This window comes from Toxorhynchites rutilus, chromosome 2 (assembly GCF_029784135.1).
Source record: "Toxorhynchites rutilus septentrionalis strain SRP chromosome 2, ASM2978413v1, whole genome shotgun sequence".
In the NCBI taxonomy this organism is placed as follows: Eukaryota; Metazoa; Arthropoda; class Insecta; order Diptera; family Culicidae; genus Toxorhynchites; species Toxorhynchites rutilus.
The window spans coordinates 308,871,371-308,943,459 of NC_073745.1; the positions used below are offsets into that span (position 1 = coordinate 308,871,371).

Sequence of the window (72,089 nt, forward strand, 5' to 3'; positions counted from 1 at the left end):
ACGAAGGGGGCGCTCCGCTTTCCGCAAGAGCAGATCGCTTGCCACACCATGTACTTTTTGGCAAACTTGGATAGTTTCTGCTTGCGAATCTCCTCCGGAACGCTGAATTTGTCCTCTGCGGAGAAGAACAACAGGCCCGGCAGCTGACGAAAGTCCGCTTTGACGTAGGTTTCGTCGTCCATTACCAGGCAATGCGGCTTTGTCAGCATTTCGGTGTACATCTTCCGGGCTCGCGTCTTCCCCACCATGTTTTGCCTTTCGTCGCGGTTAGGAGCCTTCTGAACCTTGTATGTACGCAGGCCCTCCCGCTGCTTGGTCCGCTGGACGAATGAACTTGACAAATTCAGCTTATTGGCGACATCCCGGACCGAACTTCTCGGATCACGTCTAAACTGCTTAACTACGCGCTTGTGATCTTTTTCACTGACGGAGCATCCATTTTTGCCGTTCTTCACCTTCCGGTCGATGGTTAGGTTCTCGAAGTATCGTTTTAGTACTCTGCTGACCGTGGATTGGACGATTCCCAGCATCTTACCGATGTCCCGATGTGACAACACCGGATTCTCGAAATGAGTGCACAGGATTAATTCACGACGCTCTTTTTCGTTCGACGACATTTTTCCAAATTTACGGAAAAATTGACAGTGAAGCATGGCCAACGTGATCTATACACTCTTATCTGATTATAAGCGAAAGCTGAAGATATAATTCCTAAAAATTAAATTTCTACAGCGTTTTTTCCGTGATGCAATTTGATGTGACACACCCTTTAATCGTTCTTGCTCATTTCATCACAAAGAAAACAGACGCAGCTACGTTGTGGATGTGAAGAAACGTTGAAATATGTAGTAAAAATACATATTTCATCCTGTTTTGCTTAACAGGGGCATCTTGCCCGGACTTCCCCTAATGCTTTGAGTGCCGATATTGGGTGACACTTTGTGTTTAAGCCGGCCTGTTTGTTCTCGTCAGTGAAAAGTGGTTTGGACGCTCCTGATATTTTCCCTTATTATGTGTCTTCAGTGAAGTCAGACCACAAAGTCGTTCGTATCATTTTGGAAGTCATCTTACTTTTTAGTTCCTGTTACGGCCCAAGCCGAACACAAAAAAAAAGAAAACACAAAATATTCATTCTCATAAAAACACACGACAAAAACTACAAAACTAAGCACTAAAAACTAGCATTGAAGGCAACACAAAAAGACAATCACAACAAACGGATAATAACAAGAGAATTGTCACGGAATAGGGAACGCATGGAAACGAACCCGCTATTGTTTATTGCTAACATTCAAGAAGTAAACCGGACCAAAGAATCAATTGCAATTATAGGCTATTCAGAGGACTATGGGACCAATGATATAAATAGGGCATGAAATGTTAAGAACAGTGTAAAGTTTAGAGCCTCTTAAAAACAGAGAATTGAATTAAGAACAGTGTCATTCGCAAATAAACCTTAGAACAGTATAGAGCTACCAGCTTTGGCTATATTCGTTCTCATTATTTCTACATCATTTTCGGGTAGCCAGTCTCTACTCTCAACTCTGGAACTCTGCTCAGATATAGTAATGCTTCGAAATCCGGACACAGTTATTGATGGAAATTGTAATTACAAGATGGCGGCTGCTACAGTATAGTGGATTACATATTTTCTCAAACCCCATCAAAATGGACATCAAACGAAAGGGCTTGGCTAGTAGAACACAGTTATTGATGGAAAATGTTAATACAAGATGGCAGCCGCTACAAAATGGTGAATTACAGATTTTATCAAACCCCATCAATATGAGTATCAAACGGAAGGACTTGATTGGTAGAATACAGCTATTTATGAAAGCTGTAAAAACAAGATGGCGGCCGCTACAAAATGGGGGATTACATATTTTCTCAAACCCCATCAATATGGATATCAAATGAAAGGGTTCGATTGGTAGAATACAATTATAGATGAAAAATGTAAATCAAAGATAGCATTCATAGTAAGCCCTTATGCCCTTATGCAACTCCTTCAATGAGAAATTTAATCGTCAACTTTTGACCGTCCGGACTTAAAAGCATTTTCTGAATGTGCTTTTTATTCCGGACATGGGTTTGTGAAATTCACATTGATTTTTGATTTTATACATTTTTTTGTTAACAGCTAGGTACTATGTTTGACACTATAACTAAATTGACACAATAGTAACTATCAGTCACATTAATTAAACATCCAAAAAATGGTTTATGACATGATATTGAATGTAATGAAAAAGTGTCCGGATTCAGAAGCATCACTGTACCTCACTGGGCGGAGACATTTTTGGCACTGAGGACAGAATTCTCTACTCTACTCATCTCAACACTCTGGAACTCCGCTTAGAACCAATCTAAGCGGAGACAGTTCCTATTCAGCGTTGTCAAATGTAATTTTCAAAAATCAGGAACAATGAAAATAAAAATCAAGAAGAAATCATGATTGCTCAGGGAGAGTTTCTCTATATCAATCCCCTAAATTGTGAAGGTCATCATTCGGTTTTTTGGCGTCTTATTTATAGAATTTTAGGACTCTTTTACTTTGGCTCATATCAGTTAGTGGGGTTCATGAGAGAAATCTGAACTAAGTAATAAAAGAAATTACGCTAATAATACTTCAACGAGCAATTACAATACAATATCGGCTGACACTGCAGCAACAAAATCCAAGTGTTGAGGGTCAGCTCGTCGATTTGAAAAATGTATTGTCCGCAAATAAAAACAGTGATCTCTCTGTGGTGGCGATAAAGAATCATATTACGCCACTCATTGATATCGTAATGAATAACACGAGAGAGAATATAGCGGATTACATGAAATCAACGACCTTAGAATTGAATCGCGATCTCAGCCAAATGCGAGAAGAAATTCAACAACTGGGGAATTTGTCACTGGAAATAGCGGCAAACATAATTGAAAACCCACATGATAGTCAAGCCGAAATAGAAATATTAGAAGAATTAAGAACATTGTCAGCCGTTGTTATAAAAACAGGAAACAATGATGAACATATGCTACCACCTCCACCGGAGTCTTGTCCCAGTCTAGCTGAGGAATTGCGTGCGGAACTTACTCCTCCAGTTTATCCCCCATTTTACCCTCTAGAGGACTCAGGCTGGAGAATTTTGGATTCTACAAGGAGATGGAAGCCAGATGGGTCGGAGTATGATGCACGGCAACTACGAAGTATGAAACAACAACAAGAGGCAGATAAAACCAGAAAACGGCGTAGACAAAATCGCCAATACAACAAGAATAATAATAACATATACAATGGTAACCCTAACAATAGCAGCATGAACAGGAACAATTTTAACAATCGTAGAAATAATAACAAAAACAACAACAACAACAACAACAACAACAACAACAACAACAACAACAACAACAACATCAACAACAACAACAACAACAATCGAAACAACCCCATCAATAGCAGAAACAACATCAACAACAGAGGTATACTTGGAAACATGGCTAGCGGTCAACACAGAAACATCCAACTTCCAAGGGAGAGCTTCTGGCGGCAGCGAACTCATTGGAGGATGACAACTCGTCACTTTCTGGCGTAAGGCAAGACATGACATCTTCTCAGGAGGAGATGTTTCCATTAACAAAGTCAGACGTCCCAGAAGATAAAGAATTGTCAACTTCACACCAAGGAGAAGTAGTAAGTTTTAACAATTTGGATGCCTCGTCATACCAAGTAGTAAATAATGAACCAACTTCCTCGCCTCAACAACTAAATGTAGTTGAAATTTTGATATACTGCCAAAATTTCAACCGTATGAAAAGTCCACTTAAAATTAAAGAAATTCAAATTAATATTCTGAATTCTTCTATCTCGATAATTATTGCAACAGAGACAAGTTGGGATGATAGTGTTAAAAGCGAGGAAGTATTCGGAAATCGTTTTAATGTCTTCAGAGATTACTGTAATCTTCACGAATCCAAATATAGATGATTAAAACACAACTCTGTTAAAGCTAAAATGCCTATGAGGCTCAATAAATAAACAGATGGGTTAGAAAAAACAATATTGAATGTTTTGTGGAATGTGGAACTACGTCTACGTGCCAAATCAGAAAACAGGTACCATTTTTATGAAATAAAGTTACCTTTATTAACTATTTTCACAGCGAACGAATTCTGATGATTTGCATGCCAATCGAATCGGAAATTCTCTAGGATTGGTTCGATATGTTATACTCGTACATTACAAATCCATAATCCCCAAACGGTTTGAATTAAAGAAAACTAGAAGCATTCTCATTTTCACATACATTTGTTCTGCCGTACCGTCAAGAACGAGCGGCTAATACATTCATTTCTGCCCATTTTCAACTTATTCGGTATGAATTTCGCGATGATAGTCGTACAGTATTTACGTCTGGTGGCGACTTTCAATTAGGGGCCATAATTTGGGTCGTCAACTTGTTAGTGTAATCTCTATCAGATTAGAAGACACGAAGTCAGTTTTAAAATGTTAAAATTTCAATAAAAAATTTTAAATCATGTTATTTAATTACTTGAATCACATATTTCGGACTTATATTTAACCATTTGTCTATTCATTTCCAACATTGTTACTAAACCTTTTCATTATAGTATAAAGTTGACTTTAAAACCAATTTTCGTAAGAGATGTTTTCACCATCTGCAAAAAAAAATATTTTTCATTTAAACAGAACGCTAAATTGATGCGGAAATGCTGATTTTTCACTATTTTAATATTAAAAACGTGTTCGTTCCGCCTGGAAATCAAATATTCTTTGACGCTCCCCTAAACTAGTAAACGAAGCTCAATGCTGTCAACGCGAATAAGCCATCCGCGAGTTGAAACCACACCACTTCTCGTTTGGTGGTCATCGAAGCAACATCATTGCCGGAGAGCGTCAAACGGGAGTAAATTGTTTTTCTCAAGACGGCGTGGAGCTGTGGAGTAGAGTTTCTTTCCAAAAAAGGCCCTTCTCAGGGCTAGAGACGAAAAACGAAAATGGAATGAAAAGAAAACCACAGTTACGAGCGAGCTAGCAAGCCCAATACAACGAGCGGATATCCTTGATGCCTAATGCTGATTTCACACACATATACACACACACAGCTCAATACAAACAGAGGAAGCCCTGTGTATTAAAGTGTGCTACGATAAAGAAGGTGCATACGAGGAATTTTTGCGCTAGTGCGGATATGGAACTTTATATTTTTTATTTTGTCAGAAAATGCGGGTGTGCCTAATGGCTAATGCCAATAAGTAAATGAGCTTAAATAAATAAACAAATGGGAGAAAAAAACACAAGAAAATCATTTCAAAGATTTCGATGCATTCTAAAATGATATCCGAAGCGACAAGTGAGTTAAATAATATAATTCCATAGTTCTACGTCTAGGATGCGGTCATGTCCGTGGAACAACCACATTCCATTTTTTTATATCACCAGTGGAATACATTATAGAATCGAGGTCCTCTATTAATGTGATTCCGCTTCGTTATTGGCAGATATCCTTATATTTTGAACCATGGGAGTAAAGATTCTTTAGCGAGTTCTTGAAATATACCCGTTTCTCATCGCCAGTACCAGTCTATGGCCATTCTTAAGGCAATATGATGCTCAGAATCCGGAAATTCGGTCGACCGATTTTTTTTTCTGAAATTTAGGTAACAATTTTCCTCTAAATGAATTAGAGACTTATAATTTCAATTTTCTACTACAAATATTTTAAAAATATAAATTTTCAATCAGCATGAGCTCACTAAACACACTGAAATCAGATTATACAAACATTTTGGCATTGTACATCTTCAAATTAGGTTAAAAACCCTAGTATCGGAAGAAAAACAAAAATTTCAAATAAATGCGCTAACGATTAACCTAAAAATTAAAATTTGATAAATCGAATCTCTCAATCCCTCTCATATACCGTATTCCAGAAAATGATGCATCAACATCAACAACGTAATTATATTCAGCGAAATGGCGTTACTAAATACAATCAACAGCTCAAACTCCTACGGTGGAAAAAAAGATTTTTTTCCAGAAAACTTCAATGGCATCCCTTTATAAAGGAACAAAAGCAATTTTCCAATTCCTGGCGTAATGCAGCAATCGAGATTGAATTCCGCCAACAAGCATATAACATTTTTGAACAGAACCCAAATCCCTCTCGAAAAACTTAATCAATTAATTTCATGTGCTCTTTCTCTCATCCCTCTATATTTGCAGACGCTGCCATAGTTTCCCTGCGAGGAAAAATGTCACCAACTAAATCCCACCAGCTTTTCCCAGCTTTCGGGGCGCATTTGGTACGGGAGAGCAGCATGTGAATGTGCCTGCTTGATTCTTAATTTTCCTTATCGTTCAGCAGGCGAAGAAACGCACCCAAGCCGAGGATCATTAGGCGACATCGAGTCAGAATGCGTGAAAGACGAAGTGAAAATTTTAACTCCTGAGGATTTTGGGCGGTACGACAACCCATTTCACACAGCTAAGCGCAGCAGTGGCAGCAGTAGTTGATGCAACTCGTTTGAATACACCGTTTCCCCCTCAGCATAGCGGATTTAGCAAGGGAATTCGTTCGTTCGTGCGGAATAATTGTACCCTTTTTCCGAGCTGGTAACTCGCTTTGTCACTTGCCTCTCTCCGCATGATGTTCACGATAAATGAATCGACGTGTCTTACCATTACTTACCATGTGACGTGATGCTGAGAAGCATGACAAACTGGTTTATTCCGTCAGCCGTTAATGATTTCAGAGAAAATGGACTTCCAGGGATCGAGCTATCATCATTGTCAAAAGCACACTCCATTAGCGTCGAAACAAATAAAATTCTACTTCCGGTGCAGATTCAATCGAACTTAAACTCAGTAGTGCTGCATTCCCTCGATCAAGTTCCTCTACAAAGTGGAACAATATGAATAAAATAAAATAAACAACTACTTCACCTGGTAGAGAAACAAAAAGTAAGCAGTGGAAAACAGAGAGTGAACTTTTCCAAAATCTCCATAAAAAGGCAATCGAGGAAAACTTTTTTCCTTTTCAATGTAAATAATACCATCCCACCACAGGCGCTACCATTGGTGGTGGCAACTGGCGAAAGCAGTGGGCTCCAAAATAAGTAGCATAGAACAAACTTTCCCAAACTATCTCCTCTGAGAGGAGGCGACGGTTCAATTGCAGAACAATGAGGAAAAAAATCAAATATCCTCGTTTCATGTGAAATGCCTTTAAAAACTAATCACCCCTAAGTACAAAACTCCAGATAATACCGAATCCTAAATGAAGATCCCATATTATCAAACAAACATATCAAACCAACCGAAAATAATCCCCTCGTGAGGTATTTGTGTGTATGTAACAATGAAAAAGTCATCAAAGCAAGCTTAGAACAATACCACCCCAAACTACCACCCATCAAACGCAAGGGTTGCTGGGGTGTTACGGTTATTACTTCGAACGTATGGATCGTTGGACGCGAACGGGACGAAAATCTTGTATCCGAAATCCCAAAACTTGCTTTAATTGCTGCAATGGTTCTCGTTCCTGTGATACGGTTGCTGCTTCTGCTGTGTGCTGGCTTCTGTAATTGTCACCAGGTTATGTCGCCACCGTCGATTCGTCCCGTATCTCGCGTGTGTGCAAATATGAAGCGTGTGCGATGGGGCAATGAAACGGGACAGGTGTAAAATTGTCGCACCCGATTGAGCAAGGATTATTGGTGTTTCCCCAGGTGTTGTAAAGTGTAACCGAGTTTGAACGACTGCCAACTGTGGTGAGTGGAAGTGAAGTGTAGCGAGTTGGAAACCCTCAGAACGGGTTACAAGCGAATTTTCTAGCTCTGATTGTCCAAACGCAATTCTTGTTTTTCCACCATTTGATATTCAAGAGTTGTGACTGGACATCCGTGGCTCGGAATAACGGAACGACATTTAGAGGGCAAACGCTTAGTCTGTTGTGTGTGAAAAAAATACAAATGAAAGTGACCTTAAGGAGTGAAAAGTGAAAATAATTGTGGACTCAACGTTCGCCGTTTCTTTTTTTTTTGTTTTTTATTAACTTCGTTTATTTTTACAGGCTCAGTTTCATAAGTTTAAAGGAGCCGAATTCTTAATTATATTTTTATTACTATACATAAACATTTTCTAAATCTAAGGTAAGTAAGGTAGAAAACCGATTACTCGCGGTCTACTCGAGTTTAGTAGGGTGACATATTTGTTCAGGAAAAGGATGGGATATAAGGAAATTGTTACAATAATGATAATCTCACACACTCAATTCTTAAATCTATTTGTATATCTATTGTGTATTTACATTTCAACTTATTCTACTGTTTGTAGCAAGGGGACCAATTGCACGCAAAGGATATAAGGATATAAGGATATAAGGATAATCACACACGAACATCGATAGCTTTAAGGAAAATATAGATTTGGGACATGTAATCAAGGTCTAACCGAGCCAACACATCTCTCACCGGCACATTGGGCTGTCTTCCTCTAGCCCTGAGGGAGTTTTCTAAATTCGATCTGGCGACAAGATACAACTCGCACGACCAAACAACGTGCTCGATGTCGTGGTAACAGTGGCCACAAACACAAAGATTGCTGTCGGCAAGATTAATACGAAAGAGTAGCGCGTCTAACGAACAGTGGTTGGACATGAGTCGGGAGAAGGTGCGAATAAAGTCTCGACTCAAGTCCAGACTTTTGAACCCTGGTTTGAAGCTAACCTTAGGGATAATTGAGTGGAGCCACCGGCCCAATTCATCTTCATTCCATTTGCGTTGCCAATTAGCGATGGTATTTTTACGGACTAAAGAATAAAATTCATTGAAGGCGATTTGACGCTGATAAATATCGCCTTCAATCGCACCTACCTTTGCTAATGAGTCAGCCCTCTCATTACCCGGAATTGAGCAATGAGAAGGGACCCAGACAAAGGTAATGACATAACAGCGTCTGGTTAAAGCACTCAAAACTTCTCGTATTCTCTCAAGTAAATACGGCGAGTGCTTTTCCGGCCTCACTGAACGGATAGCTTCGACAGAGCTAAGACTATCCGTTACAATGTAATAGTGTTTAACAGGTCGTGAGGCGACGCTGTCCAGCGCCCTGTGTATTGCTGCCAATTCAGCAATATACACTGAGCAAGGATACTGAAGACTGTGTGAGGTGCTAAAAAATACGTTTAACACTCCAAATCCTGTGGACTCATTCATCAGTAAAGTTCATATTATCGCAATTGATACGCCCATACTTTGCATTAAAGATCGTAGGAACGATCCCTGATAGAAGATAATCTGGAATTCCATGGATTTTCTCCTTCATGAACAGATCAAAATGTACAGAGGAATTGATGTAGTCAGGAAAACAAACACGGTTGGGAATATACGAAGAAGGATTAACCTGCATGGAGACGAATTCATGATATGAGCTCATGAATCCAGAATGAAAATTTAGCTCGATCAGCTGCTCAAAATTTCCGATCACCAATGGGTTCATAACCTTACACCGGATGAGGAACCGAAGAGATAATAAATTGAAGCGATCTTTTAGTGGGAGTAGGCCTGCCAAAACCTCGAGACTCATGGTATGCGTTGAGGGCATACATCCCAACGCAATACGGAGACAAAGATACTGAATTCGCTCGAGTTTAATGAGGTGTGTTTTGGCAGCTGATTGAAAACAGAAACTACCATACTCCATCACTGAGAGAATAGTTATTCGATACAACATTATAAGATCTTCTGGGTGGGCTCCCCACCAGGTGCCGGTAATTGTACGGAGAAAGTTTATTCTTTGTTGGAATTTTTTACTCAGATACCTAATATGGGCCCCCCAAGTACATTTGGAGTCGAACCAGACCCCAAGATACTTGAATGACATAGCATGAGTGATCGGTTTACCCAAAAGTTGAAGCTTTGGTTTTGCTGGTCTATGCTTCCTAGAAAAAACCACCATCTCTGTTTTCTCCGTGGAGAATTCGATCCCTAGCCCAATGGCCCAGGTTGAAAAATTGTTCAAAGTATCTTGTAAGGGTTCTTGCAGGTCGGATTCGTTTGATCCTACGACAGACACCACTCCATCATCTGCAAGTTGTCTTAGGCTGCAATTTTGTGTAATACAATTGTCAATGTCGCTTACATAGAAGTTGTACAAAAGGGAGCTTAAACATGAGCCCTGGGGGAGTCCCATGTAGGAGACCCGGCTTACTGCCGAATCTCCATGAGAAAAGTTCAAATGTTTCTCACAAAGCAAGTTATATAACATATTATTCAATAGAGGCGGCAGACCCCGAGAGTGTAATTTGTCCGACAAAACCTCTATTGAAACAGAATCGAAGGCCCCCTTTATGTCCAAGAATACTGAAGCCATTTGTTTTTTTTCGGCGTAAGCCATTTGAATTTCTGAAGAAAGCAACGCAAGACAATCATTCGTCCCCTTGCCCCTGCGGAACCCATATTGTGTATCTGAGAGTAGGCCATTCGTTTCAACCCATCGTTCAAGACGAAACAGGATCATTTTCTCCAACAATTTCCGTATACAAGACAGCATTGCTATTGGGCGGTACGAATTGAAGTCGGACGCGGGTTTTCCGGGTTTTTGAATAGCTATAACTCGTACTTGTCTCCAATCATCTGGAACAATATTATGCTCCAGAAACCGATTGAATAAATTCAACAAGCGATGATTCGCCACATCAGGGAGGTTTTTCAACAAATTGAACTTAATTCTATCCGATCCCGGAGCATTAAAAAGCAAAATTAAAAATCCATCGATGTGAATATTCTTCGCTTTCATTCGTTGAAGAGCGATTTCTCATGTTTCGAGCCACTTTCCATAATTTTTTCATTGACGTTTCTCGTGACAAACCTCCCACGAAATTTCGCCAATAAGCACGTTTTTTCCCTTTGATCAAATTTTTGAACTGATTCTCAAGGGCTAAATACGTTTGAAAATTTTTAGGAGTTCCGCGTTTCCGAAAAGCTTTAAATGCATTCGATTTTTCTATATAAAGCTTGGAACATTGGCTATCCCACCATAGATTGGGAGGCCTTCGGCAAATGGTGGAACCTGGGATGGGTTTAGTTTGAGCGCGAACTGCGCTGTCATAGATCAAACGAGAAAGGAAGTTATACTCCTCCAATGGAGGTAAACCATCTCTGGAATTGATGGCTAGAGCAATCGCGTCCGCATATTTTTTCCAGTCAATGTGTCTTGTGAGGTCATATGCCATATTTATAGATTCAGAAGAATTCGACCCAGTGGTGATGGAAATTTTGATTGGCAAGTGATCACTACCGTTGGGATCCTGTATTACATTCCACTTGCAATCTAACGATAGTGAGTTCGAGCAAAGCGAGAGGTCAAGAGCACTTGGCTTAGCAGTTGGTTTAGGTACACGTGTTGTTTCCCCAGTATTCAAAATGGTCATATTGAAGCTGTTACAAAGGTCATATATCAACGATGAACGGTTGTCATCGTACTGTTCCCCCCAGGCGGTTCCGTGAGAATTGAAGTCTCCCAAGATCAACCGTGGCTCAGGAAGGAGTGAGCACGTGTCAGCAAGTTGCTTGCGGCTAACCGCAGCTCTCGGAGGCCAATACAAGCTGACAATACAGAGGTCTTTGCCTCTGATGTTTGCATGACAAGCAACAGCTTCGATCGCACCAATAGGTGGAAGATCAATTCGGAAAAATAAGTGGCACTTATTGATCCCCAATAGCACCCCTCCGTATCTGTCATATCGGTCCAAGCGTATAATATTAAAATCGTGGAAAGAGAGATCATCTTGCGAAGAAAGCCAAGTTTCGGACAGAGCAAAAACATCACAATTGAACATATGAATTAAAAATTTTAATGTATCCAATTTAGGGATAAGACTACGACAATTCCACTGTAAAACAGTGATATCTCCGACCTCTCTATTTAAATTAGACATCAAGAGAGATAATCATTGCAAGGAGGGGCCATGTTTGCATCAATTGCTGCAAAATTGTCTTTAATACTGGAAGCATTGCGGTGACAACGGTTCTGATGGAGTCGGAAACATTAAAACACGTGAAAATTTGATCCACAAGGTCGGACAACTTTATGAATCCCGATTGGGAAGTTGAACTTGACGGAAAAACAGGGACATTTGGGGTTTTTGATGTTCCCTCGAATGCTGGGTCGTTCGAAGGTGAACCATTCCCACGGAAGCCAGGAGGAACCTGATTTTGCTTGTCCACTGCACTCGTTTTTTTAGGCAAACTAACTGGGGGTATCACCGGAGGGACTTGTCCTTGAACGTTGGGAGTGGTCACATTTTTGCGCCGGGTATTCCCTTGAGAAATAGGCGGCGTGCCCCCGTTAGCTGTATCCGCTTCCATTTCGTCAACTGGCAACGTGGCGTAAATATTATGTGTATTGATGGTTGTTGTTGTTGAGCCAGTGGAGAAGCGCCCTTCAAAATTTCCGCGAAAGTGCGTTTAGAGCGTTCCCTCAAAGAGCGCTTCTATTTCTCCCAGCGACTCTTGTATGCTTCACAAGCTGAGAGCACGTGTGGGGTTCCCCCGCAATATGGACACTTTTTTATCGTCGCACTGCAGGCTTCGCCCACATGTTGTTCTCCCCAAGTGGCACAGCGTTCTTTATTGGCACAATAAGCAGCCGTATGACCAACTGACTTGCACTTTTGACAAATCATTGGCTTTGGAATAAAAAGCCTCAATTTCTCTACCATCACGTAGTCCGGGAGAGCTGAACCAGCGAAGGTGACTCGAAACGATTCGGACGGCGTAAATTTGGTTTCACCCCCTTCATGGGAGACTGTTCCGAGCTGGCGGCAACCCAAGATCTTAACAGTCATCGAGGGCAATTTCTTAAAACGGCCAGTACCTTCACTCGTAATGTATTCGCACGTCAGACCCGTTTCGGTTATCACACCCTCAATTTCAACTACGTGAGAGGGAATGTAAACCCGATACTCAATTGTAAAATGCTGGTCGACAACAATCTTGTTTGCGTCCTTTCGATCAGTCACGACAACTCGCAATTTGTTTGGTCTAACCTTCGAAATTTCCGACACGGAGGTATACCTTGCCAGATCTTTCGCGATCTGCATGACTTTCAAAGCTTTTCCATTTGGTTTGGGCCGAAAGAAAACAACCCATGGGCCAGTTCCAGATGCATCTTCTGGATAGACCTTGACACGGGGAGAGGAGGTAACAGAGGGGGAAGACGAGGTAACAGAGGTGGAAGACAAGGACAAAGATTGAGTGGGAAGGGAGACAACATGGGGAGTAGGCGAAGGTAAGGATTGAGTGGTAGCGAGAATAACAGAAAGGGAACCCGAAGTCGAAGGTAGGGTGGGAGCGTCAAGAGGTGGAGAGGAGAGATTTACGATTTTTTATGAGGGGGCTTACTAGCATGAGCTGATTCGTCCCCAGAAGAAACATCTTGCGATTTAGGAACACGTTTAAGTGTTCCCTTTTTTACCTGATGGGGGGGATTCATTGGTTTCATTGTCTGAGATCTCCATATTCGGAGACCCCCCCCACCTTCTGCCATTATAAATGGCACTTAAATTCTATTTTTTTTAAATATTTCACAATAATAAAATAAAAAATTATACTATTTCAAGAAAAAAATAAAATATAATATAATATTTATATATATTTTCTCTAAATGTATTTTTATGCGTATTCACCTAAATGCGCACCCCGCGCAGATAATATTCGACTCGTTCTGCACCGTCCAGTTGATCACGTGTTGGCGTCTATTGTTACACTGCTGTAGGTGTATTGGTGAGCGAGCGCACCTACGTCGGCGGTGGAAATGGCGATGATTCGGCGATCGCAAATGTCTCTCTATAGACCTTCACCAGTATCTGCTGTGAGAGGCTATTCACTCCAGCTGGTGGGAATTGTTGAGCGCAGTTCACTATTCCCACAATTAACACGCGATGGAAGAAGCACATTTGGTTGAGGAAAAAACAGCAGCCAATAACAATAGCGGTTACCGAAACGCGAGCACAATAGCACAAAGCGTCCGATCGCTTCAAGCTGAACTGTGTGAATGTGTTCGTACTGATGATGATGTTCGCCGTTTCATCGGAGTTTAAAAAAATTCAAGTTTCATAGCATTGAATATTTTTCTCTGATTGTTTACATTTTTTAGAATATGTTCCGGGAATAGGTCAAAGACGAATGGTGTTATTTGTTATGGATAGGGCTTCATTCGAAAGATAATTCTTTGTAAATATTATTACAATATGATTTAGAGTATATGACTACCTAATTGTAATGATTTGAATACTAATAGGATTGTAAATTCTCTGTTGAAACATATCTATCCCATACTGCACTCAAACTAGCCTTGGCTGAAAACATTTCATCTTTGGCAGAAATAATGCCATTTCGTGAGCTGGAGGGTCAAATGCGCAAATAATGAGCTGCTTTAACCCTTTGCGGTCGTATTTAATTTGGACATGAAGGTCATACTGGTCGGAATTATTTTTCCTTGAAAAAGCACTGATACATGCAAACTTATGGAAAATAAACATTTTATCATTCAACGTTGTTCTGCCATATATTGTATTTCTAGATAATATTTTGGTTGGTGAAAATAACGAATATATTTCAAGAGAGTTTCTATGTTATCGTTCAGATCTGTAAAATTGATCTAAATAACGATTTTTACAGCGAAACATATATATGCGTACCTCTTATTTTTGAATTTTCCAATTTTTTCGAATTTTTCCAATCAACTCAAATATTTTCCAAAGGGACTGTCCACATACCACGTGGACAACTTCAGGGGGAGTAGGGGGTTCGAAAATGTCCACGCTTGTCCACGGTGAGGAGGTTGGGGGTACAGATAATGTCCACGTGGACACGTTAAACAGATGTTTTTTTTTAAATACATTCAGATCTGTTCAAATAAATGAAATCTTTTCTGCATTTTCCTCCCATTTTGGGTACTCTATATTTATCCAAAAAATGGTTATGATGAATATTTTTCCATATCATCGAACTTCTTCACTGAAATATGTATTCTGCATGAGAATCACATAAACATTGAGCGATCAAGCTTCCATTGGTGGAGGATCTTTGTTAAGCTACGTCATATTTGAGCATACACTGAACTCTGTGTTCTAAATCCAGGTCTACGTGAGAGTAAATTTGCAATAGCGAACTGCTGATACTTTTGTATCTGCAGAGTATATGTGGGATGTTGATGATACGATGAAATGACCGGAATATTATTAGGATTTTCCAAATACTTTGAGAAGGACTTAGCGAAACGAGTGCGATCCAAATTTTGTAATATCAGTTCAAAAACAGAGTTCACGTGCAGAACTCTGTTCTTAAAGAAGCAGATTCAGTCCAGCTTTTCTGATGGCAGTACCCAAATATTTCTCAAATTTTTAGCATCAATTTTGCGACGATATCTGACGTTAATGACACATTGATACAGCTGCGTTAGGTATGCTCAGCACCGGAGATCAGTTTTTTAACTTTGTCCTACCGGTCGAAAGATTGTGATGTTACAAATGAAATTCCCGTAATAAACACATGTTATTACGACATTCGTGTTTTTTTCAGAGGGGCTTTAAATCCGGGATTAGATTACATATTCTGCACCGCAGCCAAAAGGAAAACCCTATCAATACGCTTTATGGAATAAAACATTCAAAATATTGTTTTCTTTGTTCTAATTTTCGCTTCAATATATGAACTAGTATCTTGCAGTCAAAGTTAGTAGAGAAGTATGCCTAAATCCATTGGTTGTTTCTTCATTTGAATGCTTTCGACACATTTTCTTGAATAGTACCTCGATTAGCTTCAAATAAAACAACATTCAATTGCTAATTGCTAAACAATTGCAGAAGTCTTCAGTCTTCAAGTCTTTCTCTTTTCGATAGACACTCGTTTCTCGGAGATTATCTGCAGGCGAATGATTTTATTGTTAAATAAGTTTCTTCAGATGTTATTTCATGCTTAATTGTAAAAATATTCGCTTGATTGTGCAGTTTTACTGTTGTACTGTCCTTTGAAGTCACCGAAGAAATGTTTATAATTTCAGATCATATTTTTGCTTTGGAAACAATCTCTCGAATGTTCTCGAAAAGAACTTTGAAGAAGTAGTAGTTTGGGCAATTATCATAGTGGGATTTTTACACAAATCATTAAAAAGATTTCCATACGCATTCGAACAAATGGGATGAAAAAGAACGAACTTTAGGTTTTTGTGATTTTAACCCACCATTTCATACAATTAACAGAGCGTTGCCTGAAGCTAACGATTTCGCATATTTGCAAACTCTCAGATATATTGGTAGGAAGTGGTATAAGAAGTACTACATAAATAGAATTTGGAACAAACTGAAGCGCGTTACAAATAACTTTTCGGGCAATGTTAATGAAAGAATCAAAGAATAAAAAACAACCGTCACTACTAATAAAGCCCATTTGCATTATTATTTTTTTCAAAAAAGGTTATTTGATTTAAGATTATAATCAGAATAACACGATTCCAGTGTAGCAGGTCCCGAAAGTAAAGCAGTTTGCGTTGTATCGAAAGAAAGATGCACTGCCTGAGACGAGAATTGTCTAGTGTAATTTTGCCTCAGGATGGTCGCTGGGAATTTGTTAATAACACATATTTTCAAAGCGCTGGTGTTGTCTTAGTCGATCTACGGAATGGAACGCGTCCCCTGAAAATTCTCCAAACGATGACAAGAAAGGTTTTGCATTGTGCTGACAACAACAGTTAAGTTGAGATACTGTAGCTGGATAATGTACAGTTAAGAGGCTTTCGAACTTTTGCCTACTTCATTTTTCGAATATGTGATTTGCGGAGACGAAAAAAAATCATTTTTTTTATATTTCTGTTCATTTGTTCACAAAAAAGAACATGTTTATTTCTTGAATTGTTTTTTATCATTAAAAAAACACCAAATATAAAATAAGACTAATTTAAAATTGAATATAGGAACAATCCAGTTATTTCCTTTTTTTTTTTGCAATTACAATATATGGGAGAATGTCCACGTGGACAACAGGGGAGGGGTATAGTCAATATCCACGCTTGTCCACGGAGGGGGAGGGGGAGTCTAAAAGCGTACTTTTTCTGTCCACGTGGTATGTGGACAGCCCCAAAGTACTCTATCATTCTGATTTGGATGAAGACAAACTCACAAATATATGGACGACGTGGATCTGATCAGCCGTTCTCCCGTGATGACGAGTTATACGTACGTGGGAAAAATTCTCTTTTATATAGGGTAATTGATCTTGGTTTGTCCAATTTGGGGTGTTTTTACGCAACTAGTAAATGTAAATCGATTTTTCTTCATGAAAATCACACATAATCGATACGAGTTTGGGTTTGTTGAAAAGCCCCAAGTCTCTAGTTGCTAATAATACCATAAGGTGTTGAAATTATTCAAATTTTTATGTTTTTTAACGATTTTCCTTAAAGAAGAATTATGATCATGGTTTGACCACCTCTGATTATGGTTTGCCCAAAAAAATTATCATGGTTTGTCCGGTTTTAGAAATCTCCATTTTTGAATGAAAACATTCGAATTCACAATTAAATGTTGCATTTATCATTGCTTGAGTTTACTGTCATCATATTGATTCATTCATAATTTAGGCTTTCTTTAGAATATTGCCTTTTCTTAGGCATTTTAGAAGTGTTCACCTCAACACAATCAACACAGAAAAACCATACTTCTGCTATGCGCGAAGCACACCATAAACAAACATAAACAAACTGCAGCGCGCCAAGCGGTTGCCATAGAAATCATGTGGACAAAACAACATTATTGAATTGGACAACTCATGATCAGAATTGAGTTCATCAAAATGCGTTAATTTAATGGTTTAGCTATGTAAATCCGATACAAATGGTGAGCAAGCATGATGTTTACAATATTTATAAGTGTTGTAATCCAGAAAAGGTCTGAATACGTGCCAAATAATCATCTGGTGATCGATTAAAAGTTAGCTCGAATGAGGGGCGCATTGACACAAATAGAAGGTGTATTTTATAATCCTTTAAAACATGTGATTTCGTAAAAATATACTATCAAACTACTATAAATCATGTAAAAGGCAATTTCATTTATATGTTTCGAAACATTCGAAGGCCTTATTTGACACAGGAGCGCTGAATTAGAGCATTCAAAAAAGTGGGCAAACCATGATCATATTTTCGACTGGACAAACCAAGATCATTTACCCTATAACGATAATTCGTTTTCGTGTGAAATTTTTCGAAACAGTCTCCAAGAGTAAATCATATGAAGTATAATCAATATATAATTTTATTTTTATTATCCGTTGAATATGAGACACTTTTGCATTTGATGTAATAAATGTGTAATTAAAGCCAGCAATGTGTATCCGAAAAGATCAGCACTTTTCACTTTTTACATGAGATTATTCAGACATAAGACATAAGAGATTAGAATACAGAAGATACTTGTGCAAACAATTATTCTGCTCTTTAAAAATAACTACTTCAACATGGTTTAAACAAGTAGTAACTAAAATAATGATTTCTGCGCATCCGAAATTATCAGCAAAACTTTTCACTTTAGATATACTGCTATAGATTTTATCGCTTGAGACACTTATGCGATTATTCAAATAATATGAGACATTTATGCAAACAGTAGTTCTGATACTTATGAACAATCTTTTCCATCACACCAAAGGCTACAATGGCTAAATTCTGCTGTAATGATTTTTGTCATACAATCCTATGTATTCAACGCACTGTGCGTTGTCTTGTGTGGGTGACTACTTTGTTTGATACTGAGTACCGTACCGTACTATTACTCATAGGAGCACCGTATTGATTGGTGAACAGGTTCACTAGACATCAAGCTTCATTTAGGAAAAGTATAAACTGATACTTGGTTGAGCAAAATATAAGATTCGCATGGTTTCTTGCTGTGGTGGCTGAGAGCAGACAAACGACCACAAAAAGTTAATAGTTTAGAAACAGGAAGTGTGTTATATCTGTGGTATAACCGCAAGGTTGACATAGGACTATCGTTGTTTTAGTGATCATTTGTTTGAAGTAGAATCTGAATCCATTCTGTATGAATGAATACATGAATATTTGGGGGACTTCGAAAACGAGATCGTTACGTTGGAGATACAAGGTTTTATGCATCCAATATTGGATACGAAAATATTCTACTGATGGGGAGGGATAATCTTCAGAAACTTTCCTGCTAATTGCACTTGATTGAAAAATCATGAAACAAAATATATTAGGTTGCATTATAATATGAATAGAAAACATTAAAATAAACTCTTTCGCTCGAATGTAATTTTCAATTCCAAGGGGAACTGGCCTTATTGGCATTATTTTTCAGCAACAATGACATCTTCCCGGATTCTTCTAGAAGCTCGATAGCGGAACCGCGAAACCAATGTTTGATGCTGGTACTCTCTTGGTCGCTTTCTCTACTGCTCCTGATGGATCGGCTCTTATGCACTCTCTCACAGTTCGAAACATACTGAATGCGCTTCACCACCAGAATATCGCTTCAGTATGCTTTTTGTCCGTGATTGAATCGAGAGAAGGTGTGGTTTACTATGGCAATTTGGAAGGCAAACTAGAGGCGAATGAACTCTCTGAGTTTGAAACTTTCTGCGACTGAGCAATAATCGATAGAAAATTATATGATTTTAAAGAATTTATTTTTGGCGTCTTTCAGGAATGGTGCCAAATCAGAGAACAGGTCACGTTTTTATGCAATAAAGTTAACGTTAATAATTATTTTCACTGTGAACGAATTCTCATGATTTGCATACCAAACGAATCGGAAATTTTCTAAGATTTGTTTGATGTGCTATACATTACAATTCGCCAATCTTCCTTCCCTCCCATACATTTGTTCTGCCGATTTGTGTGCTAACCCTACCCGTATTTCGAATGCCTATAACATTTCTTAACAGATCGGAAAGATGTTTGCATCAATTGATAGGAAATATTTCTACGCGTCTATCACAATTAATAAAATGTTGTTTTTCATGAGACGAACAACTGAATATCTGTAAAATGTCAAGCGTTATCTAAACGCCCTAACTGCCAAGTTTTGATTGGCCCGATTTACAGTTTCCTCAACACAGACTTCAAAATCGATGTACCTGTGAAAATCCTCTTTGCGAATATACATGCAAGTCGGGGGTATTTTTGTTCCCACCGAGCTGTGTGTCCCTGACACGGACTTCAAAATTAATGTGCCTGGGGGAATCCGCTTTGCAAGTACATGCAAGTCGGGGGTATTTTTTTTTATCCCATTTATTTATTTAAGGCTCATTAACAATCTATCTGTAACAGAGCCGATTTTTAATCGTGTACATGTCACATGGTTATCATATCTATAATTAGCACATTACACAGTTGCCATTCGCCAGTATTCCTTCTATACCATTACATATGGTACATTCACACAGTAGCCATTTAGGCGTAAGAGTATTCTTTCTGTTCTTCCATTATCCAGTTGGACCACCGGACAGCGGAGACAGTTGATTGATCATTGTTGAGTTATTTATAGAACAGCAGCCCGATGTGTCTTGCAGAGCAGAGCAGTTTTGAACTCACGATCGGTCGCTTACTAAGCGAACGCGCAACCAATGTGGCTACGAAGACCCCCAAGGGGGGGGGGGGTATTTTTTGGTGTTGAGTACTTTTGTACTCGCTTGTCGTTGTGCAGACCGGAATATGTTTTCGTAAAACGTACTTTTAAACTGAGAAGCCTGGGAAAATCGTCATTTCAGATACTAGAGGTGAATGAACTTTCGCTGTTCGAGAACTACGTAAACATGAGATGTGCAACAATTTCAGAGGGAAATGTAAAATACAATGATCGTTTGACAATTTCCGTTCACATATTTTGGTAGTCCAAACGTCAAACGTAAAAGGACGTTCATCAAATTTATTTGTAACGAGGAACATAATCTATTACAAAAATTTCGATGCGTTCTAAAATAATATTCGAAGTGGTAAACAAGTGGATTGCATAAAGTGCGCTACACATACAACGTCCCGTCACCGTGAGGTCAACGTAAAGGAATCAAATGTCAAATATTCTCCCATGGAAATCGTATGGTAGCATTCACATTCATCATCCCCGGCCACTTTGACGTCGGCTAAATTAGTCCAAGAGAATAGTTGACGGGACGGATACGGTGACGCTGTATTTGTAGCGCACTTAATATAATTGCGTAGTTCGTCGTCGAAAATCCTAGATACAACCCCTTACAATTTTTAAAATAATTTTTTTCAGCGCAATTTAAATTTTTTTTCCTGTATTTTTTCATAAAAGATTATATTATTTTAAGTTAATTTTTTAAAGCGAGAGCGAGAAAAGCTAAACATAACTACGAGAACTACATAATTTTGGTCAGACATTGAAATATTTTTTTTCAATGTAATTTTTGTATGTATTTTCTACATGAAATTTAAACAATTTCCTACATTCATTCTATGACTGAAATTTTGTAGGTCAAGTTTTTTTCAAGTTTTTGAGTTATTTTTTTTTTTTTAAAAGCTAAAAATTACATAACTACATAATTTTGGAAAGACAATGAAATGTGGGAAATTGTTCAAACTTTCATTAAAAAAATGCAAACTCATTAAAAAAAAATAAAAAATATTTTGAAAATTAAAATTTGTTTTTAAAAAAGAACATTGATATATGAATATTCCATACAACTACCAACAAGTCTCCCATACATTGGAAGAAGGTTACTGTTATTGTTGGTAATTTTTATAAGAATTTAAAGAAAATACGTTTTAGTGAAAAAAAAGTTTCAATCTTAAAAAAATTTTTTTTCAGTGTAATTAAACTTATGTATTTTTCACATGAATAAAGGGTGTGTCACATCAAATTGCATCACGGAAAAAACGCTGTAGAAATTCGCCCAGTAGACCGATCCTTTTGAAAATTTTAGACAGTAAAATAAAAACTATTAAACAACTTTTGGCATTTTCTTTTTATTCATACTTCGAGCCCAAGCCCGTATGCTCGCACCTTCCTCTTTACCCCGTCCATAAGGTTCTGTACAACGTCAGGTTGTAGTTTTTTTTGAACAGAAATCCATTTTCTCTTGAAGTCCGCCTCCGATTTGACAACTTTTGGGTTCTTCCGGAGGACCTGCTTCATAATCGCCCAATATTTCTCTATTGGGCGAAGCTCCGGCGCGTTGGGCGGGTTCATTTCCTTTGGCACGAAGGTGACCCCGTTGGCTTCGTACCACTCCAACACGTCCTTTGAATAGTAGCACGAAGCGAGATCCGGCCAGAAGATGGTCGGGCCCTCGTGCTGCTTTAATAGTGGTAGTAAGCGCTTCTGTAGGCACTCCTTAAGGTAAACCTGCCCGTTTACCGTGCCGGTCATCACGAAGGGGGCGCTCCGCTTTCCGCAAGAGCAGATCGCTTGCCACACCATGTACTTTTTGGCAAACTTGTATAGTTTCTGCTTGCGAATCTCCTCCGGAACGCTGAATTTGTCCTCTGCGGAGAAGAACAACAGGCCCGGCAGCTGACGAAAGTCCGCTTTGACGTAGGTTTCGTCGTCCATTACCAGGCAATGCGGCTTCGTCAGCATTTCGGTGTACATCTTCCGGGCTCGCGTCTTCCCCACCATGTTTTGCCTTTCGTCGTGGTTAGGAGCCTTCTGAACCTTTTATGTACGCAGGCCCTCCCGCTGCTTGGTCCGCTGGACGAATGAACTTGACAAATTCAGCTTATTGGCGACATCCCGGACCGAACTTCTCGGATCAAGTCTAAACTGCTTAACTACGCGCTTGTGATCTTTTTCACTAACGGAGCATCCATTTTTGCCGTTCTTCGCCTTCCGGTCGATGGTTAGGTTCTCGAAGTATCGTTTTAGTACTCTGCTGACCGTGGATTGGACGATTCCCAGCATCTTATCGATGTCCCGATGTGACAACTCCGGATTCTCGAAATGAGTGCACAGGATTAATTCACGACGCTCTTTTTCGTTCGACGACATTTTTCCAAATTTACGAAAAAATGACAGTGAAGCATGGCCAACGTGATCTATACACTCTTATCTGATTATAAGCGAAAGCTGAAGATATAATTCCTAAAAATTAAATTTCTACAGCGTTTTTTCCGTGATGCAATTTGATGTGACACACCCTGTATTTCAACGGTTTCCTACATTTGATTCTTCGACCAAAATTTGGTTGGCATTATAATTTTGGAGCCAGAAATTTTTGTAAAAAATTAGGAAAATTGAAAATTAGAAGTTTCTCTGTAGTAATAGTAATAGTAATAGTAATAGTAATAGTAATAGTAATAGTAATAGTAATAGTAATAGTAATAGTAATAGTAATAGTAATAGTAATAGTAATAGTAATAGTAATAGTAATAGTAATAGTAATAGTAATAGTAATAGTAATAGTAATAGTAATAGTAATAGTAATAGTAATAGTAATAGTAATAGTAATAGTAATAGTAATAGTAATAGTAATAGTAATAGTAATAGTAATAGTAATAGTAATAGTAATAGTAATAGTAATAGTAATAGTAATAGTAATAGTAATAGTAATAGTAATAGTAATAGTAATAGTAATAGTAATAGTAATAGTAATAGTAATAGTAATAGTAATAGTAATAGTAATAGTAATAGTAATAGTAATAGTAATAGTAATAGTAATAGTAATAGTAATAGTAATAGTAATAGTAATAGTAATAGTAATAGTAATAATAATAGTAATAGTTAAAGTTATAGTTATAGTTATAGTTATAGTTATAGTTATAGTTATAGTTATAGTTATAGTTATAGTTATAGTTATAGTTATAGTTATAGTTATAGTTATAGTTATAGTTATAGTTATAGTTATAGTTATAGTTATAGTTATAGTTATAGTTATAGTTATATAGCTACGCAAAAGCATCGAACGTGGCTTTCTGTCTGCAATCAAACTACAAGAGTATAATCGTATAATCTGATGTTTTAAATTGAATTTATTTACATTCGTCTAATACTTTATAATCAGTCAAGTTTGTTGTCATAATGGTACATGGTCATGGATTTACTCTACCATCCATGCATTCATTCAAAATCGCTATCAATTCCACTAGGGGACACTAAGATTTTATTATATTGCTGGAGAAGTCTCTCTTGGAAGCACTTCTTCTTGGGGGAGGGCTTTCTCGTGTTACCTCCGACTGGAGCAGACCTTCGTCGATTGCTGCTGGTCCCCACACGCTGCCGGCTCGCGAACTCGTCATCATCTTTAAACCAACTTTCGAGCCTTTTTCGTCTCCCACTAGAGCCCCCTCTCGAGCGTCGACTACTCCCCCGATCATCGCTTTTCCCGTTGTTGGTGGTGGGTGTTCTTGGTGAACCATTCACCGAGGGCGACGCTCGACTGGACTTCGTTAGCCATCCCTGGGGTGTTGTGGAGCCGCTTTTTGGTGGCGTCTTTTCTGTCAGTTGGGCCCCCCAACCGATTTGTTTTTTAGGTGCACTAGCCTCGGTATCCAAATTGATGACATCATTTGGGTCTCCCGCTTTTCGAACCACGCATACGAACTCCACTTCATCCGTGTCCCCGACGGAGGATGGCCTTTCATTATCAGTGACGATTTGAATTTTGTTCCCGAATGCGTTGTTCTCAGTAATTTCGAAAACATTGTCCGTTCGATTTTTAACCGTTATATCGGCGAAAATATCATTCGAGGAATCATCCACATACGAATCTTCAGTTTCCATTTGAAGCTGACCATACATGAGGGTGGATATAGGTGTACTTACGTTCTTTGGCATCGCTTTGAGTCCCACATTGGCCTTCAACGTTTTCTCCAGATTAACTGGAGTTTTGTGCAGAAGATCGATGAAGGAATCCTGCGAGCTAATCTGCAACGTTTCATCCAACTCATTTTCACTATCGTCGGTGAACAGTTCGGGTGATTTCGATTTATCAGCCGCGCCATTGGAACTGGAACTAGACTGAACATTCACGACGGGATTGGCAGTGGTACTCTTGTTCGAGAGGATCTCTATGTCTGTGGATGAGGAGGATGGAGTTTGTCGTCGTCGCAAGAGTCTATCGATCGGGAAATGATATTTGTCTTCGGTTGGCAGGGTATCCGTCTCTTCAGCTACACACTCGATTTGTGTTGAACAGTCCAGAACCTGACCAAAGTCTAGATAATCCTCAGATTCGCTTCGCTCGTCAATAGCGGGAGTTTCGGTATCCCTTTCAGTTTCAGGTACTTCAAAGTTGTTGCTAGCGTTTTGAGATGACATACCTATAAAGGTAAAAAATGATTTCTTCAATAGGTCTTAAATATTATTATTATTACTATGCTTCAAATATTTTGTTATATTGGGTTGGGGAAAAAGAAATGTCGTATATTGTCAATATATGGCAACACTTAAACATATTTTGTGTTGTACTTATCGCATCGGGTCATACTATACGGCTATTTAAAGACGACAATCTGTGCTACAAGTGTCGTTTTGACAGTGTTGTGATTGTCCTTTTCAGTCTCAAGCTATAGCGTCTCAAAGATGGAGTCCACCAAGCAAGAAATTCGCCATATTTTACGTGTTTATTACCTGCGAGGTAAAACTGCAACGAAGCCGGCCGAAAAAAATCGTGTAGTTTATGGACCCAATACTGTAACGATTCGCACAGCACAGCGTTGGTCTGATCGATTTCGTTCTGGTGTAGTGGCTGTCGAAGATACACCCCGTACTGGTAGGTCAATCGTCGTTGAAACCGATAAAATCGTTGAAATCATCCAAGTAGACCGGCATGTGAGCACTCGCTCGATTGGCCAGGAACTGGGTATAGACCATCAAACCGTTTGGAACCATTTGCAGAAGATTGGATTCCAAAAAAAAGCTGAATGTTTGGGTGCCACACGAGTTGACGCGAAAAAATCTTCTAGACCGAATCAACGCCTGCTATGCACTGCTGAAACGGAACGAACTCGACCCATTTTTGAAGAAGATGGTAACTGGTGATGAAAAGTGGATTACGTACGACAACCTAAAGCGAAAAAAGTCGTGGTCGAAGCGCGGTGAGCCGGCCCAAACCATCGCCAAGCCCGGATCCCGGATTAACGGCCAGGAAGGTTTTGCTGTGTGTTTGGTGGGATTGGAAGGGAATCAATCACTATGAGGTGCTCAACTATGGCCAGACTCTCAACTCGGTTCTCTAATGTGAGCAGCTTGACCGTTTGTAGCAGGCGATTGACCAGAAGCGGCCAGAAATGATCAACAGGACACCATTTTCCACCAGGACAACGCTCTGCCTCACACATCTTTGATGACCCACCAGAAGCTACGGGAGCTCGGATGGGATGTCCTATTGCACCCACCGTATAGTCCCAACCTGGCTCCAAGTGATTATCATCTCTTCCGGTCCATGCAAAACGCTCTTGGTGATACTAAGTGACTGTCTGAGTTTTTTGCAAATAAGGAGGGGGTTTTATAAGGGGGGATAATGAAGTTGCCTTCTAAATGGCAACAAGTTTGCGAACAAAACGGCGCATATTTGACTTAAATTGGATAATTTTAAGTATGTTAAATAAAGCGTCAAATTTCGATCAGAAATACGTCATTTCTTTTTCCCCAATCCTATATATTATGGGAATATAATAATAATATCATAGGATATTTTATTATTTCTATTAAAATTCGAGAAAAATGCGTTTGAAGTTCATTGTTATGGCCGTACCAGGTTAGATACCGCATCACTAAAATGGCTCTAGCTCGGTAAATATTACGGTTTTCTATAAGTCCTTTCTAGGGTATATTCTTGAATGCCTATACTACAGAAACATGAAGGATTTTTTTTCAAATTTCTAGACTAGAATACTGCCTTAAATCCACGGAAACACTTGATTCTTCAAAATGTCCATGTTGTGTTCAGTGTTTACTTTTCAGAATGATGCTTGATGATAAACTCAAACTCCTCATTCTCTGTAACATTCTCATACTTCAGGGGAGAAATATACATGTTCGTTCGATCTCATGGAGAAGTTTCTCATGACCGTTATCTTTTTTTTTCTGTATCCGCTCTGGACGAAGCTTTTAAGTCGTCTTTGACCAATCGATGTATGGAGGATTTCGAGATATTTTTCTCCGGATTTTTCTTACTAAATTTCGCTTCATTCTCCCCTTCCTAAATTTCTATCAGATTCAACGCAATAAACCAGGCTCTCGTCGATTCTTTGAGGACAACAGAAGACCACCTCCGTTGCATTGATTCTATGAACAGATAAGTGTCTGTGACTACCCTTATTCGCTAGGAAAAATACTTTTTTTAATTCATTATTTTAGAGACTTTTCACCTGGTTCGTCTCTGTAGAAACGGCCATTAATAATGCAGCAAGATGAAATTACAAAAAGTTTTTACAATATACATTACACTTAAATTTGCAATGAATTTAACACACATTATTTTTAGTAAAAAAAAACAAAAACACGATTTTCTATATCATTGATGGATTAAGTCGCATATAGGTATAACGATCATCCTAGTATCGCGATATGCAGTATTATATACGAACATTCTATTAATTTTATATAACATTTTATATAACATATGTCCTTACTATTTAAACAGTTTGAAAATTACTTGTGCTTTTAAAATAAAATCGACTAATCTGATAGAAATTAGTACTCTATTTCAGCCCAGTTTCCTATATTTTCGAGCGGTTATAGGTACAATGTGGACCGAGCGACGGAAACTACTGGAATCTAATCCCGATTTCCTTCCCGCAGGCTCGATTACCTGTATTGAGTGAAACGGCATCACTGCAGCGATTGATTTTCTCTTTCTCGCTGAACTGTCAAAACACGGATGCGAACATTATAATATTGAAGAAACAGTCTCAAATATCAACTGGTTTTTGTGTACTTATTTTGCAGTTAGAATACTTATCGAAGCGGAAAATATTGCTAAAGTTTCTCTGCCTCGGAAGCAAGCAAATAAAAAAACAGCATAAGGAATTCCCAAATCGAATTATGGACAGGTAACAAAAATGCTTTATGTAATGTTTGTTTATATATCATCTTACCTCTATCTTAACTTAATTTCAGAATTGAATTCCACGATGGCACAATGGCAAAATAATGTTCCTTTATTATTGAGAGTAGCAGGAACAGCGAAAACATGCAACTGATTTGGATGATTGAAAGGAAGCTTATGTGTAGTTTTATCCCAAATCCAACAAACGGCGAAACTCCTAGAAAATATAGCGAATGTAACTGGAGTCAAAAAATTTTTTTATTAATCTTAATTTTTGAGACTTTCAGCCTCCTGGGCTGGTTCGTCTCAGGAGTCAAAACATTAAAGAAAATTTAAGCATTAAATTTGGCAATTTGCACTTGACGAACAATCGGGAATGGCGAAGCTCTAGGAAGCGAAAAAACAGAATGCTGGATGCTGCGTAAGGTATTTGGGAGATCATCGGTGCTCAATACAATACTGTACGTTCAGAAGAACAAGTGGCACTTGAATAATTGACAAGCACAAATCCATATATTATTTATGATTATGAGGATGTGCCACTTTACTTCAAGAAATCAACGCAATCTCTATGTTTCCTATAATCCCTATATAGAAATATATGAAAATGTAGAATAGGTAAATGAATGATTATATATTGCATTAATGCTTTTCTTCTTGACATACTTTGTATTTCAGGTGGTTTATTGCAAGTCTGTTTAACAGAAAACTGAATTCGTAACCATGATTCAACGTATCCACGTTGAAGATTAAACCCGTATCAATGATTGATGCTAAATGCTCCTGCTGTCGATATGGAGCACGAATGTGACGAACACAATCGAACGAGGAAATTTCTGATGAATGAAAGCACCTGTTGGAATTTCGTTTATGACGATATAAACGCTACGAATGGTATAGGATATCGTAACAGTGAAGATCAACTGCTATTCTAAGAGGTCGTTATGTCTAGATTTTTGCATATGGATGCTGAGCATGTTTTGCTTATGATCGTTGAGCTAGAGAAACGCCGGGCAATAGCGACTAAAACGCACAAACACTAGAGCCTTCAGATTATTGTATTTTTTATATTTTCATCTTTGTAATCTTATAATTTATAGATTTCACTATAATAACTATTATAACAAGAACAAAATGATTTTTTATAAACAACGGTGGTCTTCTTTTTTTTTGTTTCTTATTGCAAGAGAACAGATTAAGCCATAATAAGGGTCGAGTAGTACTTCAATCGGTCGACGTTGTGCCAGATTGGCACAGTTTTGGCTCGTAATTGGTGGTCGAATGCGAAGGTTGGGTCGACAGAATTATTGCAATATGGCACGAAGTCGGCATGGTTGTCGACAGCATTTTCCGATTCGGCACAACAATGTAGAGTGGGAGGGGTTTTCAGATTTTTTATGGCACTTTTTATAGCAAAAACATTTGACGGAGCATCTGCATTTTGAAATCAATTAAACAAATCCTATTTGCATTGACATGACCCAACTAGGAACAACTCTATTTCGGTGGCGTGTCATAGTTACACGACATCTGACCCGGTGTAAACAAGACAAATCACTATATGCCCAGTGAAATTGAATTAAGGCTGATTTAGACGATGCCAGTCAGCGCTCTAGTTGAAGTATCCAGTGAATAGAGAACAGACACTCTGTTCCAGTTAGAGGCCAATTACTTGTTCGATACTGGTACAAATAACTTGAACTCTCTGTTCTCTGTTCACTGGATACTTCAACTAGAGCGCTGACTGGCATCGTCTAAATCAGCCTTTAAGGTGAAGGTGGGGTAATAGTGTTTGTGAGAGAAGAGCAAAGCACACGTAAATAGATCAATTCACATATCAGACTGTGTGGCGCTTCATTGACACGAGTCTTTGAATACATTCGAAAAAATAACAATTCAATACTAAAGTAAAATGTATGAACGATATGTTCCGATGAACAATTGCAAATATAAATATATATAGAAGGTGCATTTGCATATGAAGTAAAATTCTGGTTATACGCGAGCGTAACATGAGCAAATTTATAACACATGCGAATTGGGGCTCTACCTATAACACATGCGAATTGGGGCTAACCAAGTTCTTCCGCATAGTAACTCGATGTTGATAATTCCTTAATTTACGTTGGAGAGCCTTAACCGTTCTCTTCGTTGGCCGAGGCATTTTGATTGAATGTAATACTTTTCCGTTTACTGTTTTTGAAAGCATAGGCAGCCGTGGCGGTGTTTCGAGCTCTGCAATACAATTTTCGTACCCAATGTTAAAGTTGCTAAAACTTACATTATAGACCCATTAAACGTAAAAATAATAATTGTATTGATATCAACACAATGTTATTCTATTGATTTTCATGACATGAAACGATACGACTCAGGAACAAGGATGGAAAACAAGGGAGCATGATGTGATTTACGATTAATCGCAAACTGCACAGATCGTAATCTGTGCAAACTGCGACTAACTATTAATCCTCACCCATCATAACCAAATGATTTTCTCTTGGTACTTCTGAGTTGACCAAAGCATTGCTAGACTGAAACTAGTTCGAATAATTGAGTTACTCTCCTTCCTCGTTTTGCTTTCAACTCCTAACAATAATTTGCTCCATGGGAATGAGTGTCTCTATGACGTACGATTCTCGCTCTCTCATCCGGGCGTTCAATTTTCCTTTCCGAGCGCGTTTACTTCGATGAAACTGGGTAAAATAAAAAAAATGCGCTACAGCAGATAGGACGACTTTAATGTTTTCATGTTTCACGGAGGATTTCTCAGATGGTGTTTAAATTAATCAAGAGACTACAAACAATAATCCCTCTCAAATCACTAATTTTATGAGTTAATGTAAATGCGTTATTGGCCAAGGCTTTTACGACATCGAACACGTGGTCTTGCGAGATATATTTTTCCGCCTGCCCAAATACAGACCACTTTTTTCGGGGCCGAGTAAACTGGTGTCTAGAAAAGACCTTGATTACCTTGAATTAATAAAAAAACATAAATTAGCGCAAATATGTCAACATGTGTTTTTTTGTTTAAGCACGTAAATATTTGCTCATAATTTTTTTGGATTGTGGCACTCTACATAATTTGTATGCAGATAGACTATCCACAGTTTGTGGGGGAATGGAATACTCATACAACTCAAATGGATAATGATTATCTGCTATCACAAAGCTGAATATTTTTTGACGTTTTGTTTTACTATTGATTCATTCAAAAAAAAAAGCTTTATTTTTAAATGTTTTCTTATCCTGAGACTGGTCACCATATTGCACTGCTACTAAAACCGTAGGCTAACTTCAAGGATATTTTTTATTCATTTTCGGCGAATAATCAATAGAGTGCCGTGTTATGAAACATCAGAATAATAGCAAAAACAATATTACGATCATAAGGTGTTGGACAGGTTATTCCAGACGACATTGGAATATATTCCATCTGATCATCTTTAGAAAGGTTAATGACCTTCAAAGGATAAATTTATCTTGGGCACATTGGATTGATGTTCATGACTTCCAGTCGGACGTTTATTCGCTCTGATAATAATTGTGTGGTCCTCACTAAGCATATATTCCAATGCCGTCAGTTCACTGAAATTATTCGCATACCGTTTGATGATAAGGTAAGATGTTGATAATCATTTGCTGCGATACCTATTGTTCCAACAGTATTCATTCGACAATATGAAGACTGAATACCTGAAATTAACCAGATTCTACCATGCAAATCTGCGGTCAAAGCAGTATGTACACTTGAGAGATGCAACAAGTTTGAAGGGATATAAAAAAACATTAGTCGTTCGACAAATCTACTGCCACATATATCGGAAGTCCACGATACATGAATATCATACGTCCATACTATTTCATTACATTTATTCGCAACGAAGAACGTAACCCCACAGAATTGAATTAATCAAATATGTGATCCGTTTTATCTACAAAATAAAAAAGGGTCTGAAATTCAATCGAATTCGAAAGGTGTTTCGTGAAGTCACTAATTGAATTACTGTTGGAAAAATTATTTGGAGAGAAATGTGAATGTTCAGAATTATTGGAATCTAAAAACGATTTTGGGCGGGATGAGATTCGCCCAAATCTGCTGGTAATAAAATTAATCAATTGCATCCATTACCCGTCTGCAGTTTATCGGGCGGGAGACGACAGCAAAATAAAATCGACACGAGACTGAGTCAGCCACTCACTGCGGACAGTGCAATAGAGAATTAAAAATCCCTCGATGAGTGTCGTAAGATTTCAGTTGATCGTCTCTTGTTACACTTTCCGATCAAGAACTCATCATCCGCTCTATGGAATGGGATTAATCGTTTGTGGCTTGCACTCACGATAAAACCTGAGTAGTAGAAGTAATGCTTCGAGAGTGCAAGCAGTTGGGATTCCGCTCTCATATTGCTTTTTTGAGATCTTGGTAGCTCACCGTTCCAAGTATTCTCTCTGTGTACATATGAAGAATAAAAGAGCCTCGTCTGCTGGGGGTGATTTAAAAACATCCGACTAGAGGGATATACTTATTCATTGATCGTTGAATGTGATTTTTTACCATCCCTGCTCAGGAATAACATTTTATTGAGTGGTTTTTATAGCTGTTTCGATGATGTTGTCTGGCATCGGTGTCGAAAAAATAACGATGCTTTCACCAATACAAACAAAACCATTGTCCAAGATTGAAAAATGAAAATTTAACTTTCAGAGCACTAGCTCGAGTTTTCCGACGTTTTCCACTATACAGTGCGACAGCAGATGAAAATTTAATATCTTGTGAGTAATCGATTAGAGTTTGGTTGATATTACTTGCTGGGAAGTGTGCGAAAACGATCATTTTCTTCACACTGTTTCGCGAAATTATTGATTTACGGGCGAGGGATGAGGGAGGGAGATAAAAGAAATGAGCGCCATTGTGACAGCCATTTGTGGTCAGCTTCCACCTTCACCTTAAAAAATGTTTTTTTCAAGGTGGGTTTTCAAGTGAGAGCATTTGCTATAACTTCGCGGAGCACCATTTGAAAACCCATGCTCTATGTAAATGAAAATCACTTTTGCCTGCAAATAATGAAAAAAAGTCATACAAAAATTGTGTCTAGTTGGTATGTTTTGGAGGAAAAATCTGAAAATTTATAGAAAATAGAAAAAAGCTTAGATTAGGGTCAGGACAACGTTCTTCAAGTAAATAAATAACACCAAGAAAAAAAATGTCTTTAATTTTAGCAATTCAAAACGCGTTAAATCGTCGTTCTTTTATATTTTTATTCAAAGTTAAACTATCAAGAGAAACGGTAAAACTGTAACACTTGTTCATTTTCGATCGTGGTTTCCAATTCCGATCCAATCTATATCTATAAAAATGGATTTCTGTCTGTCTATCTGCCTGATTCTTATGGACTCGAAAATTACTGAACCGATCGACATGAAAACTGGCATGTAAGAGTTTTGGAGTCGTTGGGTTCTTATGATAGATCAGGGTCACGGCTACCTAAGATATCCCGGACGGGGATATCCGATTGTCTGCCTTGTGCTCTCAGTGCTCTAGAGAGCTGAGAGCGAGCAGCATGGAACCGGATACACGACCAGACAACATGCTCGATGTCGTGGGAGCCATCGCCACAAACACAAATATTGTTTGATGCGAGCCCAATGCGATAGAGATGCGCGTTTAGGTTGTAGTGATTGGACATGAGCCGAGATATCACGCGAATGAAATCACGACCTACATTCAATCCCTTAAACCAAGCACTCGTCGAAACCTTAGGGATAATCGTGTGTAACCAACGACCGAACTCATCTTCACTCCACATGCGCTGCCAACTAACGAGTTTGTCCTGACGAGGAATGTGAAAAAATTCATTATAGGCAATTTGCCTTCCAAAAAGTGTACCTTCTGAAGCGCCCACCTTAGCTAGCGAGTCCGCTTTCTCATTCCCCGGAATCGAGCAATGAGAGGGAACCCATGCTAAGGTAATCTTGAATAATTTTTCGACCAAAACACTCAATAGATGTCTTATTCTTGTTAGGAAATAAGATGAGCGTTTATCAACTTTCATTGAGCGGATTGCCTCTATTGAGCTGAGACTGTCTGAAAAAAATAAAATAATGGTCGATGGGCAGTGTTCCAATGATCCCTAGAGTATAGTATATCGCACCCATTTCTGCGACATACACGGAACAAGGATCTTTGAGTTTGAAAGAGGCACTGGAATTTTCATTGAAGATGCCGAAGCCAGTGGACCCGTTTATGTATGAACCGTCAGTAAAGAACATTTTATCAAAAATGACAGAAGAATTACAAAAGTATGGGAAGCAAAATTGGTTGGAGATGCCTGGTGAAGGGTGCACGTCGTGGGTAGGGTACTCATGGTATAAAGACATAAAACTTGACTGAGGAGTCAGTTGTAGTGGATTTTCGAAGTTATCAATCACCAATGGATTCATGATCTTGCAACGGATGAGAAATCTGTAGGATAATTCTGTGAACCGAAGAGTAAGCGGGGGTACTCCTGCCAAAACTTCGAGACTCATCGTATGTGTCGAATGCAAACACCCCATGGCTATACGCAAGCAACGATATTGTATCCTCTCCAGCTTGAGAATATGAATCCTGGCAGCTGATCGGAAGCAAAAACTGCCATATTCTAACACTGACAATATCGTTGTTTTGTACAACTGATTGAGGTCTCCTGGATGGGCACCCCACCATGTTCCGGTTATTGTTTGGAGGAAATTGATTCTTTGCTGGCATTTCTGTTTCAAATACGCAATGTGTCTCCCCCAGGTACATTTAGAATCAAAATATACACCCAGGTATTTGAAAAACATAGAGTGTTGGATCGTTTTGCCGGATAGGTAAAGCTGGAATTGGGCGGGTTCGTGCTTCCTAGAAAAAACGACCATTTCAGTTTTCTCCGTAGAGAATTTGATACCCAGCTTGAAGGCCCACGTGAACAGATTGTTCAGAGTATCTTGCAACGACTTTTGCAGAGCGACGGGATTAGTACTCGTGATGGAAATAACTCCATCGTCTGCAAGTTGTCTCAGCGTGCAGTCTCTAGTTAGACAATCATCCATATCATTGACGTAAAAACTGTACAAGAGGGGGCTTAGGCAGGAGCCTTGCGGTAGGCCCATAAAACTGTAACGAGAAGATTTTGAGTTGCCATGAGACAAATTCATGTGCTTTTTCGACAGTAAATTGTACAGGAAATTATTCAGAATTGGTGAAAGTCCACGATTATGAAGCTTCTCTGAGAGAATTTCCATGGAAACTGAATCAAATGCCCCTTTGATATCGAGGAAAACGGAAGCCATTTGTTCTTTGCAAGCAAATGCGATTTGGATTTCAGAAGATAGCAGCGCGAGACAATCATTCGTCCCTTTACCTCGGCGGAAGCCAAACTGCGTATTTGACAGCAAATTGTTCGTTTCGACCCACTTGTCCAAACGAAGTAGAATCATTTTCTCTAACAATTTGCGAATACAGGATAACATTGCAATCGGCATATACGAGTTGTGATCGCAAGCCGGCTTGTTGGGTTTTCGTATGGCTATCACTCTCACTTGTCTCCAGTCATGCGGGACAATATTCAGCTCCAGAAACTTGTTGAACAAGTTCAACAAACGCTGTTTTGCCAAGTCGGGAAGATTCTTCAACAAGTTGAATTTAATCTTGTCCGACCCCGGAGCTGAATTGTTACATGAGAGGAGGGCAATTGAGAATTCTACCATCGAAAAATTCTCATAATCACATTGGAGCGGAATATCGCGTACGACGCTTTGTGCAGGAACAGAATCGGGACAAACCTTCCTTGCAAATTTGAAAATCCAACGGTCAGAGTATTCCTCACTTTCATTGGTATGGTTCCAGTCACGCATTCTCCTAGCCGTATTCCAAAGAGTACTCATAGCGGTCTCCCTTGACAAACCATTGACGAATTTCCGCCAATATCCACGCTTTTTTGCTTTAATCAGACCTTTTAGTTTGGCTTCTAGAGCTTGGTACTTTCGAAACCATTCCACTAATCCAGTTTTCCTGAATTTTTTGAAAGCGGATGATTTTTCAAGGTAGACCTTTGAACACTCCCTGTCCCACCAAAGTGATGGAGGACGACGTCGGAAAGTGGTAGCCGGTACACGTTTCTTTTGAGGTTGAAGTGCGCTATCGTAAATCAAACTTGATATAAAGTTATACTCTTCAAGGGGAGGAAGTTCATGCATCGAAATGATTGCTTCAGATATTAATTCCGCAAATTTTCTCCAGTCAATATTCTTCGTGAGGTCATACGCAATATCGACTGACTCACTAGATTTTGATTCATTGGCGATCGATAAAATTATTGGTAGGTGATCACTACCGTGGGGATCTTGGATTACCTTCCATGTGCAATCCAGGGATAATGAAGATATGTCTAGCATGCTTGCCCGTGCAGGAGGGTATGTCAAAGAGATATGTCATGCTTGCCCGTGCAGGAGGTTGGCTATTCTGGTTGCTTCCCCAGTATTCAAAACTGTCAATTTGAAGTTGTCACACAGATCATAAATCAAAGTGACACGGTTGTCATCGTAGAGTGACCCCCATGCTATTCCATGGGAGTTGAAGTCACCTAAGACTAACCGCAGCTCCGGCAATGCCTCGATAATATCAAAGAACTGATGGCGGCCTACCGTAGTCCTGGGAGGAATATATATCGAAGCAATGCAGAGTTCTTTGCCATTGATTTGTATCTGGCAAGCGACAACTTCAATGCCTGTAATCGATGGGATAGTGACTCTATAGAAGGAGTAACGTTTTTTGATCCCCAATAGTACGCCACCAAACGAGTCGTTACGATCGAGGCGAATAATGTTGAAATCGTGAAAATTCAGCTCGTCGGCTGAACAAAGCCATGTTTCACAGAGAGAAAATACATCACAGTTAGAACTGTGAACTAAAAATTTAAATTGGTCTAGTTTAGGGATGATGCTTCTGCAATTCCACTGTATGACAGTAGTCCATTTAATGTTTGCGGTAATGAAATTGATCTTCGTTCGAAAGTAGAAATGGATTTTAATGTGATAAAACGCACTCCTATACCTTCTTCTATCTATATACATAAAAATGGATCGCCAAATGTGTTGATAAGAGCAAAACTCGAAAAAGGAATTGTCCGATTTAGGGCTATCTTCATTCTATCATATTTTCTGTATCAAACATTTATTCCATGTAACGGAGAAACATTTTATTTACAAGTGAATAAAAAATCTTGCACGAGAATTGTGTCTGATATCATAATGTCGAGTTTTGGTAGAAGTACTGAAATTTTATAGTAAAAAATAATTTTAAAGGGTAGATTAGAAGATCAATCAATGAACAGTTCTGCGATTTTGGGCGGGACGAAGTTTGCCGGGTCAACTAGTTCATCATAATAATGTGGTTCTGAATAAATCAGACATTGGTCTGAAATTTGATTAGTTGATCGATCGAAAAAAGTAGGTTTTCATTTATTATTCCAAATGATTTGTACGCGTACAAAAATATCAGATGTTGAAAAGAGTAAAGTAAATAATTTTATGTCGTTAACCCATCAGCTGGTGTGTTGTGATACCGAGCCATCGGTATTAGATGTTATATTGTCGCAGTCATTTCTTTTTCGGTTCACTCGCATTATCACACATCTCTGAAAAAAAGATAAAACATTGTTTTTATTTTAGCTTTAACGATACAAAACTTTTTCTTGTTTGTGCAGTTGTGCTTTGTAACTGAAAAAAAGGTCAAACAGTTGGCCAAGTCCCGAATGCCAATCATTCAAATATCACAGTTCACTAAAACTGCCAAATACTAGGCGATTTAAATCAAACTTCTGAATCACTGCTCCAGACCAACAGCAGTGTAGAAATGCGTTTTCAATGTAATCTATCTGGCTTTTAGATACCTTAATGAATTAGTTGTCTTGCGAACATTCAAAGCATGAGTTGACAATGATAGGCCAAAAGAACAATTTTTCCGAAAAAATAAGTCACGCTTTGTGTACGTTATTCGATTGTTTTAACTTTTTGACTCACAATTTGACAATAAACAGCATAGAAATAAACCATTATCGTCAATGAATAGATAGATTATCTTGATAAGTTACTTACCCGTTGGTTTCGTACAAAGATGCTCTCCTTCACCATCCGTTGTCGGCCTGCTCTCGGAATCTGAACTCTCCATCTTTAGCTTAGGCATATCTTCTGTGCATTGTTCGAAATCAAAAAGTGGCTCGCTAACTTGATATTTCACAACACCGACCATGCAGTCATTGTCATCATCCGATTTTTGAGAATCATCAACTTGTTCCCAACTTGTGTTTCCAATACCTCCCAGAATTGCATCGTTAAGACACGATGCATCATCTGCTTCTTCTCCAATGCATCTCTCACGACTAGTATTAATATCGAACATTTTATCACAGATATTGTTGTTTAATCGAGACTTCACTCCCCGAACCATTGTTTCGTCCGATATGGGCTGTGAATCTTCCAGTGGCGGCTCGCTGACCAATCCGTTTGCAATCATCCAAGATGCAAAATATGATTCGAACTCACTCTTTGCTATCAATGGCAAAGTACTCCTGTAATGGTTGCGATATCTTCTCAGATAGACTCCCCTTGAGAGGAAGAAAAGTTTAAGCTGTTTCGTTTTCGTCAGCGGCGACCGAGTGCAACCGGGTACTGCTTCAAGAAGGTTGTCCAATGCGTTTAGCAATACTCGCTCTTGACAAATCGTGAGCCTCGCGTGAAAACGTTTCAAATTGTTCCACAAATCATCGGAGATTATGAATAGTTTTTTGCTGAATTTCAAGTCAGCGATTCGTTGCAACAAAACAGAGTCAGCAGAAGCGCTTTTAGTTTCGTCTAAGATTACAAATTTGATACCCGTGTTTTGGTCTAGTTGTTGAATTTTTGAAAACACAGCAAATGTAGTCAGAAATATTTCCCGATTATCCGATATTTCATCTAAAAATTATTCAAGTATTAAAAAAGGTGCATCCTTCGAAATCCAATTCATCTCACCCTGCTCATAGTTTTCAATAATCCCAGATTTCAGCTCCGTGAACAACTCCAAATGGTACATCCAGTGATGTATACGTTCCACGCTATCGCAAACAATGACGCATTTATCCGAATGTCCAACGACAGCTGATAAGTAGCCCGCTACTTGATGAGTCTTACCCAATCCTGATTCATCGTTCAGTATTACGCCGTTATTCTGGAGTGAATGATAAAATCAACTTGCCGATTAATGACCTTTGTCTTTGATTATCAAACAAGTACGTACCTGTATCAGACCGCGATGGAGAAACCTAATCCCTTCCAGCTGGTGACATGCCAGAAGTTCCACTACGGAACCTGGTACTTCTGTCGATTGATCTAGTTTCAATGGTTCATTGAGCGCGAATTTGCTCCGCCTTACAGTTTGTTCCATTCGATGATGCCACTTAAAATAATGATAGGAAATAAAGGATTGACAATAAAACTTCTCGCATAATATGCGCTGGAGGAAAATTAAAAACACGACATGGATTTAAAATATTTCACATTCACAGATGTTGAAAATTTAAAGAACTGTTTCATACGAAATGTCACGTTTATTTACAAACGATAAACACAACCCGCGCTACGAATCACCCCTCGTCAACCTTTTCAAGCAGTGTGGCCAAACGATATCGCGGGAAACACATCAAGAGTAGAAACGGGAAACAAGCAGACAAAAAGCGAACATCGTTCTGCCCAACAATTTTTGACGTAGGATTACGTCTTTCGGGAACATATTGGGGTACAAATTGGAAATCAAAAATCGATTACATCGTGAAAATTGTCCAACTTCAAACGCTTATTGCTCAGTCATTTCATGTTGGATTGATGAAATTTATGCGTCAATCGATTTCAGCACTCCATAACAATTTTTTATATTGTTAAAAAATATATATATGTCATGAAACTAACTATCGAACAATTGAAAAATATCATCCCCTATCGTAACGGAAATACCCACTTCTGGTTGGTCGAAATTGACGACATAAGGGCATCCGCACCAATGAGTTACTATTCAAGGTTTCTAGTCTCGAGTTTTAGCCGTTGCCAATTTATTAACTCATCGATTTGCGCACCCGTCGTTGCTATCGCGGTTGCTATAGTATCACTTCTTTTTCGCACCGCAGGTTGCTATTACAAGAAGAAATGACAAGTGTCAGTTAATTCTCTTTTCGTTGCGTTCATTTTTTGGTAGATAAATGTAAAATATACACTTCCGAAATAATATTTCAGAGCAAAATCACAAAAAACCAACACAAGACGAATGAAACCCACAACAAATGTTTGACGTTTGTTGAAAATAGCAACACTTGGCTCGGTTGCTATCGCGTTGCCAAATTTGTTAACTCACTATTCATCGAGAGGCCGATTACTATTTCCCACACCTGAACCGCAACCACCAGTGGGGTTGCTGCGTTATGGTGAGGGTTGTCAAAATGTCTGTAACAACGCATTGGTGCGGATGCCCTAAGCGGCGGGTCCCTAACAGAGACAGCAAAATCAAGCTGCCTGAGGGAAATCGACATTGCAAATACATGAAAGTAGGGGGAACTTTTGTTCCTACCGAAACGTATTCTCTAACATAGATATCAAAACCAAGCTGCCTGGGAGAAATCGGTATTGTAAATATATGCAAGTCGGGGGTTGCTTCGTGAAATTTCATATCAATGACCGATCGTTTATTGTGAAAAATTTAGTTTTCCATTCACATTAAATTAAATACCCGAAGATACGAAGAAGTTAATTTTCATTAATTATTGTTTATTTGAAAAGTGCTCATTCTGCCTGAAAACTCATTATTATCTTCGACACTTCACTAATTCGTAAAACGTAGTTCAATGGCGTGCCGTTTATTTCGTTTCCACCGTGAAGTGTATTCGAGAATCAGGCCCTGTATATGGTAGCAGTGGTGTTAAAAATGGCTTGATATATATGAAACGATTTATTTTAATTTCCTTAAATCAAAAACCAAGGTGTGTTCCCGCTCGAGAACGGTCGTTTGGATAAAACTGTCTGTTTTTTGTGTTCATTTTCACCCAAGGGAAGTTTATACGGCGAGAAAAATTGGAAAAGTAAAGAAATATTCGAAAAAGTGATTTCCCATATCCTCTACATATAGTATTAGGTGTTGTTGGTCCAATTAAAATTCGCATTGGGTTGAATAAACACTCAGAAATTAAAAATTATAAAAAAATTACCTTTTCTATTTCAAACATATTTTTCTCTATATCAAAGTAACATGTTTTTACTGATGAGAAAAAATTATAATTGTGTTCGGTATTGGTAATTATCTTATATTACATTGGTGAGCTTTTTTCTTATTTTCATACATACATAACACAGGAGGCATCTCGTCTAGGATCACAGAGGGCGGTTTTCATCATATCTCGTTCCACTTCGGTATCTTTTATCTGATACGAACCATCCAACGACTGTTTAACATACTTCTGCCATCATCATTCGGTATACACTGGTGGAGTTTATATACAATACCCAACAACCAAACAAAACGGCCCTTTTCAGGGCCACCAAATCATTATCAAAGAGTTTAACGATGTAATTCTTCAAACATATCCAAAATCAACAGATAGTCTAACGGAATCCTACGTCAACTATGCAGTCGTGTCTCGGACACAACCCTCCTGTGATTTTTTTTTTGTATTTTCTCCAAGGCCCTGCTATGCATGAAGTTAAGATGTGAAATATGGAAATGTCATGTCGTTAGGAAGAATCTCAATATCTCAACTATCAGTGGGGAACACGTCTCAGGGGAACACAAGTTGAGAATTGTTGTGATCGCAGTAGACATTGCCTAAAATGTAACCAACGAAATGCAAGGAGTAGTGGAGCTGGGATATGTGAACACGAAGCAGCAGCCCGCTGATGGGTTCACAAAGGCCCTGGCAATCCGGAAGCTGGAAGAAAATAAAAGGTTAATTGGATTCGTTGCTTAAGGAGGAGTGTTGTGATCGCAGTAGACATTGCCTAAAATGTAAGCAACGAAATGTACTTCTGTTATATATAACGTAGCAACGTAGTTTGTTTTTTTTTGCATAAAATTTTCATTAGTCTTCTAACACCCAACCTGAACGGTCTAGTTTGATATTTTTATCCGCAAAAAGAATGTCAGTGGAAAACACGATATGTTGGCTCCTAAGTGGTGCGGACTGAATCCACTTCATTTTCAAGTAAATTTATGCAACTTTTCAAGCGATTTCTTGCAACAAATTTTCAAACCACCAGAGATGCCAGATTTACAGATATGTTTGTAAATTTACAGACATCTGTAAAATGGTTTTTATTTTTATTGCAGATCTTTTGAATATACAGTAATTTACATTCAATGCGACATCCATCACAACAAGATATTTGACTCACCGTATGACATTTTTCCATAGTTTTAATGCACAAAAAGTTTTTATATTTAGTTTATTTCAATACACATTACTTTAGACCAATTTTTTAAGTCATTCATTACCACTTGGCCGTCTGGCGTAACCACAGTGGTTACGTACGCAAACTAACGCCTAACTGCCGATGTCACCACATTGGTTACGTGCGCAAAATAGGTCGCAACGCAGCGATGTCTGAGCATAGTATCGCTCAGTGGCCAACGACAGTACTTCAGTATCTTTTGCATTCGGTTGGTGTTTTGTTTTGCAACAATATCTTGTACACGTTAACGTTTTATGATTTCATAAGTACTTTTGCGCTGACACCATTGCAGACGAAAGGGACGATATGACTCTTCACGATGAATGAAAAATTGCATTCATTTTCTATACATACTATACATTTGCTATACTATACTTCGAAATTTCATGCTAAAAAAATCTTTTTTTTTTAAATTAAATTACTTTTAAACAACTGAACTGATTTAGGTAATCGACATATTCTTCTTTGAAAAAATACATACATTTGCGAAAAAATTGGATTTTTGTTTTAGTAATTACTGATTGTGTTAGTTTTCCATAGTTTTTTCGGTTGAAGATTGAGGGCGCTATATTTTTTCATATATTTTTTTTAAACTGAGGTTTTTATACGTAATGTATTTCGAAATAAATGAAATGTTTTTTTTTGTTTGAGTTATGATTTTTCAAATTTAAGTTGTTTTCAGTATTCGTTCAATATTTATATGCAGCTAGTCTAACTATATGCGACTGAAATCGCAAGTGTAATGATTTTCAATTTAATTCGTCGATTACCCGAATCGGTCAAGTAGTTCAAAAGTTATGAATTTTTGAAAACGTCTTGAAATGGCAAAAAATGATTTTTCAAAAAACACAAAACACAAAAAACACATTTCTGATTTCGGAATATATTATGCCAAAGACCTCAGTTTTGAAAAAAAATATATAAAAATATAGCGCCCTCTAGTCTAGATGTCTAGATGCAGAATAAAAAATACGGGTCTAATGTTTTACGATAAAGAACAAAACCACTACTATTCATCGAAATCTGAGAACCACTGTATCGGCTAATGGCTAATGGCTAATGGCGATGTATAAAGTAATAATGAATCTGTAAAAATTAACGTTAAAAGACATTTCTACAGATCCGCACACTTTTACAGACATTTCCACATTTTTAACAGACATTCACATATTTTTACAAACCTTTTTCCAAAAATCATCTGGCAACTCTTCGTTCCACTTTTTATCGAACATTTTCAAATCACAGGAGTAAACATTTACGTGATTCTGACTTTGTTTGTTTTTATTTCGTTCGGAAAAATATTATATTAGGGAAAGTGGACATTGAAAATGCGTTGCTCAGTGGAAGGCGGCCCGAATACGAGTGAAAATGTTTGCGTAAGCTTTTATCGTATACCCTCGGAAACGTTTTTACAGACGCGCTGGGTCGATTTTTGCAAAGACACCAACTAGTTCCGAATAAGGGTTCCCGTATATGTGGAGTAAGTACGATATTTGAATTATTGAAACTAAGCGTTATTCGTAGGTTGTTTATATTCTGTCAGGTTCTGATACCTTGCAATATAACATGCTCTTTCACAGATGCAATGGTCAATTAGAAAAATGACGGAAAACTGTAGTTCGCCTACAACACGCCAAACCCACGCTCACGACACGTCAGCCTGGTGTGAACACATCGGTAAGAACACACAATTAATCATAAGCGTCACACGCCCCGCCTAAACCACGCTGCAGTGAGAACAAGACCTAAATGCTTGACTTCCATATTCGCTAAATATAATGGTCACACATATACACACTTGTAAAATAATTGCACTTGTGGAAGAATTGTAAACTGTTAACTAATCGATGGCTTATGGTTATATTTTACACTTACAGTTTCGGGGATATTTTTTTATAATGTATGGATTGAACAATGTCGACAAGAAAACGAGTCACAGGAAGTTCCCAGAAATCCTTTTATATAATCTTCTTCTGCCTGTAGGGAGACCAAGTCCAAATAGCTCAATTTTTATTTATGCTTTTAGCTGAAAATTTTCAATATAATAATTTTGCATTATAGAATAGGTGGAATGAATTGTAACATACAATCTTGGTATTCTCCTTCAATTTGAATCTAGGTTAAGGTTCCTCTCCGTTCCACGAGTTTTCTACCACTACTTCAGGCTGTTACAAAGTAAGTATAATAATTTTAATTCAATTCATATTAACAATTTTACTTTTCTAACTCACATTTTTCTCTTTTCTTTCACAGGTTTTACAACTCTTCTGCAGCGGCACGATGCAATCAGCGATCGGCGTGCAATCTATTCAATTTTTAATGAAAATATAGCAAAAACTAAACTTGTTCGTCTCACTCAGCGTTCTCAATTGTGGGATTTAATAAAGACTATAACTCAGGCTCTGACAGACTGATTGTCAAACCTGTCAACAAATAGACAGCCGTCCGTCTTGCGTTCGTTACCATCCGGTCGTTCCGTAACGCCTGTGTGGAGCGGGTCTGATGGATATTCAGGTGGAATATGCATGGAACATGCTTTCAAAATCAAAATTATGATTGGAAATTTACTTTAACGTATTGAATATTTATTTTATGTGATTAAATAAGAGTTTTTTTTGGTATCGCAGGAAAATATTAAACGAAAACTGTGTCTAATGTTGATTTTATATTATAATAGTAATTATTTGTGGAACAAACAGGAAATGCATCGACAAATGGTTAAGTGAGTGTCAGAACTACATGTGTTAGGTAATCAAACAATATGGAGTAAAAATTTTCATTCAAACTTTTATATTTTACTCGCTGCGCTCATTCTGGTTGAAAATTGAAAGAAAATTCGGACTTTCCTAACAAATTTAAACGAACTTCATATAAAAAAAACAAAACATCGTTGTTAGCAGCCCCTGGTTGCAAGCGCGCACCCATCATACAACAACCTTGGACATCACATACACTGAGAGAAATAATTAGTAAATATAACGAATTTTTTGGTAAATACTACCAATCTATAGTCATTTTCGACCGTACTAATAAACACATATGTCAAGCAGAACAATGATTCGGAAGCCCAATATCGGCTACATTTTCTCGCCGAAAATGCACGTATCAGAATTATATCCTTATTATACCTCCGTATTGCCTTATAGGAACAATGAAAATGGTTAATACGCGCTTTTCTCACCAATTTTCAGATATGACAATATCCAAGCTTACTAATGTTATCGAGTAAAATATACTAATCTCTGGTAGGGATGCGGGTTTGTTGACAATATGTACAAAAAATTTGTACATTCTACTAATTTTGCATTACCAAATGTATTTAGTAGTTTTCGACCGAGGATTTTTCTAAGGGTACGAACACAAGTACACTGAGAGGAAAATTTAGTATATATGACCATTTTTTGGTAAATATTACCAATTCGCTAGTCATTTTCTACCCTACTAATCATTGGTACATCCTACGAAAAAAAATGGTAGACACAAATGTCAAACAAAACTATGGTTTGTATGTCCAGTGTTGGCTCAATTTTGGCTTCAGTAATGGCTGATTTGTTGGCCCTCCATTGGTTCAATATAATTGAGTAATATAATTTTTATTTCCAATATTTTTATTCTTATTAATATTTTTATTCTATTCTTATTTTTATAAAATATTGAAAAGCTTTTCGAGCAGGCTTTTAGCGAGCGAGTTGGACACTTGCGAAATTTTGCTGAATCGCAAATTGCATCAACTCGTTCTCATCTTCGAAGATTATTTGACGTCGGAAATCGGCACCACGTCGTACGTACTCGAACGGGACATCGAAACAGTAACCCGCGATAATGCTTCTCGTACGCTCATCGCTTTCTTTGATGGAGCTCACGCTAGTCATGGGTGTATCTTATTCGAATAAGTTGCCAAATATGACAACAACGTTCAACAGCGTTATTTCTAAAAAATAGAATGAATTGCGTAACACAGTGCCAAATATTTTAAAAATAATTGAGCGTTTACCTGTTTTAACTGGAAATCCCAATGGAAGCTGCATAGTGAAAAATCTCTCAGTTTAGTCACATGCTGATTGATCATTGTGGATCAAAATTGATAGTACTTGTTCTTTCAATTTAATAAGAAGTTCTCCACTCAGCCTCATGCCGAGCCGGAAGTCAGCAGCACCTGCTCGTCGTTTTAATCTTGTGACAGCGGAACATCAATCTGCCGGGAAAAAACCCTTGTTATTAATAATATTCCGAACATCTTTCACATATCTAACTACGAAATTTATCTAAAATAGCCAAGGATCATAGCGCTGTCGACCGGTTTCAAAACCGGCACCAAATCGTCTTCATTATTGCCACTATTGACCGTCTTCACCAATGGATCTTTACCTTTGTCTACTTCCTCCCTTTGGCGGATTGCTTGATTGCCGATCGAATGCTCCAACCGCGCTTCTAATGATTGCCTCCGCGCTGACAATACGACCAGAATTAAAGATGTTACTTCTTAATATGACGCTCCAAGTTCGAGTGGAGGCAGCATGTACCAGCAACGAAGCGCCTTGGAGCAAATTGACCACGCAAGCTGACTCTCCCCATCATTCTCAGACGCGAATTTTCTGTTGTTGAGCTCCGTGAAGTTGTGATTTGTGGAGGAAATTGCGTAGCAAATAAGACACATATCGCTCCGATCCTTCGATGGAAGGATTAGTGGGCTCCCAAGTACTGCTGTAGATTTAATGTTGTCGTGAAGCTGAGCTTGAAATTGTGGAACTTTCGCCGTAGCATATCGTTCATCTGCTAGTGGAGTTTTTGCTGCAGACAGTACATTATTAGAATAACACCGACAATCTGCGCTGTTGCTGCTGCTTCTCATCTGAGTCGATGTTGTCCGAATCGGTGCTGGTAGTCTTTTTAGCTGTTCATTGTTCAGTGTGAAACGGTTGTTGTTGGTTTCCTCGCTGCTGACGGTACGATTGGCCCAACTGATATCCATCGTTTCCTGGAACAACGAATCGATTGAGAGGCGGGAAGAGGGAAAGGGGGAAAAATCAAACAATAATCGGATCATCAATCAATTGTGTACGGCGACATCCGCCGTTTTTGGCCTCTAATGTTTAGTTTAAACAAACGAAAATACACTTAGCTCGAACAACGCCTACACACAGCTGTTTGTCTTTCACTAGCACGTGTGACTAAAAAATGTCATGAAATTAACACCGCTACTTATACTAACCCTATATAGTGCGATTCACATACAACATCCACGTTACGTTCACGTCACGTCACGTTGCGTTACGTCAATTATACTCTCATGGAATTCTTATGGAAACATTCACATACAGCGGCAACTTAACGACCCGTCAGCATACGTTCAACAAAAACGACCGGCAGGATTTGTAGAAAAGAATAATTGACGGAGACAAACGGTACGTTGGGGTTTTGTCTGGGCTTTGTGTCTTGATTTTTGATGCCAACATATCTTCCAGTTTAAAATTTTTCAGTCAAAATCATTTGCGACTAGCTGAGGAAAACAGTCATATTATTGTTATTATTGTTGAATAATGGCCGGGAATACAGGTTTTAAGCATTTAAATAATATAATTCAATGATTTTCATTGATTTTTCCAAAATTTAGAACTGATTCCAGGCATGCTGATTCGGAAGAGGGGATGCAATTCATAACTGTTGTAGGTGTCGACACTATGAATAACATTAATTAAATTAATCGTTTGACCAAGGCGCCTAGAAGTATATCCTAAGGTGAGTCCGTTTCGTCACTAAGTTGGTTAGGGGAGCGGTATATGAAAACAGTACGAAGGAAAGCAGAAGGGGAATTATTTGCTTGAAGCGTGAAAGAGACGGACTGATCACGAGCGAGCTTCGGCACTAGCGTATTGTGTTTTGTTTACAAACAAAACACAGTAGACTTCCAAGATGGCTGAAGAGTGGTTTTAGCAAGTTGGCCCACCTTAGGATATACTTCTAGGCGCCTTGCGTTTGACGCGACGGTGCTGCTGCAGCATAGACTGCATATGTGAATTGACGGGGACGTTGACGGAACGTGGACGTTCTCTTCCGTAACGTTCTATGTAAATTGCACATATAACGGCTCTTAGCGAGACTTGCGCAAGGAACCATGTTTTTTCTCTAAGAGGAATTTTGGGGGAGGATCTGTCATGGTCTGGGCTAGCTAGAACTAGAACTACAATTTTGTTTCACACAAAATGAAAAGTTCTGACTACATTGAAGTTCTTGAAGCTAGTTTGCTACCAATTATTCACAGAAGACGAAGAGCAAAGCTTATTTTCCAGCAAGACAATGTCAGAACTCATACCAGTACTGAAACGATGGTGTGGCTTAGGCCTGAAAAGATTGATGTTTTGGACTGATCGACATGTTCTCTGGACCCTAAACCCTATTGAGGAATTCTGGGGAATGATAATTCGACGGATTTATGCTGATGATCGTCAATTTTCAACGGTTGATGAGAGTAGTCTTATACTGTATTATTGCTTATTCGTCAGTTATCAAGTTGAGATTGACATGGAGTGTAGATAATCAATTATTCGATCCGAACTCTAACTGATTTGCTACCGTGCAGATTGAAATTCTCATATAGTAGAAAAATTCAGATAAAAAACTCAGATTATAACTGTATGAATTTTAGATGAATAGATAAACTATGATACACAGATAAATTTAGTAAATTAATAGGGACAGCTAAGTGAACAAATATGCAAATTATTTCGAGCTATACTTCTGAATAGTTTTTCTGGTCACTTATTCCACATAACAATGCTATACAGTAAGCTCTCTTATCTACTTATCTCTGCTGAATTCTGCAGATGCTGTTACGAGCAATTTTTTTTCTTCCGCAAACCGAAATAAATGATTTTATTTTTGCACGCAGGCGAAAGATTTCTCAGCAATTGAATTGATCAAAGTCTGTGTATTAAAATTCAAATATATTCTAGTTTTTTCTCAGCCTGAAGTACCGATTTAAATTTTCCATAATGGCCGATCGTTGATATTCGACTTCTCGCCTACAGAACCGACCGAACAAAAATGGACACTGATATAGTACCGTTTCCTGGCAGTACGTATCCTCCTCATTTATTGTTGATATTTTGAACTCCCCTTTGGAATTCACTGAAAATAGAAGTTCTTTAATATTAGCAAACAAGTTTTACATTATCCAAAATCGTACGGCAAAACAATCCAAACAAAAAGCACGTCCTGTGGGTGGAAGCAACCAAGTATTGACCACCCTCATCTTCAGGCAGTTTGCGCACCGAAAAATGCCCAACCGCAGTGTTTTTCGTATACGGCCAGTGCGATAGTCGTTCTGTGTATTCCACGGAATACTTCCAGTGCTCTAAGTTCCCGTGATCAGTAAGAACGCTAAAATTTATGCTGGAGCGAACAAAATTCTTATCAGAGTTGATATCAACGCACAAAGCGAGAATAAGTGAAACAGGATGTGTATCCAGGCAAAACTTACATGGTTGGATTAAGTTTCATCATTTTGCTGAAGTCGGCCACATACTCCCACACGTCTTCCGGCTTGGTGCGTTGTATGATGCTATCGATCTGGTACTTAGTGTACGACGAGGATAGAAAATAGTACAATCCTAAGGTGAAAATAGTGATCACCAACGTTCGGCGTCTAGCCCACCGAGCGGAGATCGACATTTTGCGGACTGATCTTCGTCTTGAAGGGTAAACCCGGAGTTAGAATTCAAAATTCAATCTATGTTTATTTATGCACATCTGGAGCTCATGCAACCAGCAGCACTCTGATGAAGGAGTGAAGAGTAACTTCCTGGAAATTTGAACTCTTCTCGGTAACTGTATGTACGCAAATGATCATGTATGATCGCATCCACGCGCAATGGAACAGAGTTTTTGAGAGCGAGCGAGTCGAAAAGAGAGTGAAAGAGAAAATGAAAATCTTCAGATTCACGAGAAGAGTATTTGTATATCGCATTCTTTCATTTGCTTGAATAAACAAAGAGGAACAGCGTGCTTCTTTTTTCATTTTTATTTCTTCAGCGCAGCGTTCGGTCATACATGTTGTAAATCGAAATCTAGGCAAACGTGAATAATACTAGACAAAAAAATCATGACAGCAATTGACTGAATCATTACCGGCCAGCTGTTTGAAAAATTGATCTATCCTTTGATAATTTCGACAGCTGGTCGAAAATCGGTTAAGTATTTTTGGCTTTGAGTAACACTGTTATGGATTTGTATGTAACTCACACGTGTTAATAAATATGAATACTAGAAGCACCTGATTTAGGATCAGAAAACCTTACAACCTTATTCCTTGACCTTAGCTAATTCAACTCGTTTCCGGGAAAGTTGATACTTCTGGTACTCCAAATCTGTCTTATTTGTATTCCACGAGAGGTACATGTAGGTAGTCCAAATCACCGCCAGCAGAAGACGATCCGCACTAGCAATAACGAGATGAGGATTATTCGAAAATGCGTTCAATACAAAAGCAAAGTTGCGTACCTCATACTATTGGTGATCCACAAAACTACGGACAAACCAACGAAGGAAGGATGTCTCATCCTCCCGTAGAAGTTGCGTAGCTCCTGCGATTTATAACTCATCGGTGGCGCAAGATCGTTGATATCGTAGTAAATCTGTTTCAACCCGATAAACTCAGGCAGATCCATTAACAAACTTCCGCCATAGATAATCACCCAGGATATAATATGCAAAGACACAAAGGTCCACCAAAGTGTCGAGCTCTGCTGAACTTCAATGTACCACAGCTGATAGGATTGCATTGATTTCCAATTCTTCAGCAGAATCTTTAAAACAGCAACATTTACAAATACTGTTTGTTATCCTAATCATCACGAAACTTACCAGCAAGCAATACGAAGACGCAATATTGTAGATGCTCCTCTCGGCCAATTCTAGGCCCATCTTTCGCCAGATGGCTTTGACCGTGTCGGATTTCATCGCGCTATGTTGAATCACGAATAAAATAATCCATATCGAGTTGAAGAATAGAGAAAACAACGTCGCCTTTAGCAGGGAACGGTCATCCAGCAAATTGTTGAGCAGAACATGTTTAAAATCACGCTGGACAGGTGTGGCCAAAAACACGCCTAGCTTTCCAACGGAATAAAACACGGATATGAAGGACAGCAGTGACAGAATAAAACACACAAGCTGCCGTAAGGAAAGCATCTTAATGTGGAGATGGTGGGTTTCGCGGAACTATTGCGCCAGGAACATAGATAGATTATGTATTTCAAGAACTTGGAAACTAAACCAAACGATACTGAGAGCGGCTGTTACAAATGTTCCAAGAATAGGATTAAACAAAATCAGTAAACAAAACAAAATGACGTCATTTGTAGTCGTTTTCCTGCATCTCGGAGGCACTGAAAGTTGAGAATCCATCTACTGACCATACGCCCAAAGACTGATAGAAGTTCGATTCCTCGCTTTTAAAATATCACGTAGACCAAAAATGTATTTCTACTTCCGATTTACTGCAAGAATTTGTGAAGTATAAAATAAGGCGGAATCAATGTGTAATTTTCTTACCAATAAGGTGAATTTTCAAACAGTTATGCAGTTGAAAGAGTAATAAAGGTAAAAAATATTCTTTAGAGTTTATCGGTAAATCCATGAGAGTATAAAAGCGAGTGATAAATCAATCAATTTTTAAATTTATACACATTGTTCACATTAGAATACGCTAAAGATGAAAATTAACTGCTCAACGCATACTCCTGTTCTAACTTAATAACTATAGAACCAATAAATTTTTCTAAATTTCCAGATACACATAAAATTTTACGATTGAAACGATGTATATGGGATAGGATATAACAACTATGTTTGTTTAAAAGTGTAGCTTTGTAACCTGCATTGTTTTGGTCAGGTGTAAAACATTCGGAAAACCCAAGATGCCGATTTTCCATAATTATAGAACCAGATACTTCAGGGGCTGTTCACATACCACGTGGACATAAAAAGCACGATTTAAGACCCCCCTCCCTCCGTGAACAAGCGTGGACATTGACCAGAACTCTCCCCCTGTTGTCCATGTGGACATTAAAGAATATTTTTCAATTGAAAATTACCAAGTAAACACCTCGGTTGCACCCTTAATTCATTTCAGATTTGTTTCATGTAAGATTTTGTTACTTAGAAAGGACTGTTTCGAATGACTTTTCCTCTCACACGTATAAAAAGTTAGGAGTTCAGGGAAGTATTCATGAATCATTTGCTGCCGTTTTTGCATCGAAACTTGACATTTCAGTATAGTTGTATTGGTGAACCCGAGTGCGAACCCGTGAAACATCTCAGTGCCTAACTAACAGCTTTCGGGTTGAACCTAGTGCGAAACTAGGTTGAAACTAATAGCTGATTTACACATTGACCAGTAATTGGCGCCAGTTACTTGAACGTCAACGGCGCGCCATATTTAGATCACCAGTTGACTGGTGCTGTGCGTTTATACACTTTTTCAGCAACTGGACAGCTTGGCTGTCACTTTATCCTCGATGACGAATGACAGTGGCGACGTCTGGTGGCGATAACCATTTTGGGAGTCAAATTAATCTTTATCGGTTTTGTAAGCCCGAAGGCAGTTTTAAATTGTCAAAATTTGAATGAAAAATTTTACTTCTTGTTAATTTACTAATTAAAACACGTCGTACTGAACCTTCATCAGCTGTTTTTATATAAATTTCCTGATATTTCCATGATTTCATTGTCTATTATCATTTTCGCTTCACAAATCGAACACATGAAGCACAATGCCGTCAACGCGAATGGAGATTCTTCCATGTATACGTTGAGGGAATTGAATTTGATGTTCCTTGTACACTCGAACCATCCAGTGTTGGCAAATGTACAGATTTATCCGGAAAGGTATATTTTTTTAATTTTTTTTTGTTTTGTTCTGTACAGTAAGAACACAGATGTTTCTCATAAAGCACCGATAGGAACTGTTTTTAAACGGTTTTATTTAGCTTGCCCTGTAATTTGTATGTTTGTACGTTCATATGTTTGTAACATGTTTGTCTGTAGCGCATTACCACATCGATAGAAATTTGAGCCCATTCCTGTTGACCGATTGATCTGAAATTTGGAACACACCTTTATCTCTGCAGTCATTATAAAACTGGGAATTTCATGATTTTAAAACTCCAATATGGCTGCCGTTACAAAATGGCGGATTACATATTCTCCCAAACTCCTTCAATATGGGTATCAAATGAAAGGGCTTGGCTAGTAGAACACAATTATTCATGAGGAATGCAAATCCAAAATGGCAGCCACCACAAAATGACGGATTACATATTTTCTCAAAACCCCATCAATATGGGTATCAAATGAAAGGGCTTGACTAGTAGAACACAGTTATTCATGAGAAATGCAAATCCAAAATGGCCGCCACCACAAAATGGCGGATTACATATTTTCTTTAAACTTGATCAATATGGGTATCAAATGAAAGGGATTGACAGTTATTTATAAAAAATGCGAATCAAAAATGGCCGCCACCACAAAATGGCGGATTACATATTTTCTTTAAACCCGATCAATATGGATATCAAATGAAAGGGATTGACTAGTAGGACACAGTTATTTATGAAAAATGCGAATCAAAAATGGCCGCCACCACAAAATGACTGATTACACGTTGTCTCAAACCCCATCAATATGGGTATCAGATAAAAGAACTTAACTAGTAGAACACAGTTATACATGAGAAATGCATATCCAAGATGGCAACCTCTACAAAATGGCGGATTACACATTTTATCAGAACCCCATCAATATGTATATCAAATGAAAGGGATTGACTAGTAGAAGACAGTAATTTATGAAAAATGCAAATCCAAAATGACCACAGTCCCCAAACAACTAATTACTTTTTAAATGGTTTCATTCAGCTTGACCTGTTTGTATGTATGTTTGAATGTTTGTAGGGTTGTCCCATATTAATAGAAAATTGCCCCGTTCCTATTGACTGATTGATCTGAAATATGGAACATACTTTCAATTCTACTGCCATTATCAAACTACGTATTCTATGACCTTGAAAAATTTATTTTGGCCTTCGCTAAAAATGGCTGAATGACTTGGCATGAAAAACACGAAACATAATAAACAACATAAATTCAAAAAGGTCGCCGCCACTAAATGGTCGACTGTGTATCTTTGCAATTCCCTCAATATCGGTATCAAATAAAATGATTTGACTAATAGAATACAATACATCATGAAAATATTCCGAAGAAAATTAGGTAAGAAATAAACGTTGGATTTCCATTATCCACAGTTAGTTGTTTCATCATATACCCCACGATGTTATTTTAGTCTCATCATTGCCCTAGATCAATGAAAAAACGGATGTGATAATTACTAACAGCTATTTGTCAAATTATTTTCTAGCTCTTAGTACATTAAACCGTTTAACTTAAAAAGGTTTTTTTACTTATTTTATTTCCTAGTTTCTCTACATTAAAACCATCCAAAAAATTTGTGTTTTTTCAATTTTTGTTTCTCACCTAACTTTCTTCGGAGTATTTCGATGGTGTACTGTATTCTATTAGTGAAATCATTTCATTTGATACTAATATTGAGGGGATTGCAAAAAATACATAGTGGACCAATTTATGGCGGTGACCTTTTCGAAATTATGTTGTTCATAGTGTAGTGTATTCTCCAAGTCAAGCCATTCAGCCATTTTTTAGCGGCGGCCAAATCAATTTTTCCATGAACATGAAATACGCAGTTTTATAATGACAGTAGAATTAAAAGTATGTTTCGATGTTTGTTGGGATTTTTCATGATCTACTGTGTTCTACCAGTCGAGCATCTTCATTTGATACCCATATTGATGGGCGTTGAGAAAAACATGGCGCCATCATAAAATGGCGCCATTTTGGATTTGCATTTTTCATAATTTTCCATAAATTTCTGAAAATATGTAATCCACCATTTTGTAGTGGCCGCCATTTTGGATTTGCATTTTTCATAAATAAATGTATTCTACCAGTCAAGCCCTTTCATTTGATACCCATATTAAAAGGGTTCTGAGAAAATATGTAATCCGCCATTTTGTAGTGGCCGCCATCTTGGATTTGCATTTTTCATGAATAACTGTGTTCTACTAGTCAAGCCCTTTCATTTGATACCCATAAAAAAAAACCTTCTGTATTATAGTGATTTTCAACTCATTTGGCTGGTTCGTCACTTTTTACTTCCATTTTTGGATGAATGTCAGGAGTGAGAATTGAACTCGTGACCTTTAGCGTGAGAGGCATGGATGTTACCACTACGCCAGATCGCCTCCACCATTTCGGATTTGCATTTCTCCTGAATAACTGTGTTCTACTAGTGAAGCCCTTTCATTTGATACCAATATTGACCGGGTTTTGAGAAAATATGTAATCCGCCATTTTGTAGTGGCCGCCATCTTGGATTTGCATTTTTCATGAATAACTGTGTTCTACTAGTCAAGCCCTTTCATTTGATACCCATATTAAAAGGGTTTTGAGAAAATATTTCATCCGTTAATTTGTGGTGGCGGCCATTTTGGATTTGCATTTCTCATGAATAACTGTGTTCTACTAGTCAAGCCCTTTCATTTGATACCCATATTGATAGGGTTTTAAGAAAATATGTGATCCGCCATTTTATGGTGGCGGCCATTTTGGATTTGCATTTCTCATGAAAAACTGTGTTCTTCTAGTCAAGCCCTTTCCTTTGATACCCATGTTGATGGGATTTTGAGAAAATATGTAATCCGCCATTTTATGGTGGCGGCCATTTTGGATTTGCATTTCTCATGAATAACTGTGTTCTACTAGTTAAGCCCTTTCATTTGATACCAATATTGACCGGGTTTTGAGAAAATATGTGAACCACCGTTTTGTTGAGGCGATTTTGGATTTGCATTCCTCATGCATAATTGTGTTCTACTAGTCAAGCCCTTTGATTTGATACCCATGTTGATAGGGTTTTGAGAAAATATGTAATCCGCCATTTTGTAGCAGCCGCCATCTTGGATTTTTTAAATAATGAAATACCCAGTTTTATAATGACTGCAGAGATAAAGGTGTGTTCCAAATTTCAGACCAATCGGTCAACAGGAAGGGGGTTAAATTTCTTTTAATGTGGTAAAGCGCTACAAACAAACATGTTACAAACATACAAATTACAGAGCAAGCCAAATAACACCGTTTAATTATTGTCTTCACCATAGCCGAAAAAGATTTTTCCCCTTCCAGTACAAATAAATATGACTGATATCACTGAAACTGCCTGGCATTTCGATTTCACACAAATGTCTAATATAACGCACTATTTGGAAGAAATTGTCATTTATCTATTGGTGGCCGCCTAGAAAATTTTCTATTCGCTGGCGTGGCCAATTACTTGTGCGATACTTGCGCAAGTAACTGGAGCCGGGTGTTTACATGGCTCTAATAACTAGACTCTAGTGATTGGATTCTTCTACTAGCGCGTTGACTGGCACCGTCTAAATCAGCCTTAAGTGGTGCGGACTCAATCCACTTCATTCTCAAGCAAATTCATGCATGTTTTCAAGCGATTTCTTGCAATAAATTCTCAGACCACCAGAGATGCCAGATTTACAAATATGTTTGTAAATTTACAGACATATCTGTAAAACATTCATCACATCTATTCATCACATCAAAAATATTTGACTCACCATATGACATTTTTCCATAGTTTTAATACAGAAAAGTTATTATATTTAGTATATATCAATACATAGACGTTAGACCAGCGATACTCAACCTGCGGCCCGGCAGTCCTTCTTGTTGGCCCATCTGGTGTGTATGATGTTTGAAACTCATACACATAAGTACTTTTGCCTTGACATCATTGCAGACGAAAAAGAGGATACGGTTATTCACAATTAATGAACAATTGCATTCTCTGCAGGTAAGGAAAAATCTTGAACGAAAATTGTCTCTGATAATTATTTACTGTTCTAGATAAGATTGTTTTGCTGAAATGCAAGGAGATTTATTGAAAAATAGTTAAGTTAGGGTCAGAACTATTTTTTTTATCCCTTTTGTTTATTTCAGGCTCATTAGCATCTTGGCTGTAACAGAGCCGAATTTCAATCGTGTACATGTCACATGTTTATCATATCTATAATTAGCACATTACACAGTTGCCATGTTTTCGGCGTTAGAATATTCCCTTCTATACCATTGCATATGGTACACATTTACACAGTTGCCATATAGGCGTAAGAGTTTTCGTTCTGTTCTTCCATTATCCAGTTAGACCGGACAGCGGAGACAGTTGGATTGATCATTGTTGAGTTATTTATAGAACAGCAACCCGATGTGTCTTGCAGAGCAGAGCAGTTGTATGGATGAATCGATCTTATTTCGACCGTGGATCGATCTCCATCGCTGATGATTGTTGCGTGGACGTAGCTATTCTGTAACAACACAAAGATGGTCAATGAGGGCCCTGAGTTTTGAACTCACGATCGATCGCTTACTAAGCGAACGCGCAACCAATGTGGCTACGGAGACCCCCCCGGGTCAGAACTATGTCTTCTAAGTATTTAAACAACATCGAATAAAAATTTTCATTCTATTTTCAACAACTTACATTTGCTTTCGGGTCTGCTTATGATGAAATATGGGTTACTGTTCGATATTGTTACGACAGACATGGTTCATGGCCGTGTGGTGATCTAAAACTTGTATAGCCTTGCATGGCGGATGGAAAATATACACTGCATTTTTTTATAAATTTCATCAACGACAAGACCGCAAGCCTTGGTGGATGTCCAATATATCAACGGAGAAATACTGCTTTTTATAAAAATTAACAACGCGTATGTTTGTGTATGTATGTGTATGTATGTATGTGTAGATCGTTGAAACATTTAAACACACTTACAGCACATAAGTTATTAAGTGGTCCGAAAAATAATTTTTTCCACTTTTTCCCAAAAATGAAAAATGAAAATTAATAACATATAAAATTAATCGACATATAAAATTGACCTAGCCTTTTATAAAAAAATATTTAACTTGCGAAAAACATAATTATATTTTAGTAATTATTGATTGTAGTCGTTTTTTATTTTTTTATGACTTTGGACTAGAGGGCGCTATATTTTTTTATATTTTTTTCTTGAAAGCTGAGGATTTTTTACACAACATATCTCGATATCAGGGTTGCTATTTTTTCGTTTTTTAGATATGATTTTAAAAAAAAACATTTTTCCCCATTTGTCCAAAAATAACTTTCTGCAAAAAATCATAACATTTGAACTACTGAACCGATTTAGATGATCGATATATTAAATTGAAGCCAATAAGCAAAATTCACACTTGCGGGAAGATTGGATACTAGTAGCATAGGTCTAGTTTAGTCACATATGAATATTGATCGAAGACTTAAAACATGTTAAATTTACAAAATTCTAACTTAAAAACGATAATTATAGCATCTCTGATATTGAGATATGTTAAGTAATTAACCCTCAGCTTTCCATAAAAAATATAAAAAAATATAGCGCTCCTACCTCTAACCGAGAAAACTATGAAAAACTAACTCAATCCATAATTACAAAAACAAAATTCAATTTTTTCGCAAAAGTAATATTTTTTCAAAGAAAAATAACTCGTAAGCTTCAATTTGATATGTCGATGATATGAATCGATCCAATAGTTCGAAAGTTATGACTTTTTGTAGTGGGAAAAACTGTTTTTCGAACCATCGATTAGTTTTGCAAAATCATATTTCAAAAACGAAAAAAATAGCATCTCTGATATCGAGATATTTTATGTAAAAAATTCTCAGCTTTCAATGCATATTAAAAATAGGATCCATATTATATGCAAGTTAAATATTTCTCAATTAAAGCTCATTGGCTTAAATTTGATATGTCGATCATCTAAATCGGTTGAGTGGTTCGAAAGTTATAAATTTTTGAAAAAAGTCATTTTGGGAAAAAGTGGAAAAAAATGATTTTTGGGATCACCCTAAAATGAAAATGGGCACCCTAATGACAAATTAAAAAAATACGAGTTTAATGTTTTGCGATAAAGAACAAAATTACCACTTTTGACGAAGATCTGAGAACCACTATATTAGTTTGGCATGGAATGGCTGTATATATATATATACAGAATACAATCTTACGTGCATCGTGATGTACAAAGTATTAATGAATAAGTGAAAATTAACGTTAAAACACACACTGCACACTTTTACAGACTTTTCCGCATTTTTAACAGACATTCACATGTTTTTACAGACTTTTTTTAAAAATCATCTGGCAGCTCTTCCTTCCACTTTTTATCGAATATTTCCAAATCGCAGGAGTAAACATTTACGTGACTCTGACTTTGTTTGTTTTTATTACGTTCGGAAAAACGTTATGACAAAGAGAGGGGACATTAAAAATGCGTTGCTCAGTGAAAGGCTGAGATGCTATTTTAGAGATGCAATGGTTAATTAAACAATTGACGGAAAAATGTAGTTCGTTCATTTTATAATTTTATTTATTTTTGCCCTTGACAACAATACCTCTTTTATAGTGTTGATTATCATAAGAAAAATAACACTCCTGATCGTTGGATCTCTTTTGACATTTCAATTGGATCTTTTTTGACAGCCGTTTTGATTCAGTCCGCACTACTGAGTGAGTAAAAAAACTTTTTGACAGCAGTTAGTTTGGCACTGGGGTTGAAACTGAACAAAAACGAATCGCTATTAGAGGTTTGTTATCAACCCCTCGATTTGTTCCCCTGCCCATGAAATTATTTTTATCGCTGTTTGGTTTCTTCTGAATTTCATTTTCGTTACCACGTTATATCAAAACATCTCGGACATTTTCTATCATAAACCGATGTAAGATGGATGAACAGTTTGAGTTTTTTCAAACGTTATCAAATTTTTCCTCAACTGAACATCAATAATATATCCCGGCATTTCATCTAACAATTATAAAAATTAAATAAAAAGAAATTTATCAACAAAATTTTGTTTTGACGTAGGATTACGTCTTTCGAGAACATATTGGGGTACAAATTGAAAATCGAAAATCGAGCTCATCGTGAAAATTGTCCAATTTCAAACGCTTATTGCTCAGTCAATTCATGATGGATTGATGAAATTTTTGCGTCAATCGATTCCGGCACTCCATAACAATTTTTTGTATTGAATAAAATAATATATATCATTAAACTTACTATCAAACAATTGAAAAATCTCAACCCCTATCCTAACGGAAATACCCACTTCTGATTGGTCGAAATTGACGACACATGCGACGGTTCCCTAACAGAGACATCAAAACCAAGCTGCCTGGGGGAAATCAGCATTGCAAATACATGAAAGTAGGGGGAGCTTTTGCTCCCACCGAAATGTGTTCCCTAACAGAGACATCAAAATCAAACTGCCTGATGGAAATCGACATTGAAACATACATGAAAGTCGGGGACATCTTTATATTGCAAGTAAGGAGAGTGATACGATTTATTCTAGCAAATAAAAATTAAATTTGGAACTATAATTTTGGTTGCTTCGTGAAATTCCATATCAATGTCCGATTGTGCATTGTGAAATATTTAGCACAAGTGTAAGTGTAAAATTGTATACGATAGCCGTTGTGTTGACCCTTCCCCGCACAACATCGAGTCTCACTCGTGGTGTACTTGCATAACATAGGGCACTAGAATAGAGCAGAGTATTGAAATCAATTGATTTGTGACGTATTAAATAATACGTGAAGGGGTTAAAAATGACTTGATATATGAAACGATTTATCGTTTGGTTGAGGCTGTCTGTTATGTTGTGTTCATTTTCATCCAAGGAAAGTTTAACGGCGAGAAAAATTGGAAAAGAGAAGAAATAGTGATTTCCCATGCTTTACATATAGTATTAGGTGTTGTTAGTTCAATTAAAATTCGCATTGGGTTGAATAAACAATTCCCATTTCAAATATATTTTCGCTATATTAAAGTAACATGTTTTTACTGATGAGAAAAATTGATAATTGTGTTCGGTATTAATAATTATCTTATATTACAGTGGTGTTTTTTTTTTCTTTATTTCATCCATACATATCACATAAGGCATCTCGTCTAGGATCACAGAGGGCGGTTCTCATCATGTCTCGTTCCACTTCGGTATCCTTTATCTGATACGCACCATCCAACGACTGTTTATCATCCTTCTGTCATCACCCGTTAAACACTGGTGGAATTAACAAACAATACCCAACAACCAAACAAAACGGCCCTTTTCAGGGCCATCAAATCATTATCAAAGAGTTTTACGATGTAATTCTTCAAACATATCCAAAATCAACAGATAACCTAACGAAATCCTACGTCAATTATGCGGTCGTGTCTCGGACACAACCCTAATGTGACTTTTTGTTTTCACGTCAAAACAATGGGCAAAGTATTTTTATCCTATTCAATGAGTCGAAAGTTCTTGAGTCGTTACCCTTGAATATTTTTCTTCAGCGACTGAACAAATAACAATATCTGAAAGAAGCGGGTGGAATAATTCCATGAATTTTTTCCGGGCTATCAAAGAGGCATGAGGTTTGACATTATTCTGGTGGAAAAGGACGTCAATTTGGTCAATTTCGAACGTGCATCGTTAAGTTGTTAACTGTACTTGTAAAAAATTATCGACTGGTAGTTCGGCGAACAAAGACACGTTTCTTTTTTTTCTTTATTAAAGAGATTACCAGCCAAAGGCTGGTTCATCTCTAAAAACACATTTCGCTTCCCCAAAGATTTTTCTTTTCGCTCAACTTTTGTGATTAACTTTTTTATTGCCAGCTACAATTTGCTTCAAAACTGCGAATTTTGTTGCGTTCATGAAGCTAGTCGTTGAGTGAGATACGATCCATTGAATGTTTTAGGGACGAGTATTGTAGAACCCATACATTGTAGAGTTTTACCTAACCAAGTTTCACCAGGTGATCATGAACATTGATAGTCGTAATGAATCTGCTAATTAATGTAGCGTGACTGAGAATTATTTTTGACAATCATCAGTGGCGGTACGAACTTTCTGGACAACCCAATAGAAGCGTGTTCCAGAAAATATTAAATTTCAACAAAAACGAATATCGCTGCTTGGAAAACTTTTCCAGAGATGCGGCCTGTGCTCCTATGAAGGAATTTGCCGTTCGTGGTTCATTTTCTCAAAACCTCGTATGTCTCATGTACGATATTCTCAGAATACAAATCTCAGCAAAGAAGTGCAACGATATAAAAACTCTTTCATTGATAAATATGGATAAATTTTTTGAAAATGCAGAAAAGATTTCATATATATTGATGAACATAGCAGATATTTTTTTCAAAATATTTATTTAACGTGTCCATCTTCGCATGGGGCTCTTCGTAGCCGAATTGGTTGCGTGGCCGCTACTAAGCGAACGATCATGAGCTCATAACCCAGGGCCCTCAACTGACCATCTTTGTGTATTATTCTAGCTACTACGTCCACGCAACAATCATCATGTGACTCTAATCCCAGTCCCTTACCGCTCACATTACGGCCTGCTTCATCGGTAATTGGCACTATTAATAACACAACAGAGGAAGCCTCATATCAACAGCCCCGCTGTGAACATTCGAACAATAGGAATATTCTTACGCGTATCGATAGAATATGAATACTCTTAGGCCGAGGACATATTGAACGCGATGCGAACGCAGGCGCGTACTCGTTTGCGGAAAGAGATCTTTCGTTCACGCAAAATGCAATTCAAATGCAAACCGTCCGAACCTGACATAGTAAACGCGATGCGATGCGAAGTTCAATGCGGCAAAAGGCCAAGGACATAGTAAATGCGATGTGGGCGCGGGCGCGAGCTCGTTTGCAGGAAAGCTCTTTCGTTTACTTATGCGGAAATCAAATGCAAACCGCCCGGACCTGACATAGGCTGATGTCACATTAGACGGATTCACCGTCGCGGATTCCTCGAGTAAAACCGCAGCGGAGGATCTACAGTGTATTGTGAATGAGCCATGTCACACAGAGCGGGGCGGTTTTCAAATGGAGAAAATAACCGTCGCGATATCCGCGGCGGCGAATCCGCCTAATGTGACATCAGCCATAGTAAACGCGATGCGATGCGGATCTCAATGCGGCGAAACTGTTTAAGGAGTGTTTTGCCGCGAGTGAACGCAAGTGATGGTTGCCAGACGATCTTCATAAATATCTTCACAATCGAAATCAAATTATTTTTGATTCTTTCGATTTTTTTTTCAATTTAGATGTCGAAGATGTTGAAGCTTTTTGGAGAAAAATATACATTCGATTTATTACTAAATTAAATAGCTCACAATTTAACTGTTTACAAAATGAAGGCATGTTATTATTTCTGGCATCATTATGCGGAGTTGTTTACATATGGAATGGAGTGAAACATCAGAAAACGCGCGATCCCAATCAGTATGTCATAGCACGCGATGAGCTCCAATTAATCGCTCCGCATCGCATCGCATCGCATCTCGTATACTATGTCCTCGGCCTAGCTGTTTGTGGAGCGTTTTACCGCGAGTGAACGCAGGTGATGGTTGCCAGACGATTTTCATAAATATCTTTACAAATAGAAATTGAGCTTTTAAATTATTATTTTCATTTTGCTCGATAAATCATATAACTTTTACATAATGCGTATTATGGAATATATCACATACATACAATTTATTACTATGTTAAATATCTCACAATTAAATTGTTTACAAAATGAAGACATGTAATCATATCTGGCATCCATGTGCTCGGTTGCTCACATGTAGAATTGAGTGGAATGAAATATCAAAAAACGCGCGATCTAAAGCGATCAGTATGTCGTAGCACGCGATGAGCTCCAATTAATCGCATCGCATCGCACCGCATCGTACCGCGTTTACTATGTACTCGGCCTCACGCCTAAATGGCTACTGTGTAGTAGATAAAACAAATGTTTATCTATAGATGGGAATACTCTTACGTCTAAAAATGGTCACAGTGTAATATACAACAAAAATATCTTGAGATAAAAATGTACACGAATTAATTCGGCTCTGTTACAGCTGAATTGCTAAATGAGCCTAATAATCAGATAAAAGAATAAAAAAAACGTGACCACGTGGACATTATCGATACCTCCGAAAAGTGTCTCCTTTTTCACTGCTTGTTTACATCGACGAATATATTTTTTTCCACTATGTTTCGTAGGAGAGTGTATGCATACTGACAGATTTCTACTACGAGGTGTTTAATGAAGGATGAAAGGTGGGAATGTTTATGTTTATATATGATTTATAAAAGTTGTCAACAAAACTGGAGTAAAGCACATTTTTAAATTTGAACGAATATTGATAAGAGATTCCCAGCAATTCTTGATGTTTATTGCGTGATTTGGTAACTGTATAAGTTGTTTGAAATGAAGGTTTAGTGTAATTATTTTATTTTGAGGATTATATTCACAAACATACAAGTATGATTAATATATATTGCATGTATATGATGCGCCTAGCCAGCCCATACATGCAATCGTGGAGACGATATACATACATCCTAGAAAATAATAAATCGTATAATCATCGTTTATATTACATCATATACCCCATATACATGTATATGGCCTCCAATTTCATATGCATATGCCAGTTATATACATCATACAAGTAATGTGTCTTAGATGTATGTATATCGCCTCCAATTTTAGATTTTTAACGTAGGACTACGTTACATTAAGGGTGCCAAATCAGAAAACAGGTCACGTTTTTATGAAATAAAACTAATGTTAATAACAATTTTTGCTACGAACGGATTTAAACGTTTTGTATACCAGAAGATTTTTTTTGTTTGATATGCTATACATTACAATCCCATAGTCTGTATATGGTTCAAATTGATGAAATGGGAAGCATTCCCATTTTTCCATACATTTGTTCTGTCCATTTGTGTGCTTTCCCGAACAGAGCTGTCAATAACGGGTAACTTATGCAGCCGCTAGAACAGAAACAACGAAGGGGGATCGAAAAGAAAAAATTTGCGAAGTAAACTCCACCCTTGCATAGTATGTAAGCTGTCGCTAGCGTATAAGTATTGCATCTCCTCTGAGGAAAATTCTCAGAATATTTCTGTGCCCGAAACAACAAAGGTGGCTTATTCTGCTCGTTTAATGTATCCCTTCGAGCTGTGAAGGTTAGTGAATATTTCACTTGAAGTGCATCTGGCATTGCAATTAACACAACCATCCGAGGCATGGCAAAGCAGGCGAAAAAAGAGAAGAGTACAAATGATTTTAGGTCGCTTCTAAACATCAGTGTTTGGTTTTTTTGTGTGTAGCTTGTTTTCATTGCGCAAAACATAGAACTTAGAAACTTTGTTGACGGTATCGACCGAGAGTCGAGAAACGATTTTTCATAAACGGTCATTCTTGCGATGTTTCATTTTTAGCACTGCAACTGTATGCATCTGTTAGACCCGTTTTTGATGCTTGTTGAATGGCGATGCACTTCTTCTTCTTCTTCTTTTGAATTATAGACATTTGAAACTCAGAGAGTTCATTCGTCATCGATGGCGATGCACGGAAGATGCCACTCGTTAATATTCAGTGCAATGCGTGCATTGATATAAAGAAACGAATTGTGACATATGACTATAGCGTATTGTTCTCGCAAGGGCAAAAAATTTTTTACTAAAGAGTTATTTATGAAATTTCGACGTATTCGCAAATAATATTCGAAATGATAAACCATCAAATTTCAAAAGAAAAAAGATTGCGTAGCCCTACGTTTTAAGCGGTCGTGTCTCTGATACAACCCCTCGAATTTTTTTTACGATTTAATGTTTGCTGGGCAGGCCCGAAGGCAGTTTTAAATTGTTAAAATATGAATGAAATTTTTTACTTCTATGTTATTTGATTACTTGAAACATGTAGTACTGAATTTTATTTAACCATTTCTATATAAATTTTGCGATACTTCCACTAAAGCACAATAAACAATCAGGAATGAAGTATCCGAGTGCAACTCTTTCGTATCATATGTAAGAACTTTAATTGCCCTAGAATCATATTTCAGGTAGCCGTACGAGATAGCTGCGGCTTGATAATCCAAACAACCGGAGTTCAAATCCCATCGGAGCAATTTTATAAGCGTGGCCCCACTCATATCAAATATTTATATATCTGAAAGTCAATTGATTGATTCCTATTTGTACAAACATAATGTTTATAAAGGTTCTATATACATACAAAAATGGTGATTCCCCGGGCCGAACATTTTACTTTAATATTTTCCGCCATTTTTTATGGCAGTGATGAATCGTATACTCGTATGACAACAGACTGATTATGTTATTAGGTATTGCCTAATAACCTTGCATGTACAGTAAATTACCTCTAATTCGACATTTAGTTAATTGGACAGACTTGTAATGGGATACAAATAATAGGACTTTTCCATCTCTAATTGGATATTTTGTAAACATCGAGTTTGGTATCCGAAGTATGGCCCCAGATTGGAAGTCGCCACAAGACGTCGACATTGTACCACTATCATTGTGAATGTCCAATTACAGGCCAATCACCTCTAATGCGACACTGAGTAGTGCCTCGGTATGTCGAGGATTAGAGGTAACTTACTGTATATGCTATTTAGGCGCATCATATACCACCCAAAATATCAGATATTCGATGCTCTATATACGATAATTATACGATTGAATGTTTGCTGGGATGGCATACATGGCAGCTTGGTTTGTCAAGTTCATACTCTCATGTCTACTGTTTTGAGTTAAGTGCAATTGAATGACGAAGTTGAACTAATTTATTTTGTCACTATGTTTATCAGAACTCAAAAGACCGGCAAACAGATAATCTTTCGTTCTTAAAAGTTAAAAATAAAAAAAAGCAACTTTAACTTTCACTTTTCAAAAAACCGAAATATTCTGACTTAAAAATATTTTTTAACGTAATATTCCAAACATACATGTATTTACAAGAATCTATATTAATTATCATAATTATTAAGAACGTTTTCCGCCATTCGTATATACGCATGACAATAGTTGTACTAGATGCATGTAGGAGTCGTATATTCATCCATCCAATCATCGTGAATACTGTTGCAAGTGGAAAATAAATGTGTGTCCATTGCTTATGACATTATGCATTATGACATATGCATTATGACATAAATAACAACATAATACAGTAATTTAAATTTAATACGACATGCCGAGGCACCACTCAGTGTCGCTTTGGAGGCGATTTTGGCCTGTAATTGAACATTGGCGATGTGAGTGGTACAGTGTCGACGTCTGGTGGCAACTTTAATGTGGCGCCATAATTTGGTCCCCGAACTCGATGTTTACACAAATGTCCAATTAAACGTGTCACATTACAGGTCTGTTTAATCTAAGTGGTGCGGACTCAGTCCACTTCATTTTCAAGCAAATTCATGCATGTTTTCAAGCGATTTCTTGCAATAAATTTTCAGACCACCAGAGATGCCAGATTTACAAATATGTTTGTAAATTTACAGACATATCTGTAAAAAACTTATTTTTGTTGTAGACTTTTTGGATATAACAATATTTCACAGGTTTTTGTAAAAATAAGAGGCTATATTCATCACATTAAAGATATTTGACTCACCATATGACATTTATCCATAGTTTTAATACAGAAAAGTTATTATATTTAGTTTATATCAATACACATGACGTTAGACCAGCGATACTCAACCTGTGGCCCGGCAGTCTTTCTGGTTGGCCAATCTGGTGTGTATGAAGTTTGGAACTTATACACATAAGCTCTTTTGCCCTGACATCATTGTAGACGAAAGAGAGTTATTCACAATTAATTAAAAATTGCATTCTCTGCAGGTAAGGAAAAATCTTGAACGAAAATTGTCTCTGATAATTATTTTCTGTTCTAGATAAGATTGTTTTGCTGAAATGCAAGTAGATTTATTGATAAATAGTTAAGTTAGGGTCAGGACTATGTCTTCTGAGTATTTAAACAACATCGAATAAAAATTTTCATTCTATATTCAACAACTTACATTCGCTTTCGGGTCTGCTTATGACAAAATATGGGTTACTGTTCGATATTGTTACCACAGACATGGTTCATGACCGTGGGGTTATCTAAAACTTGTATAGCCTTGCATGGCGGATGGAAAATATACACTGCATTTTCTTATAAATTTCATCAACGACAAGACCGCAAGCCTTGGTGGATGTCCAATATATCAACGAAGAAATACTGATTTTGACGTAGGACTACGTCTAACCGGAAGATATAGGGGGTGAAATGGAAACCTAGGCACTGAACAAGTAGGAGAAAATGCAAGATTTGGAACGCTTATAACTCGAGCATTTCTCAATAGATCGCAAAGGTTTTTGCATCAATTGATAGGAAATATATCCACGCATCTATCATAACGAATAACATTTCATTTTTCTTGAGATAAATAATTGAATAATTGTGAAATATCAAGCATTGTCAAAATGCACTATGTGCCCATTTTTTATTGGTCCATTTTGTGCTCCTCAAATCGTACCGACCAAAACGGGCAACCAGAGCAGCAGCGAAATAGAATGAAGCACGATTGGAAAGGAAAAGAAAAAAATGAACGAAACATTGGTCGCATCACAACACATCAACAAACCAACCCAAGCAGCCATGTCTGGACATGGTAAAGGAGGAAAAGTGAAGGGAAAGGCAAAATCCCGCTCGAACCGTGTTGATCTGGAGTTCCCCGCAAGGGTAACTCCAGGCCGAGCGCGTTAGTATCAGTGCACCAGTCCACCTAGCCGGCGTTATATAGTTTCGGCCCCCGAAGTGATCGAGTTAGCTGGCGAAACTGCTCGCGACGATAAGAAAACCCGCATTCGGAACAGAACACATTCGGTTCGGTGGACATCAAGACAACAGGCAGTTACAGCGAGTGGCGAGTGGCAAACGCAATCGCAAAACGGCATCAGGTAGCAGAAGAAAAAAGTTTGTTCTTTATACAAACTGCTTTGGTGGCAAATCCAGAACAAGGCGGCATCGAGGGCGTTCGAAATGGTTTTTTTTTCAAAACCACAAGTACTAAGTTTTCTAAATTGGAACCATTCCATAAAACAAGGCGCTTTTCAGGGCCATTAAACCTTCCAAAAAAGAGTTTAAGAAAATACAGTTCAATGCTTTCTAAAACATTATCCAAAATAATAATAAAACACAAATTGTTTTTTTTCATAATTTGTTTGCCAGGATATGACGAGTATGTGAATTTGGCAGTTATTCTGAGCTTATTGATTTTCACCAATTCTTAAATTGCTTGTAGATTGAAAGTACAGTAATTTACACTTATCTCGACATTTAGCTAATTGGACGGACCTGTAATGCGACATATTTAGTTGGACATTTTTGTAAACATAGAGTTCGGGGTCCAAATTATGACCCCACATTGAAAGTCGACACTGTACCACTGTCATCGCAAATGTTCAATTACAGGTTAAAATTACCTCCAATCCAATACTGAGTGGTGGTAATGCGACGTGCCATTGAATGTAATTTACTGTAAAATATGTCACAAGCTGGATGGGAAGAAATTTTCCAACTGTGAAAGCTGTGGCGAGTGGCAAATGCAATCGCTAAACAGAAAGGTTTAGCCGAACAAGATGGGGATATCGAGTGATAACAAAACAATAAACTCTTTAGATTGAAGATAATTTTGTGATCCTGAAAAGGACCCTTTTTAGCCTGCATGTGAATCCAACGAGCGACCAAATCGCAATGAATGTATTTTTTGCCATCGCTCCCATTTAACGCCCATTCGTTCGTCTCGTTGGGCTCGCCCCTCTGGCTGAGTCTGCCGATTTGTCTCTATCCTGTGAGTGTGTACCGCTAGAGTATAAAACACGCGGACCCCAAAAAAAAATATCTTATTTTCTTTCAAACCGTAAACCCGTGTGGTTGTACGGCATCGGCATCGTGGACGTAACAAAGGAGGACAAGTTAAGGGAAAGGCAAAGTCTCACTCGAACCGTGCAGGTTTCCAGTTCCCTGTTGGTCGCATTCACTGATTGCTCCGCAAGGGTAACTAGGCCGAACGGATTGGTGCCGGAGCACCAGTATACCTAACAGCGATTATAGAGTTTCGGCCGTCGGAGTGCTCGAGTTAGCTTGCAAAGCTGCTCACGACAATCAGAAAATCCGCATCAAGAACAGAGCAGCTTCGGTACGGCGCTCATCAAGGCAACAATTAGTTTCAGCGAGTGGCATAGTGTTTCTCCGGCACGTCGCATTAAATGTAATTTACTGAACAACATGTCACAAGCTGGATGGGAAGAAATTTTCCAACTGTGAAAGCTGTGGCTAGTGGCAAACGCAATAGCTAAACAGGAAGGTTTAACCGAACAAGATGGGAATATCGAGTGATAACAAAAACACAACACCAAAGGTTCTTTTCAGAACCATCAACATATTCATAAAGAGTAAACAGTAAACTAATCCATTTTTCAGGTAGATAGGTAGGTATTCACGTAGGAGAAGAAAATAAAACAATATATTTAAAATATATATTTGACAAAAGCTGTCCGCTTTGTATAGTCCTACGTCACTCCGGTTATGTCCCCGACATTACCCACCCGTCTTTTTATAAAAATTAATAGCGCGTATGTTTGTGTGTGTGTGTGTTTGTGTAGATCGTTGAAACATTTAAACACACTTACAATACATAAGTTATTAAGTGGTCCGAAAAATCAAATTTTTCCACATTTTCCCAAAAATGACAAATGAAAATTAATAACTTTTGAATCACTGAACCGATTTAGATGATCGACATATAAAATTGAAACTAATGACATAGCCTTTTATTGGAAAATATTTAACTTGCGAAAAAAATAATTATATTTTAGTAATTACTGATTGTAGTCGTTTTTTATTTTTTTATGACTCTGGACTAGAGGGCGCTATATTTTTTTATATTTTTTCTTGAAAGCTGAGGATTTTTTACATAACATATATCGATATCAGATATGCTATTTTTTCGTTTTTTAGATATGATTTCTCAAAGTTACCCGGTGGTTCGGAAAATCATTTTTCCCCCTTTGTCCAAAAATAACTTTCTGCAAAAAATCATAACATCTGAACTACTGAACCGATTTAGTTGATCGATATATTAAATTGAAGTCAATAAGCAAAATTTGAAAAATATCACAATTGCGGGAACATTGGGTTCTAGTAGCATAGGTCTAGTTTAGTCACACATGAATATTGATCGAAGACTTAAAACATGTTAAATTTCCAAAACTATAACTTAAAAGCGATAATTATAGCATCTCTGATATCGAGATATGTTAGGTAAATAATCCTCAGCTTTCCATAAAAAATATAAAAAAATATAGCGCTCCTATCTTTAACCGAGAAAACTATGAAAAACTAACTCAATCAATAATTACAAAAACAAAAATTCAATTTTTCTCAAAAATAATATTTTTTCAAAGAAAAATAACTCGTAAGCTTCAATTTGATATGTCGATGATATAAATCGGTC

General features: G+C 37.8%; 3 protein-coding genes and 2 long non-coding RNA genes across 5 annotated transcripts; 2 read left to right on the top strand and 3 right to left on the bottom strand.

Moving 5' to 3' along the window:
* Positions 1-24,011: 24,011 nt before the first annotated feature.
* LOC129770439 (uncharacterized) lies at positions 24,012-39,648 on the bottom strand. Its single transcript, XM_055773279.1, has 4 exons — positions 39,347-39,648; positions 39,082-39,277; positions 38,167-39,024; positions 24,012-25,309 (listed from the first exon to the last, which is right to left on the bottom strand). Exons 1-4 carry the CDS (start codon positions 39,491-39,493, stop codon positions 24,108-24,110), a joined length of 2,403 nt encoding a protein of 800 aa, XP_055629254.1. The 5' UTR covers positions 39,494-39,648; the 3' UTR covers positions 24,012-24,107.
* LOC129770440 (uncharacterized) lies at positions 27,757-29,576 on the top strand. The gene is made up of 3 exons (XR_008742115.1): positions 27,757-28,045; positions 28,113-28,659; positions 28,720-29,576. It is a non-coding gene; the product is annotated as an uncharacterized LOC129770440 (long non-coding RNA).
* A 4,153-nt stretch (positions 39,649-43,801) lies between the features above and the next one.
* LOC129764192 (uncharacterized) lies at positions 43,802-45,046 on the top strand. The gene is made up of 4 exons (XR_008741080.1): positions 43,802-44,017; positions 44,118-44,214; positions 44,657-44,712; positions 44,791-45,046. It is a non-coding gene; the product is annotated as an uncharacterized LOC129764192 (long non-coding RNA).
* A 4,418-nt stretch (positions 45,047-49,464) lies between these two features.
* Positions 49,465-50,402, bottom strand: LOC129767879 (uncharacterized). Its single transcript, XM_055769128.1, has 3 exons — positions 50,018-50,402; positions 49,724-49,929; positions 49,465-49,665 (listed from the first exon to the last, which is right to left on the bottom strand). Exons 1-3 carry the CDS (start codon positions 50,206-50,208, stop codon positions 49,487-49,489), a joined length of 576 nt encoding a protein of 191 aa, XP_055625103.1. The 5' UTR covers positions 50,209-50,402; the 3' UTR covers positions 49,465-49,486.
* A 143-nt stretch (positions 50,403-50,545) lies between these two features.
* Positions 50,546-51,887, bottom strand: LOC129767877 (nurim homolog). The gene is made up of 3 exons (XM_055769127.1): positions 51,400-51,887; positions 51,037-51,341; positions 50,546-50,974 (listed from the first exon to the last, which is right to left on the bottom strand). The coding sequence occupies exons 1-3, from the start codon at positions 51,724-51,726 to the stop codon at positions 50,839-50,841; spliced, it is 768 nt and encodes a 255-aa protein (XP_055625102.1). The 5' UTR covers positions 51,727-51,887; the 3' UTR covers positions 50,546-50,838.
* Positions 51,888-72,089: the final 20,202 nt, after the last annotated feature.

Bases quoted from the DNA above. Each gene is read 5' to 3' on its own strand.
- LOC129770439 (XM_055773279.1), bottom strand. From the start codon at position 39,493: ATGGAACAAACTGTAAGGCGGAGCAAATTCGCGCTCAATGAACCATTG. The intron at 39,278-39,346 runs GTACGTACTTGT...CATTCACTCCAG, and splicing joins TCCATCGCGGTCTGATACAG to AATAACGGCGTAATACTGAA. The intron at 39,025-39,081 runs GTGAGATGAATT...AATAATTTTTAG, and splicing joins TATTGAAAACTATGAGCAGG to ATGAAATATCGGATAATCGG.
- LOC129767879 (XM_055769128.1), bottom strand. From the start codon at position 50,208: ATGTCGATCTCCGCTCGGTGGGCTAGACGCCGAACGTTGGTGATCACT. The intron at 49,930-50,017 runs GTAAGTTTTGCC...TGTTCGCTCCAG, and splicing joins ATGAAACTTAATCCAACCAT to CATAAATTTTAGCGTTCTTA. The intron at 49,666-49,723 runs GTACGATTTTGG...TTCTATTTTCAG, and splicing joins TTTGTTTGGATTGTTTTGCC to TGAATTCCAAAGGGGAGTTC.
- LOC129767877 (XM_055769127.1), bottom strand. From the start codon at position 51,726: ATGCTTTCCTTACGGCAGCTTGTGTGTTTTATTCTGTCACTGCTGTCC. The intron at 51,342-51,399 runs GTAAGTTTCGTG...GCTGTTTTAAAG, and splicing joins CGTCTTCGTATTGCTTGCTG to ATTCTGCTGAAGAATTGGAA. The intron at 50,975-51,036 runs GTACGCAACTTT...CGTTATTGCTAG, and splicing joins TGGATCACCAATAGTATGAG to TGCGGATCGTCTTCTGCTGG.